The 71,049-nt window shown below is 49.1% G+C and overlaps 1 protein-coding gene across 3 annotated transcripts; it reads left to right on the plus strand.

Annotated features, from left to right (window-relative positions):
- Positions 1-317: 317 nt before the first annotated feature.
- Positions 318-37,193, plus strand: Tmem44 (transmembrane protein 44). Of its 3 annotated transcripts, none has more exons than XM_075967518.1 (11): positions 318-555; positions 2,765-2,891; positions 4,929-5,022; positions 7,374-7,540; positions 7,702-7,788; positions 10,910-11,080; positions 12,336-12,479; positions 15,098-15,202; positions 22,575-22,733; positions 29,627-29,659; positions 33,048-37,193. In XM_075967518.1, exons 1-11 carry the CDS (start codon positions 419-421, stop codon positions 33,156-33,158), a joined length of 1,335 nt encoding a protein of 444 aa, XP_075823633.1. In that variant the 5' UTR covers positions 318-418; the 3' UTR covers positions 33,159-37,193. The 3 variants fall into 3 exon arrangements, with proteins under 3 accessions (XP_075823633.1, XP_075823616.1, XP_075823625.1); XM_075967510.1 differs by lacking the exon at positions 318-555 and adding an exon at positions 799-931 and having other exon boundaries at positions 33,048-33,950; XM_075967501.1 differs by lacking the exon at positions 29,627-29,659 and having other exon boundaries at positions 327-555; positions 33,048-34,620.
- Positions 37,194-71,049: the final 33,856 nt, after the last annotated feature.

Consider the following 71,049-nt stretch of genomic DNA (forward strand, 5'->3'; position numbering starts at 1 on the left):
GCGGCTGGATGGGAGCGGCACGGTCCCAAATTAACCCCTCCCTGGCTGGTCTAGGGAGGCTGGGTGGCGCAAGGCTTGCCCTTGACAGTTTCAGCAGAGAGAGGAGGAAGCGGAGGCGATCTGGCCCCCTTGGTCCCCTACCCACCTTTCGGTATTGCACTTTTTGAACCAGTGACCTCGCGCCTAGGAGTTCCCTCCCCCCACCACCACCACAAGCGCTTGACAGCGCCAGAGCTTGGCAACCGGGGTGACCGCGCTAAGGGACCGGGTGCTGGCGGGGTTCTCCTTTGTGCGGCGGCTGCGCGCGGCTCCACCGCTAGGGGGCGACCTGCGCCCCGCAGACCCCGACAATAGGCGAGGCTGGGGAGCCGCGCGGTCCCGGAACTTTCCCGGGGTCGGCGGGACGCTCGGCCGGGCCATGGAGGAGGGGGCTGGCGCCGCGTCCCCGCTCTGGAACTGGGACTACCTGGACCGCTGCTTCGCCCACCGCCGTGTCTGCATCTCCTTCGGCCTGTGGATCTGCGCCGCCTGCTGCTGGATCGCCGCCCACGCGCTGTAATGGGGCTGGGACCCGCGCGAGGGGTGGCGGGCCACCCGCGGGGGAGATTGGGCGCCACTCGCCTCGGCTCCTCTAAGACTCCTAGGGGCAGGGGCGCAAAGGAGGCTGTTCAGGAGGCAGCTCAAGTCCGGGGTCAGATCTGACATTGCTCTATGGACTGAAGTGCGGTGCCTTCTGAATTCCGAGCACGGGGAAGCTGGGCTGAGAGCCGGCGGCAGGAGGCTGGGTGGTGCAGTGGCTGCGGCTTTGATTGGCTTCTGTTGTCAGCCTTTCCCTGCTGTCCGGCGGGGAGCGAGGGCAAGGTGTGAGCCTTTAGACCTCCTGTGAATAATGAGGCTATGCCTCATAGAATGGATGCGAGTATTAAATGAGGTACAGCAGGCGAAGGACTTAGTAAGTGCTCATTAAACTCCATTACCGCTCTGAATCTGCCGCCCACCCTTAGGGACTCTAGTAAGCCTCTCGATGTTTTCTAGTTTTAATGTACCCAAAGCTGGAAAGAGGTGTGGCAGGGGCGATCTGACTCCGGCCACAATTTTTGCTTTTGTCTGCCTTGAAGTAGTTTGGCCAGGTAGTCCCTGTCCCCTGAGTTCTGAGAGTGAAGCCTCTTGGTCTTCAGCAACCCTGTCCCTTGCACGGAAATCCGGAGGTAGTTTCCAGGGTGGTGCCACCCAAGTATATACCCAGGCAGGATGGAGAGGGTGTGTCATCCCTCTGTCCCCACTTCTGTCACCAGCTCACCTTAGCGCTCAGGTGACTGCCACTCAGACTTTCCATGGTGGTTCACGGAATCTGCAGCCCCACCATCTAGTGGCTGGAGTCCAGGAAGGACACTCCGGCCTGGGTGCATTTCTTCCACGCCCTTGGTTCCTGCCTGCCCCAGCCCCTAAGGCAGGTTCTGTTAGCGCCCTTTCGGATGAGAAGCCTGCTTACTGAGGGGGCAATAGTCCTGCCTGTCACACAGGCAGGCTTCAGGGATTGAGCTCTCTGAGTCGAGGGTGCAAAGGAAGAGGATGCTGCAGGCACCATCTCCTTTGTCACGCCACTGTCTCCTTTGTTCCTCAGCCACCCTGTGCCGCTGACACGGTTAGGCACGCTTGCCCCTGGAACCAGGGCTTCTAGTAATAACACTCTGAGCTTCAGGCTTGGGGCTGAAGACCCAGAAATGTTTAGGGTGTTGGGTAACAGCCTTCCTTCTGTAACTATGTTCCTTGGGACCAATGCTCAGACCCTAATCAGTTTAGTAAACACCAACCACCCTGTCTGAGTGAATGAAGCCAGAGCTATTAAATAAATAAATAAAATAAAATAAATAACATAACCAGCAGGGAGACATCTGAACCTCCATGTAGTGGAGACGGCATTGATGATCTTGCCAGAGAAGTTTCGGCCTCTCCTAGTTTGCCCTGTCCTCTGTATGGCCCAGGTGTGAGGAAGGAGGGGGGAGGGCTAAAGGGAGAAAAGCCAGCGATTTGGAGAGCTAGGGCGAGGGGCCCAGAGCACAGTGCTGCCACTCTGATTTGTTTTCCCAGCCTTATGAATATGCACAAATTGCTCAGCTGGCAGAGCCTGCCACCCACTGCACAGATGGACTGGATAGATTTCACTCTAACTTCAAAGAAGCAAATTGCCTTTTAAATTTAGGCAATTATCGCTATAGTTAGCTGTGGCGTGTGTGTGTGTGTGTGTGTGTGTGTGTGTGTGTGTGTGTGTGTGTGTGTATTGTGGGGGTGACTTTTAGAACCTGTTTTGTTTCCCTTCCAGGAAATAAAACCCAACAGCTAGCTTATGGAGGGGAGGGGGGTCGGTCTGTTGACCCAGCCTGATTTGGAGGAGTCCCATATCTTTTCTTAAAGATAAGACCTACTATGTAGTGCAAGCTGGCCTCGAACTCGAAACCTCCTGCCTCTGCTTCCCAAGTGCTAGGACCACAGGTGTCTCAGAACATGCTAAGGCTTGGAAGAATCTGAGCTACATGCCCCTTGCCCAGCTTGTCTCCCGCTTCTGTAGAAGAGGACAGTATCTCTACAATGAGAGCTCCAGTTTCCCGGCATGGCCTCGTGGTTCTCCTGGTTTTTTCTTCCCCACCTGGAGACTGAATCCAGAAACATGTGATACTCCAGGGCATGGGGGGAGCCTGTGCTTCATAGAACAGAGGTCATAGCTGCCTTTTCTAAGATGTCCTCTCTGGCCCTCTCACCCCAGGATTCTCTACCTGAGATGCACAAAAAAATGTGGCCGGGACCAGTCAACACTGTGTGCTGCCTTCTGCCTCCTGACCAGTCTGTGTGACACGGTGGGGGCCATTCTAGCCAGACAGCTCACGATCCAGGTATGCCCAGCACAAGCATGGCTTCTGTTTCTCTGTGGCAGCCACACAAACCTGTCTTTCCTCTCAGCATGCAGAGCAGTTCCCTCTCGGAACCTGTACCTTGTCTTTTCTGTTTTCTCAAGCTCCCCACCTCTCTCTCCCTCTGTGTCCACACGGCTCATCATCACCTCCCTCAAGCATTTGTTTAAAGTCACCTTCTAAAGCAAAGCTTCCACTGGACAGCGGTGGCACACATCTTTAATCCCAGCACTCTGGAGGCAGAGGCAGGCAGCTCTCTGTGAGTTCGAGGCCAGCCTAGTCTTCAAGAGCTAGTTCCAGGACAGGAACCAAAAGCTACGGAGAAACCCTGTCTTGAAAAACCAAGAATAGATCAATAGATAGATAGATAGATAGATAGATAGATAGATAGATAGATAGATAGATAGATGATAGAGCAAAGCTTCCTGGGGCTGCAGTGATGTGCCCATGGGTAAGAGCACACAATGCTCTTCCAGAGGACTAGAGTTTGGTCCCCAGTACCTGTGTCAGGTTACCTATACCCGTGTGAGCTCCAGCTCCAGGGGATTCCATGGTTCCTAGTGTGCCTGTACACACACACACACACACACACACACACACACACACACAAAGTCAAAAAAGGCCTCCCCGTGTTTAAAATTGTGGCACATCTCTCCCTCAAGTGCTCCAAACTCCCCTCTCCTGCTGTGTTTCTCAGCTTACGTGTCTTAGTTAGCTTCCAATTGCTGCGACAAAAGGCCATGACCCAGGCCATATATGAAAGAAAGCCCTTAATGGGGCTTATGGTTTTAGAGGGTGTAGGGCTCACGATAGCAGCGCAGAGGCATGGTGGCAGGAACAGCTGAGAGCTCACATCTTGGTCTTCAAGTAGAAGACAGAGACACTGGGAAGGGCGTCATTCTTTTGAACTCCCCCCTCCCCGTGACACACCTCCTCTAACAAGGCCACACCTCCTAGTCCTTCCCAAACAGTTCCACCAACTGGGAACCAGGGATTCGAAGATAGGAGGCTGTGGAGGCCACTCTCGTTCCGGTCACCACAATGAGCTACTGTCACCAGAGCAGGGACTTGCTCACTGCTGTATTGTCACTGTACACAGCTCATAGTGGATGTTCAACTAGTTCTCATTGTCACTCCTGTCGGCAGAGCTGAGACCCAGCAATGGCAGCCAAGTCCTTCCCCAGGCAGTGATGTAGGATTTGGCACACGGAAAAGCAGTTTCTGGTTTCCCTAAAGTGTAGGACCTCAGATAAAGGCTTCTAGCCCTAAACACATATCCCAAAGAATATTTTTTTTTGAGCCCCACTGCAAGGAACTCAGGATTTGACTTTTGTGGCCACCCAGGCAGGGATAAAGAAGGGCAGCCTAGTGGTCAGGACACTGGCTTGGAGGTTTGAGCTGCTGAGGACAGTACCCTGATGGCTTTGGACCAGACTCCCTTTCCTGTTGGCTTGTGGGATAGAATGAGGTTCTGCTTGTGCCCAAAAGGGATGGCTGGCTGAAGTTTGTTAAATATTTAACTGCATCTTGGTGCTAAGCTTCCCTTGTGTGTTAATTCATATAGTCCCGAAACTATCCAATGATATGGATCCCGAAATCATTCATCTGCTACAGATGTGGAAACTGAGGCAGAGAAGCATCTGTAAGGCCACCCTTTAATGCGTACCCGGGCCAGGATTCCAAAGCCACAATGTACACTCTTTCCACTGGTGATGGTCTTGTTGTCTCTGGTACCGTTGACTTTCTCTGAGTCCCAGTCCAAACGCTTGCCATGAATTGTCTCCAGAAATCTACATGGTAGTCATTGAGGGAGGCCTGGTTGTATGCCGATTTTACAGATGGGGAAACTGAGGCTCAGAGTGTTTCCATGTCTGGTATATAGCTCCACAGCAAAAGCTACCCATGCCACAGACACGCCCCAGTGTAACCCACGTGGTGGAGGGCATCCCAGGGTGGCGGTGCTGTGGTGTCTGCAGGATGACTCTGGATTGACCAGACTCCGTCTCCATTTGCTTCCAGGTGTTCACGGGAGCCTACCTAGCAGTTGTCGACTTTGGGAATTTTATGTCCATCCTCTTCCCAGTCTGTGGATCCAAATCCAAGTCAAAGTCTGGTGAGTGTGCGTACGCAGCCATCCCATCTGCCTACATTCTTCTTCTGTTTGTCCATTCGCTCAGTACCTGTTCCTTACCACACCCTGAGCCAGACAGAGAAACGAGGTCCCTGACCTCAGCCAGGTGAGAAAGATGGGACCCTCAACAGTCACTGTAGCTGGCGTCTAGGGGACAGACCTATGGGAAAGCAGGTGACACCAGGATTGGTGGCAGGCACAGGCAAGCAGACCACAGTGGGCCAAGGCCAGCAGCAGTGATGGCACATGGCTTCAGGGGACAATGTGCACACCTGGCTGACCGAGCCATGCCACACAGTTTCTGGAAATGGATGGCAGAAACAGGCATGGATCACTTCAGCAAGAGCAGGGCTGGAGGGACCGAGATGGGGTGAACATCCCTGAGTACGTAGGACTGGGGTTCCTAAGAAGACAGAGGTGATCTTAGACTCTTGTCCAAAGGCAGGATGGTCACATCAGTGGGTCAACCCAGTCCATGTAGTTCAGAAGAAAAATATTCTTTAAAATGCCCAGAAGAGTGTGTGTCGCATGTTCCACGAATGTCCTCTCATTGGAGGAGGTGGCTTGACACACAGTCTCTTACTCACCTGTGCCAGTGACAGAGTGGTTGGGACATGGTCACTGGGATGCTGTTCTAGGAGAGGTGTGACTGTGGGGACATGGTCACTAGGATGCTGTTCTAGGAGGGGTGTGACTGTAGGGACATGGTCACTGGGATGCTGTTCTAGGAGAGGTGTGACTGTAGGGACATAGTCACTGGGATGCTGTTCTAGGAGAGGTGTGACTGTAGGGACATGGTCACTGGGATGCTGTTCTAGGAGGGGTGTGACTGTAGGGACATAGTCACTAGGATGCTGTTCTAGGAGAGGTGTGACTGTAGGGACATGGTCACTGGGATGCTGTTCTAGGAGAGGTGTGACTGTAGGGACATGGTCACTGGGATGCTGTTCTAGGAGAGGTGTGACTGTAGGGACATGGTCACTGGGATGCTGTTCTAGGAGGGGTGTGACTGTAGGGACATGGTCACTGGGATGCTGTTCTAGGAGGGGTGTGACTGTAGGGACATGGTCACTGGGATGCTGTTCTAGGAGAGGTGTGACTGTAGGGACATGGTCACTGGGATGCTGTTCTAGGAGGGGTGTGACTGTGGGGACATGGTCACTAGGATGCTGTTCTAGGAGGGGTGTGACTGTGGGGACATGGTCACTAGGATGCTGTTCTAGGAGGGGTGTGACTGTGGGGACATGGTCACTGGGATGCTGTTCTAGGAGAGGTGTGACTGTAGGGACATGGTCACTGGGATGCTGTTCTAGGAGGGGTGTGACTGTGGGGACATGGTCACTGGGATGCTGTTCTAGGAGAGGTGTGACTGTGGGGACATGGTCACTGGGATGCTGTTCTAGGAGGGATGTGACTGTAGGGACATGGTCACTGGGATGCTGTTCTAGGAGAGGTGTGACTGTAGGGACATGGTCACTGGGATGCTGTTCTAGGAGAGGTGTGACTGTAGGGACATGGTCACTGGGATGCTGTTCTAGGAGAGTTGCGACTGTAGGGACATGGTCACTGGGATGCTGTTCTAGGAGAGGTGCGACTGTAGGGACATGGTCACTGGGATGCTGTTCTAGGAGAGGTGTGACTGTGGGGACATGGTCACTGGGATGCTGTTCTAGGAGAGGTGTGACTGTAGGGACATGGTCACTGGGATGCTGTTCTAGGAGGGGTGTGACTGTGGGGACATGGTCACTGGGATGCTGTTCTAGGAGGGGTGCGACTGTAGGGACATGGTCACTGGGATGCTGTTCTAGGAGGGGTGCGACTGTAGGGACATGGTCACTGGGATGCTGTTCTAGGAGGGGTGTGACTGTAGGGACATGGTCACTGGGATGCTGTTCTAGGAGGGGTGTGACTGTAGGGACATGGTCACTGGGATGCTGTTCTAGGAGGGGTGTGACTGTGGGGACATGGTCACTGGGATGCTGTTCTAGGAGAGGTGTGACTGTAGGGACATGGTCACTGGGATGCTGTTCTAGGAGAGGTGTGACTGTAGGGACATGGTCACTGGGATGCTATTCTAGGAGATTTGCTACTGTCTGCATGGATACCAGCATTCAAAGCTTCCCTCCAAGGAAGACAAGCAGTAGGCACTGTGGGTTGAGGCAGTTTCTGAAAGAGAACTTGACCCCAGAGCTTTGAAGGAGGTCACGATCTGCCATAGCAAGACACAGTAGGAGAGGTAGAGTCTACCCCAGCTCTTCCCACACCAGCCATCTGGTGAATTCAATGGTTCAGGAGCATCATGGAGGGGGCGGGGTTTCTGATGTTTTCTGCAGGTCGGAGCAGCAGAGCGAGGAAGAGAAGAAGGCATCTGAGAGCCAGTGTGTTTGCCCTGGCTCTGCCTCTGTGCCTGGGTCCAGGCTGGGTGATCTGGGCTGCTGTGCCCAAGGCTTCAGCCCCAGTCCGAGGGCCACAGCGGAGGCTGCTGGGAAGCCTGCTACAGGTAAGGCTGAGCATAGGAAGATGGAGTGGTATAGGTCACTTCCCTCCTTGTGCATCTACTTGGTGCCCTGGGAGAGGGTGAGGGCTCTTGACATTGAATATCATATTGGGTTTGTTGCCACTTGGGGCATAAGTACAGTCTCTACACATCCATTCTTGCAGGAAAACTCGGAAGTCTTCGGCTACCTGCTGGGTGGCATTGCTGCCTTTGGCTCCTGGGCATCCCGGATCCCACCATTCTCCAATATCGTGAGCCTGGGGTGGGGCTGGGGTTATGGGTCATGTGACCAGTCTCGGGGCATCAGGAGATTCTGGGGGTGTGATGTCCCTGTGTGAGGCACACTTGTGCTTATGCTTTTCTGAGGAGCTAGAGTGTGACGGCAGTGGGGTGTGTATGTGTGTGCGCGTGCATGCGTGTCCATAGGTGTGTAGGTGTGTGCGTGCGTGCATGTGTGTCCGTTTGTGTAGGTGTGTGTGTGTTGTGCGTGCATGTGTGTCCGTGTGTGTAGGTGTGTGTGTGTGCGTGCATGTGTGTCCGTGTGTGTGCACGTGCATGTGTGTCCGTGTGTGTAGGTGTGTGTGTGTGCGTGCATGTGTGTCCGTGTGTGTGCACGTGCATGCGTGTCCGTAGGTGTGTGTGTGCATGCATGTGTGTCCGTGTGTGTAGGTGTGTGTGTGTGCGTGCATGTGTGTCCGTGTGTGTAGGTGTGTGTGTGTTGCGCGTGCATGTGTGTCCATGTGCGTCGGTGTGTGTGTGTGCACGTGTGTCCATGTGTGTAGGTGTGTGTGTGTGCGTGCATGTGTGTCCGTGTGTGTAGGTGTGTGTGCGCGTGCATGCGTGTCCATAGGTGTGTGTGTGCATGCATGTGTGTCCGTGTGTGTAGGTGTGTGTGTGCACGTGCATGCGTGTCCATAGGTGTGTGTGTGCATGCATGTGTGTCCGTGTGTGTAGGTGTGTGTGTGTGCGTGCATGTGTGTCCATGTGTGTAGGTGTGTGTGTGTGTGCATGTGTGTCCGTGTGTGTAGGTGTGTGTGTGTTGCGCATGCATGTGTGTCCATGTGCATCGGTGTGTGTGTGTGTGTGTGTGCACGTGTGTCTATGTGCGTAGGTGTGCGTTTGAAGGGCCATGGCTGAACAGTGGAGTCCTGGGACCTACAGAAACCTTCCAGTAAGTCTGAGTTGCTTCTCCCTACTTCCTGTAGCCCAGGAAAGTAGAGCAGGAAAAGGTCTCGGGGGTGGGACAGATTAGAGTCTCACAACAACACAAGGAAGGCAGGGAAGTTCAACACAGCATTGGCAGAATTTCCAAAGGTCTGGGCCGTGGGAAGATTTACCGGCCAGGCCTGTTGAGGTCAAATGGGATTTGTCTTTGGGGAGCTCTCAGTCCTGTGGAGACTCAGCTGGGACAGTGAGGGGTCTCCCTGCTCTCCAAACAGTGGAAACAGCGTTTGGTTTGGGGAATAGGCGAAGGCCCCTGTGCTGACGGAGTGCGGGTAGAAACCATTACAGTTTAGAGGTTTGCAAAGGCAAGCGGGGGCTGGCGGAGGCAGACACCGAGAAGGGGCTGTCTGTCCATGGCAGAGGGCGTGGAAAAGCCACCACACAGGGCACTGCCTGAGTGAGCTTTGGGAATGGTATAGAAACCACCCTGCCAGGTTTTCTCTGTGGAAGATCCTGCTGTCGTGTTTCTGCCTCCGTGGCAGGACCAGCGTGGGCCCTGACACCCGAGAGTGAAATGGGCCTGTCGTTTGGTCTGCCGAGAGCCACTTTGCTGGCAGTACCATGCTTTAGTCCAGAAGTGTGTGGAGGCAGCAGATTGGAACTGTGTGCATAAAGAATCCAGCTGTGCCTCGAGGCCTTGGAGTCCGGGAGTCCCGGCTCCAGAGCTTCCCAGACTGACCACAGCCGCCTGTGAGAGTCTCCAGGAAGGGGGTGGGCCATCACAAGGTAGGGAGACCTTCCAGGGAACAAGGGCAGTATCATGACTACCTGTTCTAGTTCCCTGAGAACTGCAGCGGAGTGGTCAGGTTGGGGACCTCACAGACCTTTAACGGCTCTGAGAAACACCAGGGTGTTGTGGGAAGGAACCATACAAAAGGGCGTGATTACCCTTAGGCTGTGGAGCCAAAGACCAGGCCCACCCTCACACCCAGGGACTCCACAGACGAGTGCTTGGCTGGGCCTCTATGTTCACTGGCCTTCCACAGATAGCAGCCAGAGGAGAAGCTGGGAAGAGAGCTGGCTGAGATACAGCCTGTGTGCCCTCCTGGCAGTTTCTGTTTGTCTGTGCAGTGCTGAGCTTTTGACCCAGGGCCTCACATGTTCTAGGCAATCATTCTACCACTGAGCTACCTCCCAGCTCATCTGAGCATTCTTTGGGGGATTTAAAACAAAAATGAGAGAAAAGTCAGCCAAAATACATCTTTCTCCTGAAATTTGTTCCGTTCCTTAGTCAACACCTAAATAGTTCTGAATAGTTCTAAATATCGTCACCTAACAAGGAAATCAGCATAGATATAAACTTTAATATATTTGCGGTTTAGTATGTAGTCTTTTGTATGCATGTATAAATGTATACGTAAAGTGACTTTTAAATATTTATTTATCCGGGGGTTGGAGGTTTGGCACATGTGTACCCTGGCTCAGGTGTTATGAGCACAGAACAGCTTGCCGGAGTCGCTTCTTTCTTCCTACGATGTGGGTTCCAGGGATCCAACCTAAGCTGTCAGCAGCAGGTGTCTTTACCTGCTGAGCCACTGGCTCTAAAGCGACTGTATACCTACAGAGACTCCTTACATAAATGTTGTCTATGTCCCTGTTTAGTGAGCCAATATCTCCACTGTTAGTTATCCCAGAGTGTCGCCTTGGCTTCACAGCTTTCAAGATGTCATCTCTCATTTCCTTGATCCTCCTGTTTGGTGTGGTTCCCCAGGGGACAAGCTGGGCCATGGCTCTGTTATAACTCGGGCTCCCTCATTTTTCTCAGCTGGCATTCCCATGTTCCCTCCCACTGGCAGGAGTTGAGCATTGAAATGGGACGGTCGCTGGTCTGCCCCCAGGAGCACTCTGAATGTGTAAAGTCTTGCATCCCTCCATGTCCGAGGGACTTGCCTGGTGTGACGCGGTCCAGAAAAGAACCGGTGCCCCATAGGGTGGAAACAGTAAGGAAGGTTTCCAGTGTAAGGATTAATCCAGATTCTGAGGAAAGAGTAGGAGTTTGTCAGGCAAAGGCAGAAGCTTGCAGAGTAGATGCCTAGCGGGTGGAGCCCCCTTTGTGAGCAGCCGCTTGTAGAGGGCTCACCATCTGCTGTCGAGAGCGGGGGTCTCAGGATCCAGTGTCCTCCTGACCAGTCCCTCCTCTCTCTGCAGTGTCGGGGCAAGTCATTCTCCTACATTCACCTGTGGACTCGGTTCCTGTCAGCTCTGGCTGGCCTCCTCTACGCCTCGGCCATCGTGGCCCATGACCGGCACCCTGAGTACCTCCTCCAGGCCACACCCTGGTTCCTGATTTCCCTGGGCCGAGCTGCGCTGGACCTTGCTGTATCCACCCAGGCCTCATGGCTGTGGAGGCCGGATTGCCTGCAGCCAGCGGCCTTGTCCTTCCTCCCACCTGCCACGCCCTCTTTTGGTCTTGCTGGGTAGCATGCTGGCCCAGCAGCCCAGTGAGTGAATTGTCGCCTGAAACAGGCGGACACCACTGCAGTGACCTTGACATTCAAGAGCTCTCCCAGTTCAAAGATAATCCTCTCTTGCCCAGAGCCCTCCAAAATAGCACGGGAAGTGGGAAAGCTCTGAGTCTTGGGGTCAAAGGACACAGCTCCAGGCTCAGTTCCGCTTTTCCCCAGCATCTCTCCGGGGATCCTGCCCTCTCGGAGAAGGAGCCTGTTTCTCCTCTCCTGTCAGGCCCTTCTGAGGGGTCCTGTGGGCTGGCCTGCTGCACGGGCTCATTCTGCTCTCTGCGCTGTTCTATTCTGCCACTGCAGAACTCAGTGGTGACAAATGCCGCCTTCGGTGGGCGGCTGCTGAGCCCACTCAGCTCCTGGGGCCCCAGGGGTGCTGCGTGATGTGCTGTCACCCAGGTGACCTTGCGTGCGTGTTTTCAAGGGAAAGGGAAGCTGAGTTGGTGGCTGGAGGAGGCCGTTGGAGGTGCTGACAGCTTCTGAACGGGATCCTGCCGTGGTGGCCGTGGGAGAGTGTAAATTACCCAGAAGTCCAAGATCAAAGCAGGCCTCGTGCCTTCTGACCTGTGACCTCCACAATTCTTTAGCTGCAGCTTTATATTGGTTTTCCTTTATGAGGCAAGTTCTTGGTATGTAGCTAAGGCTAGCCTTGAATTCAGATCCTCCGGCTTCAGCCTTGGAAGTGCTGCCACAGGCAGGTGCCTCCAGCGGCTGCCTGTCTGTCTTCAGCGGCTGTCTGTCTATGGCCTGCCTTCTTTCTCGTATCTCTGCATGTCTTCCCTTCTAAGGACTCCAGGCATCCTTGTAGGTCCTCTTTGGCTCTCCTCTCAAATAAGCCTCTGATGTCATGTACACCGCATGTGTCTTCCCCCACCATGTGTGCTATCACTATAAGGCAGGCCCTGAGGAAAGATGTTCTCTGAATGTTTCGGTGTCACAAGCCTTTATCGGGGAACTGAAAGATAAGGAAAAACTGATCAGGCTCTGACTTCAAGATGTACTCTGACTGTCTGGGACAGGATGGTTTCAGGGAGGGACCAGGGTAGGCTGCTGGGGGCAGCATGGTGTGACAGTCTCTGCTTCTGCTTCAGTCTACCTTAACTTCCGCATTTCAGATCATCTTTCTGTCCTGTGTGATCAAGAGCAAGATGAGGCGAGCCTTCGGGTTTGCTGCCGAAGCCAGAGAGGGCCCCGACACACAAGCCCTTTTGACATGCGCAGAGAAAGAAGACAATCAGGAGGCCGGGATCGAAGACAAGGTCTCTCTTGGTAGAAATGGTTTGCGGACTGGGTGCACAGAGGCGAGAAATACTGGGAACCTGGGACCATCCATGCTAGGTTTTTGTATTGGTTTGGTTTGATTTGGTTTGGTTTTTCGATACAGGGTTTCTCTCTGTTGCTTTGGAGCCTGTCCTGGAACTAGCTCTGTAGACCAGGCTGGCCTCGAACTCAGAGCTCTGCCTGCCTCTGCCTCCCGAGTGCTGAGATTAAAGGCCAGCACCACCACCCGGCTCTATGCTAGGTCTTTAAAAAAAAACTCTACTTTTTATGTCCAAAGCTCACACGATCCTGAATGCAATGGGATCCTCCAATTTCCCATGTCCAAAAATTCTTTTAGTGTTTTTTGTTGTTGTTATTGTTTGTGGTTTTGGTTTTTTTTTTTGTTGTTGTTGTTTGTTTTTGTTTTTGGTTGTTTTGCTTTGAGTTCCACAAGGCATTCTCTCAGCTGTGTAGCTGGATAATCAGAGTCCCTTGTGTAATTCAGTAATCCACATACTGCCTACATCAGTGACTTGATTTTATAACAGGTTGGGCTTTCCCACTCTTTGCCCATAAAATCGCCTTCCCACGTTCCCATGTATCTTTGATGTCTTTGCCACCTCCTGACAATCCCAGAGCATAGCAAATGTTCGTTCCCACCTTTGCGTATCTGTGTGGTGCTATTTCTGGAAAACTGGCCCAGGGCACAAGGACTCATTTGTATTTGAGGCCACTGCAGTTTAACTGTCCCTGCTTGGAGGCTGGTTTTGCTAAATGCTCTTCTGGGGAAGTGTTACTTGTGATAATGCCCAACATTTATGCTATAATCTACCACGAGTGAGAATCGATATGTCTGAGGCATGTGTTTGTCTCCTTGGTGTTGCGGTGTTAGGGCTGACCAGAGCCTTCTGCCCATTACACAAACTCTGCACTGAACCCAGGCCTCCTGTCTCTTTCTGCTTGATTCAGACTGGTGACTCTAACTGAGGCAATCTGTCCTCATCAAAAGACCCATTGTGGAAGCTTGTATGAAGATAAGCAGCTCCCTTTTACTAATTTGGGAGGACTAAAGTGGTGTCATGTAAATGGAGGTTTCTCTCCCACCCACCAAATCCTGAATAGCCACTCAGAGCTTACAAACTGGCCTTGTTTAGCTCAGGCTTATTACTAGCTAGCTCTTACATTTAACCCATTTCTATTAATCTGTGTATCACCACATGCCCCGTGGCTTACCAGTAATGCTGTGGCATGTTGTTCCCCCTCCAGGGCTTCTCCCCAACCCCACCTTCTTTTTCCCCGTATCTTTGCTTGGATTTCCTGCCTGGCTCTATTCTGCCTGGCTATTGATCAAATCAGCTTCTTTATTAACCAATGGTAATAAGACATATTCACAGCATGCAGAAGGGCATCCCACATTAGTCTCACCTGCTGCGTGGCTCCTCAGCACTTCGGGTCCCTTTTACAGAGCACGGACATGAAGGAGGCTGGGATTCCTTTACCAAAAGGACTAGGAAAATGGGAAAGAGGGGGTGAGTGAAAAGTTAAAAAGTAAAACTGCTCCCTGGAACATTCTAGGCTCAACAGTGTAGCGTGAGCTGACAAAACAGAAGGGACTGGTATGCATACAGCAAAGAGCGAGGGGGGTGTTTGGGCTCTGAGTTTGCAGGAGGGCCCAGGGGACACTTATTTCCTTCACTCTGGCAACTGTGCTAAAGTTGTTCCTCTGTAGGGAGCTCGCAGTACAGACGACTGTGTGACTCCGAGCAGACAAGGAGAACCCTTTGGGTATCTGCCATGGTCCCTGTAGGTATATCCAATGTTTGGACATTGTCACCCACTTTTGTCATCCACACAGTTCACGCCTGACTGCCAGGCGGTGGTGGCGCACACCTTTAATCCCAGCACTCGGGAAGCAGATGCAGGCGGATCTCTGTGTGTTTGAGGCCAATCCGGTCTACAAGAGCTAGTTCCAGGAAAGGCTCCAAAGCTACAGAGAAACCCTATCTCGAAAAAACAAAAACAAAACAAGAAAAAACAAACAAAACAAACAAAACAAAGCTCAGGCCTGAGAATCACACAATCAAGTTACCAGAAAAAGCAAAAATAAATCTAGCAATGTTTAAAGTAAGGCCATGATCTTGGGTCAGACTACATTCATTCAAATTTTTGTGGCTGGCGAGTTGTGGATTAGACACACCTCTTGACAGTAAGAGTTCTCAGAATGTGAGCTCTGGACCAGATGTCCCTACTCTAAATCCAAGGTGGCCTCTAGCAAACTTTCCCAAGGTCACATCAAGTCAGAACCAGTGCTTTGAATCAGACTGTACTCAGTACCTGCTGTGGTGGCTCCCGGATTCTGAGCACACAAAGATCTCCAGGAAGCCGCTTTTTTCTGAGACAGGTTTTCACTGTGTATGCCTGGCCAGCCTAGAACCTGCTATGTGGATCAGGCTGGCCTCGAACTCACAGAGATTCACCTGCCCCTGCCTCCTGAGTTCAGAATCAAGGGCTTGCACCACCAAGTCTGGCCCTTTTGAATAAAACGGGGCCATCATTTTAGTAAGTGCCTCCTGGCTTTACAGTTTTTCTTTGTTACCCCTCTGTTTCTGTTTCCAAGAACTCAGATTGGGTGCCTCTCACCAGCCTGGGACACCGCAAGCCACTGAGGACAATGACAGCCATCAGTCGCTACATGGAGCTGACCATTGAGCCCGTGCAGCAGGTGAGTGGTGCTGAGTATCCAGGTGGAGCAGAGAGAGCAGCCCTGGAGGGCTTCCTGGGGGAGGGGGCACTTCAGCTGCTGGGATGCATCTAGAGTTCTCCAGAGTTGCAGAGGAGGGGAGCCCACGGGAGGAAAAGTCCTCTTCCCTCTGCTCTCTTGGGTACCACGGCTGAGGACTGGGAATCGAACAGATGAAAGAAAAAGAAACCTATTCATTACCTCTACATGGGAGTTTACAAAGGAAAATGGGGCTCAAGGAAGTCTCCAGATGGTTGAGGTTTCTAACCCGTGTCAAGCTCAGGAAAAAGGCCTAGGGTTGAGGGGTCAGCAGGCGAGTTAGGGAAGGAGAGGGAGGGGAGTGTGGAACTCAGTGTTGTCTTCTTGTGCGGTGAGAGTCTCAGGTGGCAGATGGCAGCTGTGCCTGGAAGTTGCTTACCTGGGGGTGCGGGGCGGGAATGGGTGTTTCCTTTACAAACATGAATGGCTATGCAGAAAGGAAATGCATAGCCGGCCTCTTTTGAAGATTGCAGCTTTTATTTACTTAAGTGGTTTTTCATCGTATCTATCCATCACAGACAGCTCCTTATTGCCCAAAGATATTTTCACACCAGTGCACACTGTTTGTATGCTGACACATGGTATATGTATGCATGGTCCCCACCTTGTGTATTAGTACTTGATACATTGCTGAGGCAAAGACAACTTCAGGGAGCTGGGGGTGACTTGGGCTCACAGTTGTGGGGCGCCTCAGGCGACTGGTCACATGGCATCTGCAGACAGGAAGCAGGAAGGGATGGTTGCTGTTTGCAGCTTCAGGACCCAGTCCCGGGACTAGTGCTGTCTGCTCCTAGGATGGATCTTCCCACTAACTGACTTGCTCTCCCCATGATCACCAAGGGGCTGGTACCCAGGTCCTGTCAAGCTGACACTCAATATTAGCCATCACGCCACCCCCCTGCTTCCGGACTCTTCTTTCTGCCTCCTCCCCTCTCCCCCTTCCCTTTAGTTCTCTCTGTTTTACTGGGCAGTGTCTTAATTAGCGTTTCTGTTGCTGTGGAGAGACACCATGACCACGGCAACTCTTACAAATGGAAAGATTTAACTGGGTGGCTTATAGTTCCGAGGTTCATTCCATTATCACCATGGTGGGGCGTGGCTGTGTGCAGGCAGACTTGCGGCTGGAGAAGGAGTTGAAAGTTCTACATCTTGGTCCAAAGGCAGCAAGAGTCTCTGTCCTACTGGCCAGACTTGACTTTATAAGATCTCAAAGCCCTCTTCCGCAGTGGCACACTGCTTCCAGCAACGCTACCCCTATTCCACAAGGCCACACCTCCTAATAGCGCCACTCCCTGCGGGCCAAGCATCCAAACACATGAGTCTCTGAGGGCCTTTCCTATCAAACCACCACAGTCAGCTTTACTTCTGTGCCCATGTCGTAGACACTTACATAACCACGTCTGATTTAAGATAAGGAACCACACATGAGAGAAAGCATGTAATAATTTACCTTCCTGAGACTGATTTAATTCTCTTAGTGTGACTCTCTGGAGTCGAATCTATTTTCCTGCAAATGACCTGGCAGTGTTTTTTCTTTAAGCCCACTCCATTGCGTATGTAAGCTACGCTGTCTTTATTCTTCAGTTGGATACCTGGGTTGGTCCCACAGCTGAGGTACTGCACATAGTATCACAGTAAGCACTGATGCGTGGGTGTCTCTGTGACACCTTGACTAGGAGAGGTCCCTCAGGCTCATCCCGGAGTGCTAGCTGGGCCCTGTGCTGGATCTGTGTTTAGTTTTGTGAGACTTTGCCATACTGACTTCCCAATGGCTCGGCTAGTTTGTATTGCCACCAGTAAATGGGGAAGGGTCCCTATGTCTGTGTCTTTGTCCGTGTTTCTTGATTCTCTTTTCATTCTCTGTCTCTGTCTCTGTCTCTCTCTCTCTCTCTGTCTCTCTCTCTCTCTCTCTCTCTCTGTGTGTGTGTGTGTGTGTGTGTGTGTGTGTGTAGGCCAGAAGAGGACATTGGAACTGGAATTACAGGCAGTTGTGAGCTATATGATGTGCGGAGGGGTTGGGATCTGAACTCGGGTCCTCCAGAAGGCAGCATGTGCTCCTTAGCCCCTGATCATCTTTCCAGACCTGTTGCTTGTTTTCTTAATGACTGCCATTCTGACTGGGGTGATATACATTTTCAATGTAATTTTAAATTAAGGATTCTCTGGTGGATAGTGAGGTTGAATACTTTTTTGTATGTTTATTGGTCACTTATATTTCCATCTTTTGTGGACTGTACATTTCATTAGAATATTTATTGACTGAGTTGATTGGTTTCTTATTGTTTAGTTTTTTTCACTCCTTTGTATATTCCAGATGTGAATGCCTGATGTATAGATTGTCAGCATTATTATTGTATAGTCCAGAAAGTAATGTCCGTTGGCAAAGATTTTTCTCCCCTCCAGTGGGCTGTCTCTTTATTTGATGAACTATTTCCATTGCAGTCCAAAAGCTTTTTAATTTCATAAGGTTCCTCAGTGACTGGAATCCTGTTCAGAATATCCGTGCCTGTGCGTGGATCCTGACGTCTTTGCCCACTTTTCCTCTAAGGATTTCAGAGCTTTAGGTCTTACGTTAAGGGCTTTGGCTCGTTTGGAGCTGCTGGTCTTCATCTTACTGTTTGGCTTTTGTGTTAGGTTTTTGTTGTCATTGTTATTTTGATTCTTTCCTCCCCCTTGAGATGGGTTCTTAGCTTATGATGAAGCTACATAGACCAGACTGACCTTGAACTGACAGAGCTCTTGCAAATCCAGCACCATCCACATAAGGGACTTGAGCACCCCGAGTTCCAGTGTCCATAACAGTCCTGGAAGGAGTCACCATTTTGAGGGATGACTGTGCTTTCTAGGCAATTATGAGATGGCAAAGACTTTCTCCTGGTTTTTACTTGCCCTTAACTTAAAATAATCCATATGCCAAAGAGACATGTTTTGGTCCTTCCCAGAATGCATTGTATATGAAAGCCGGAGAGGAGACGGAAGTCAGATCACCAGGTGTGGTGTCCCTATGTCATTCTAAGAGTAGTGACACCTGGGAAGACTGTGGGTCTAAGATCAAGGTCACCCATGCCTGTCTGAACCATCCTTAGGTGGCAGATAGGCAGAGAGGTGACCAGCAGCGGCTGGTCCACAGGGGTCACTGTAAATCTCGAGAAGAGTGGTGAGGCTTTGGGCTAAGGCTGGACTCCATGGAAAAGCAGAGGGCTGTAAGTAAGGTTGGGGAAGGGGCTGCAGGGCTCTGGCCTGTCTTCTGGGTCTTCAAGAGGGAGAGGGCTTGGAAAGGAGTGACAGGAAGTTCACCCCCTCATTCCATTCTTCTCAGATTCCTTGGCCCGCTCACCAGTGACTTCCGAGCTGCTGAGTTCTCAGTAGTTTCTGTCTGGGACTCAGTTGCCTCTGCTGCTGACTCTCTGGCCCCAACCCCGTTTTCTGCCCTTTGCACCCACTCATGGTTAGCTTGCCCTTAGAGTGGGACTGTCTCGACCCTGTCGGGGAGTGCTCCCCCCGACAGACCCCGGTTCCACCGCCCACTCCTAGCTCATGCTGACTCCCGGGAAGCATCTGTTCCTTTCCCCTTACTTCCGGTCCCAGATGCCTGTTCTGGTCACAGCCCCACATGGCATCTCATACTTACTATATCCACACCCAGCTCAGGCCTTCCCTGCCCAGATGGGCTCCTTCTGCATCACAGGAAGTAGTGTCCCCATCTGTGCGGTGGCTCAAGCCCCAGAGTCTCCTCTCTCTTCCCCTCACTCCACCCCCTTCCTGCCCAGCCCATTTGACAGTCCTGCAAATGCTTCTGTTAGAATAGCTAATGACACCTGTAGTCCCGTACTGGAGAGGTGAGGCAGAGGATTGCTCCGAGTTCAGAGTCAACCTGGGCACACAGTGAGTTCAAGACCCAGGGTATAATGAAACTCTGCAGAAACAAAACAAAATAATGCCTGGGCCGTGTGTCAGCAACCCGGGACGCACACAGGGAGTGTCTCAAAGAAGGGAGGGGCTTCTTACGGCAAACAGCTGTCCACTGGGTCTCCTCTGTTGCCATGTCTGACCCACCCTGCCATCTACACCAGCAACCATAAGGGGTTTTTTGCTTTGCTTTTGGTTTGCTTGGGGTTTTGTTGGTTTGGTTTGGTTGTTGTTTATTTATTTGTGACAGCTCTATCGGGAAGCTGTCCTGAAATTCAGCTTCTCCTACTTCAGGCACTGTGGTTGTAGGTGTGTGCCCACATACCAGGTAGGAAAGTTCTTTGACAAATGTAACTTACATCTCTTAAGATGTATTCATTAGTGTGTGTGTGTGTGTGTGTGTGTGTGTGTGTGTGTGCATCTGAGGTACGTGTGCACATCACATGCGTGCAGTAGCCCATGAGGTCAGAAGAGAGTGTCAGATCCCCTGGAGCTGGAGTTATGGGGTAGTGGTGAGCCCCATGTAGGTGTTGGGATCCGAACTTGAGTCCCCCGCAAGAGCAGCAAGTGCCCTAAACGACGGAGCCCTCTCTCCAGCCCCATAACTGACATCTTAACCTGCCTTGCTTTAAAACACTTCTCTCTGGCTTTCTCTTTCACACAGAGTAAAATCTAACCTGCTTCCAGGGACTCCAGGCCTCCTAGGTCCTGGTCTGTTTCTTCTCTGGCTGTGCCCCCACTCAGCACCTGCTCAATGCTCCCCACTCTCCAGTCCCCTGTCCCCCCCTTCCCCCCCCCCCCCCCCGCGTGCGGCTGGCCTCTTCTCACACTCCTCGCCCCCACTGTTCTGCCCTCTCCCTGGATTGTCTTAGCTCTAAGGGTTCTCAGCAAAGCCCTGGTCACCTTTTTACTTTTCTGCACTGGCCCTCTCCCGCCTGGCTTTCTCCTGGAGCCTAGAACTTGCAGGTCATGGGCCCTCATTCAGTCCAGGTGCATTTTGACCACACAGCTCAGTGGTGTGTCTCCTATGCCACTAGGTGGTGGACACTGGTGCCCGGAGGACAGCTAGGCTTGACCCTTTGCCGGGTTACTTATTGGTGATTTCCTCTGCCCCTGCGAAGTTCAGAGAGAATCAAAGCAGGAATTTATAGTGAAGAGCCCGCTTTAGCCATGAAAGCATTCTTTTGACCAGAGGGAAAGAAGAGTAGGTGGGGGAAGGACACGGGAATGATTTATTTATTTGTTTGTTTGTTTAGGTTTTTTTGAGACAGGGTTTCTCTGTAGCTTTGGAACCTGTCTTGAAACTAGCTCTTGTAGGCCAAGCTGGCCTTGAACTCACAGAGATCCACCTGCCTCTGCCTCCCGAGTGCTGGGATTAAAGGCGCGCATCACCAGCTTGATTTTTAAATCACAGCACTTAGAAAAAAAGCATCCGAAGCTTTTCTGGGATGGGACCTGGGCTGTGACTTGTACCTTGAAGCCCTGGGTTCCATCGCCAGCACTGTAGAAAAGAGAAAAGTGTGAAATTGTGTTCACCTTCAGCCACCTCACGCCTCGGTGTCGTAGGGCCGATACTAGGGAACTGCGTCCTTACTACCCCGTGTCCCCCATTCCTACCCACGCACTAGGGCTGTGCGTCTCCCCATTTCTCCCACACTGAAACCCCACCACCAGGGCGCTTTACCCAGCCTCTTCCACCTATGTCCACCAGAGGGCGAGAAGGGCCGAGGCCATGCGGACCAACAGCTTCACAGTCAACAGGGAAGTTTGAAACCCTCGTTCATTTGTTGATTTGGGTGTACATCTGCCCACCCCCCGAAATTATAAGAATTATTCTGTTGCCTAGGAGCCAGCCGCTTCCCCGCTCCACCCACAGGTTTCTATTTCAGCTCCCGCCTTCCGAGGGCAACAGGGTGGAGCCCTATCTGTGTTCAGAGCGGGGCCGCGCACAGAGCGGGGCCGTCATTCCCGTGCCGACTCTCTCCATCTGACGCACTGACTCACAGGCAGGGGTGCGTGCAGTCCTCCTAGGACTGAGCCCTCATTATCGGGCCCAGAGCGTTTCCATCAGGCCCCTTTGTCATGGCTGAGATCACCACCCTCGTCTACTGGCTGGGAAAAAAAAGAACCAAAGAGGACAGATTTCCTCTGGAGGTGACACAGCCTTTCAGAAAGCTCTGGTGGAGGCTGCGCGTGCTGCCCTACAGTTGTGCCCCGGTCCTACACACAGCATACAGGGGTCAGTTCTGCCCTTTCCACCATGTGGGTTCTGGGGGATCAAGCTCAGGTCACCAGGCTTGCGGGCAAGCACCTTTACCTGTTGAGTCACATTGCCAGACCAATGTACAGCCCAAGCTAGCCTTGAATTTATAATCCTCCTGCCGCTTCCTCTTCAGTAGATCCTACCAGCTGGGCCACCACACACCTTCTCCTTTTCGGTACTGTTGTTCGAAGAGACCATCGTAAGCCTGGAACTTGCCGTGCAACTGAGTATTGCCTAAAACTCCTGGGCTCTTGCCTCCCTCTTATGTGCTGGGATTAAAGACACACGCCTCACCCTGGCAGAAACCCGGAATGGTGCACGGCTCTGAACGTCCTGCAGGGGGAGCTTTTCTGCTTGCCGAGGAGACTGTCTTCCACGGGCCCTGTGCTCTGTGGAGAACAGAGGGGTCAGGGAGGTTGAAGATAGATGAGAGATAGATCCCAATTCTCCCACCACACCTCACATGCTGCTATAGTGTGAGCTGAGAAAGCCTCAGTGGAATGTGTTTTAGCTGTCCGGGTTACAAACGGACACCCCCTTTCATCCGGAAATTCCTAGAGATTCTCTGAATCCCTGGAAATCTTAAATGTCTGCCTGTGTTCGCTATTGCTTTGCGAAAACACCGTGACCAAGGCAACTTATAGAATGAAGGGTGTTATCTGAGCTTCCAGTTCTAGAGAGAAGGCGTCCAGAATGGTGAGGGCAGTTGTAGCTGGCCACTGGAAACGGGAAGCTCAGCTCATCTCTGGAACTGCAGCCCCGAAGCAGAGAGAGCTATCAGTGGCACGAATCTAAAGTATCAAACGTCACCCCACATGTGTATTTCCTCCAACAACTCCCCACCTCCTAAACTGCCCAGACTGTCACCAACTAGGGACCTAGTATTCAAAAGCCTGAGGCTACAAGGGCCACTGCCCTGGTGTGACTGTATGTAGTCAGCGCGGACTGGAAAAGTGAGAGAATTCAAAGCCCTGAGTGCACATTAGTAAGGGACTGTTCAGTGGACTCCAAAAATGCTGCTGTCCGGGCACCCTGCGGCACACACATTCCCACCTTGGGAATCCCAAGTATATGCTCTCTTTATACGCTGAAAGGTGAAGTAAGTCAAGTGTCTTCACCCACCCTTTCCTTCGTTCCTTGTAGGCTGGCTGTGGTGCCACCAGACTACCTGGTGACGGACAGACGGTGACTGGAGATGCCACCTTGCAGGAGCCGCCCTCATACCCTCCCATTCAGGTCATCCAGGCCAGAGTGTCTTCCGGCAGCTCCTCCGAGGTCTCTTCCATCAACTCCGATCTGGAGGTACAGGGTCTGCCGGATGGGAGGGTTCCGCGGGTGTGTCATCTACCAATCCTTGCTGGGCCTCCTTGAGATTGACATGCTTTCTAACCCTGCCTTCTTAACCTCGAAGCTGCTAATCACGAATGAAGCTCTGCATGGCTCCCACGGTCTGTGGAGAAGCTTCTCAAACTGGATGGGCTACTCCATGGTTGGGCTGGTCAAGGGAATACTGAATGTTGGGGTCCATTTCCCCTAGATGCATATCCAGGTCCTTCCTACAGGAAAAAAAAAGCAAGGGTAATCCCTTAAAAAACCTCCATGGTTTAGGAGGGATGGCTTAGGCTGTAACCCCAGCGCTCAGGGAGCTGAGGCATGAGGATCATGAGTTCAAATCCAGCCTGGGCTACATATGAACCTGTTAGAAGGAAAGGAAAGAGGGGAAGAGAAAGGAAGGCAAGAAGGTTGGCACCAGTGTTTCCCTGCCCATCTGACCATAGAAGAGTTTCTTTACCCCAAAGAAACGGGAACCCATGATGCCGGTGCTGACCCACATGGGCAGGACCTATCGGAAGCGGCATGCCTAGCCCCATCTCACTTTGTGTCTGAACGGGATGCATGTCACCCCAGGGATGCCGAGAGGTGTAGCTCCCACATGTTCTGTCACCCTAGATTCTGGTTCTGTAAATCCCAACCTCATTCAACAAGGGGGTTACATTCGTATGAGGCCAGAGGAGAGCAAGGACGGCAAGGGGTCACGTGTATGTTGAAGAGGGTTGCCGTCTGGCATTTTTGGTGGAGGAATGATTTAATTTTGCGTCCTAGCCTTTTGGGTGTTGAATGCCCCTTTGTGCGGTGTTGGTAGTCAGCAGTAAGAACGCTGAGTTGTGGTTTGGGTTTGGTTTGATTTTTAATGCCCTTATTTGGCAAAATAGTCATAATTTGCTCAGAATCTGAAAATTAGTCAGACTTATGCTGTACCCTAAAATCCAAAACTCAAGACCTTCTGACTGTGGGGTAAACCAGCTTCCTTAGTGTGATATTTCCAGCCCTTTCTAGACTGTCTCTGCTCGTAACTAGCGTTCTGTCCTGGACACTCTGTTCCCTGTCCCAGACCTCTGGACCGTTCTTCCTGGGTTCCCTCTAGCCCCATTTCCATGGGTTAGAATTTTACCCAGAGGCCTGCTTCTGTGAACTGTTACCCCAGGCTCCCTCCACCGGCTGCCCAGAGCCTGTTTTCCTGCCCACGTCCATAGATGACCACGGCCTGATGAGTGTGGGAGTGTGGGTGTCTCTCGGTCCCTCACTCCTAGAACAGCTGGTGGCTGAGAGCTGGGTTGTGCACCCACTGGGGCCATAATCCTAAACTGAGTCTGGTAATGGTTGTGACCCCAAGAAGCCTGGAGCCGGCAGTCTCCACAGACGCCTGCGGCAGAAGGAACTGCAGAGCGAGCCCAGGGCAGAGCAGGGACAGGAGGGCCCAGCGGAGAGTAGGAAAATGCTTACCCTGTGGACTCTCTCCCCGTCCTGCAAAAGCATTTGTTATCCGTCTTGGACATTGCTGCAGCCTGCTCTTGTCGCTGGTCCGGGCCGTTTCTCTGTCCCTTCTTTCCCTCATTTACAGTCTCACAGTCTTTAGAAGTCCATTGCTTAAAAGCAGGCACATCCTTGCTGTGTTGGTATCTCATGCCCGCAATCCCAGCACTCAGGCAACTCAAACTGGAGGACCACTGAAGGTTCGAGACCAGCCTGGACTACACAGGGAGATCCTGACTCAACACAAAACAGGAAGTGAAATATATGTTAATTCTTCAAGTCCACACTAAGCAAGTGGCCCTGGCTATGTCTGCCCACATTAAATGATTAATTTGTAAATTGGGTGGTAGTTGTGAACACCTTTAATCCCAGCACTCGGGGGGCAGAAGCAGGTGGATCTCTGTGAGTTCCAGGCCAGCCTGGTACAGAGTGAGGACAGCCAGGACTTACACAGAGAAATCCTGTCTCTCAAAAAAAAAAAAAAAACAACAAACAACGAACAAAATTCTCTTCCTTTCTATTTCCCCATTGCTTTGTTTATTGCTGGGCACGGAACCCACAGAACTGAGCAGCCTACAGGAGTACCCTGCTGTTGAGCCATTATCAGACCTGTGTCTTCAAACTCATTCAGTACTCGGGACTACGCTGCTCCGAATGAGCGTGTCCCCCATAGGTTCATAGATTTAAATGCTTGCTTCCTAGTTGGTGGCACTATTTGGAAAGGGTTAAGAGTGTGACCTTGTTGGAGGAGGCATGTCACTGGTGTGGGCTTGTGTCTCCCTCTGCCTCATGCTTGTGCCTCAAGATGTAGGCTCTCAGCTGCTCCAGCACCATGCCAGCCTGTCTGTGTGATGAGATGCCATGTAATACACATGTGGGGGGCAGAAAATGTGGAGAGCATAAAGAGAGTAAAGAAGAAAATTAAAATCAAGCACTTGACTCACTAACCAACGGTCACCTCCTCCATGCCGTTGGTTTGGGGAGCCGTGTTCCTTAAAGAACTTGGTTTGTTGGCTACTAAGTGAGATCAGAAAGGTGTCTGTTAGCAGATGATGTAACTGTACACTTTACCTCAGCTTCTGGTCAGTTATTCAGTAAACATTTTCTGAGCGTGGGCATTTGAAGGAAAAATACACAAGGCCAGAGGGACTGGCCTGAACCTGCCCACAGGCAGGCAACTGCAATGCCTCTTGGCCACAGTGACTCAGATCCTCTCTGCACATGTCCTCAGATGGACACGGGGGTCAGAGTCAGGTCTCACCTCACTCATCCCTAAGCTGGTATCATCCACATACTCGATAGCATGCAGCTTGGACATCCAGGGCAGCTCTTCTCCCTCTTGGAATGCCTCTGCCCCTGCCCTGCCCCTCCTCTCTGAATGCTACTGAGTGTCCTTCCCCCATCTCCCTGGCTTGAATCTGTCAATCATCACCCAGGCTTCACTTTGATCCCATTTGATGCAATCTAGGAGAATCATACCTATTTGTCTCTCTCTGGCCAATGTGAAAAACATGAACCCTGCCAAGTCTGGTACCATCTTACTTCCCTGGCCTTGGGGACAGTCACTTCTCCTCAAATATAGGAGGGAGAAGTTAGACAGATGGTCTCCAAGAGTGAACCACAGTTCCCACAGTCTGTACCTTAGACCTAGAAGGTGGCCTTATTTCCTCAACACTTTTAGCGCCCCCTTCATCCTCAGGAATAGAAGAAATGATACCACCTGCTGTGCAGACAAGAGCTAGCACATGCTTCTTGGTTTCAGAAACACGAGAAAGCATGTTTTAGGAAGCTTGTGAATTGAAACACTGTGTGCTATGGTCCCAGGATCATGGCCCTGAAAATTAGTCGAGAATGCATGGAGCCAGGTATGGTGGCCGCACCTGGAGGTCTAGTCCTTGGGACTCGGACGCTGGTTCAGTGACACATCAAGATCCTGTCCCAGAGGATAAAGACTGTGGACATGTTAATTGTGTACAAAAGGGAAAAAGATTTCGCACAGTTTGATCTTACTGCAGTGTACATAGAATATACATATGGCATCATTATACATCCAGCGTGACTGTGATAATTGTTCTCAGAAGGTTATTCAGTAACTGTTCAGAGAGAAAACCTCCCAAGGATAGAATATGGACCACGATTTCATGCACACGTGGCTCTGTGTGTGTGTACTTTAAACATTTATTTCTATTTTTATGTGTATGAACATTTTCCTGCATGTCTTTGTACCACATGCATGCAGTGCCTGAAGAGGCCAGTAGAGGGCACTGTATCCCCTGGAGTTAAGTGAAGCACCATGTTGGTGTTGGGAATCAAACCTGGGTCTTCTAGAAGAGGTGTTGTTGCTCTTAACTGTTGAGTCATCTTTCCAGTCCCTGGTGTGTATATATTTTGAGGAGTCTTTTTTTTTTTTTTTGGAGTCCTATGTAGCCTAGGCTAACTTCAAACCAGTATGTAACTGAGGGTGGCCTTGAAGACTTCAGATTCTCCTTCTTCACCTCCTAGTGCCAGCTGGGATGTTTTGTTTTATTTTTTCTGTGAGAAAAAAAAGCATCTTTTTATTTTCTTTTGTTGTTATTCTTGAAATAGGGGAAAGGCCTAAAACATTTTATTTATTGTTAGTCTTTTGGGAGGAGAGACTTCTGTTACAAAGATTTGAGTTAATTGGGCTTAGGATTTTGTCATCATTGGCTTAGAATGATGATTTATAAGCCAGGTGTGGTGTTGCTTGTAATCCCAGCACTACAGGCAGAGGCGGGGGGGGGGGGGTGGGTGCCTGTTTGAGGTTAGTTTGAGCTACATTACCCTGTCTTAAAAACAAAAAAAACCCCCACTAACTACTCCTTCCAGCAGAGGGCGCTCTTCTTAAATCTCATGCTGTCCCTGGTGTTGGCCACTTGGAATGACTTTCAAAGTTTCATTTCCACCCAGCTGGGAGACCCAAGCCTACTTATTGGTTTGCTTGGCTTTAAATAAACTTTTTATTCTGAAATAATTTTGGATGTACAGAATTTTTTTTTTCAAAATTAGCACAAATTTCCCGTGTGCCCTTTTTTGCCCAGCTGCCTCTGTTAGCGTCTTACACAACACGCTACATTTAGCAAAACTAAGAAATGAACTCAGTATGTTTCTACCAGCTGGAGTCCAGGCTCTGCTTGGATCTTGGCAGTTTCCCACCGGCTGGATTTGGTCCAGGACAGCACACAGCACTCTGAGACATTCCTTAAAGAACCGAGCACACGTTAACTGTAACACCGCAAACGGCCATTTACATGTTGTGGGGATGTCTGTATTTTTGTAAGGAAAAGCAAAGCGCTTTTGAATTTGACTTCTCTTCTCATTCCCATCATACCTTCAAGTTATGGAGCTTTCTCGGCGCCTGCGTTATATCAGTTTAGTAATTTGTACCTCTTCCAATGCACGTTTTCCACTTGTTTCCCCGAGAAGAAAGTCATTTAAAGATGGGTAGAGGTGAGTGCCCTCATCCCAGAAGCCCCCGCCTCCCTGGCTGCAGCGTGTCTGTGTTATTGATTTGTTTCTGAATGTTTCCTCTCCACTTAGGGAGAAAGAAACGTGACCATTGGCAGGGAGGAGGCAGGGAGGAGGCAGGGAGGAGGCAGGGAGGAGGCAGAGAGGAGGGAGGGAGGAGGCAGGGAGGAGGCAGGGAGGAGGCAGGGAGGTAGGAAGGGACAAGGATGAACAACAATGATAGATATATATTCCAGCTTAGAAAGGGAGGTGCATGTCAGCCAATCATAGTGATACAAGCCTGTAATCCCAGCGCTGGGGAGGCTGAGGCAGGAGGATGACATGTTTCATGCCAGCCTCTGCTACACCCTGAGAGCCAGTTCCACAGAATGGACTTAAATGATTGAAAATAAAAAGACAAATGGCAGCTAGGGGTGCAGCTCTGGGAGAGTTAATGCATAGGCCAGGTTTGGTGTGTCACCTAACATCCCAGCTCTTGAGGCTGCCACATGTTCAAGGCCAGCCTGAGCTATACTATGAGACCTTATCTCATAAAAAAAAAAAAGCCGGGGCGGTGGTGGCACACGCCTTTAATCCCAGCACTCGGGAGGCAGAGGCAGGCGGATCTCTCTGAGTTCGAGACCAGCCTGGTCTACAAGAGCTAGTTCCAGGACAAGCTCCAAAACCACAGAGAAACCCTGTCTCGAAAAACCACAAAAAAAAAAAAAGGAAAGAAAAGAAAACGGAGGTTTAGCATGCGTGAGGCCCTGTGTTTCAGGATAAGTACCCCCTCTCTGCAAAATGAGATGGTTGCTAAGGATTCTGCACTGAGGTTAGCTGGGGCTATATGGAGATTGTATTAGGTTTAGTCATGACATTGGAATAAGGATTTATCTACGGAAGCATTCTAAGTTATTCGCAAATAAAAATGATTTACTTTAAGACACCAGATTAGAAGATGGGGGAGCCGGCGGTCCCGCTGGCATTCATTATTCTTTTGCCTTTGTGTATGGCTAAAATACCCTATCATTAAAGCATTGAAAATGTAAAGAGTTGGCCAAGCCAGGTCTGTCATCGCATGCTGGTGACCCAGCATTTGGGAGGTGAAGGGAGGAGGATGGAGGCCAGCCTCAGCTGTACAGCGAGTTTGAGGCCAGCCTCGCCTACGGGAGACCCTGTCTCAAACAAACAAAACCAAAAACCGAAACAAAACAAAAGACTCGAACAGAAGAAGTTTTGTTTCTGAAGTCTATCGCCTGCGGCATCGTCTACTAGACACCCACGAACAGCCAGTCAGCTTAGACTCCTAGCACTTGGGTCAGAAACGCAGGCCTTTGGGAACCGAATGGAGAGCTGAGGTGCGAGGCAGACAGTCTGCACTTGCTCCTCCAGGATCCTGAGTCAGGCATATTTGAGGGTTGGAGTGGAACCAGCCATGCAGCAGATGCCAAGTAAGGGAGAATGTGAGCTGCTTGGCAAAGCCCATAGGTGGAGGTTTTATTTGCGCCTCTTTCTTAAGAGGTCTATGAGTTTGCATTGGCCCATCCCTGCTATGTGGTTAATAAATAGAAGATTTACTGTTATTATTACTATTATTAGAACTGCCACCACTACCACCCGTAATTTCTAATTATAGTAATTGTGAAGTGTTTGGGAGTCGTTTCTTCCAGAACCCCAGCCCTGCATAACCATGGTGGGCTTATTTTATTTGATCATTTAACTAACTTACTAAATTAATTACTCTGCTAATAGCGACCGCCTTCCTGCTTGCTGGAACCTTGTCTTTCCCCCACCCCCACCCCGCAGTCATCCAAGGCTCTGACTCCCGGCTCTGAGCTCAGGGGCTGGCTCTGGGCTCTGCTCTGTGGCCTGGGATGGGATCTGTTCAACACTCTGTCTCTCTTTTCATCCTACAGCAGAAGTATTGGGAAGCCCTAAACTCGGAGCAGGTATGGACAAGCACTTGGTCTCCTTCTGGAGGGAATCTCTCTTGGAGAACATGATAGGTTTTTTTTTTGTTTTTTTTGTTTTTTTTTTTGTTTTTTTTTTTTAGTTTAAAAAAAGAGGGGGGACTGAGGGCTGGAGATGCAGTTCAGAGGAGGGTCTGCCCAGTACAGCCTACTCCCAGCACTGCAAAGTGAATACGTAAGAAGTAAGAAAACTCAGTAAGAAAGTCTGAAGACCCGTGGGGCTCGGGGACTCTCTTTACAAGGTCTTTTTCGCACTAGGAAGTATTCAGAACCAATGGGCTCAACTTGGGAAGAATTCAGTATAACCCAGTGAGGAAACCCAGTCTGTCGGGGTCTGTGAACTGTGGAGTAGCTGCAGGTCATGTGTGGTATTTGGGGTGTGGCTGCAGCGGTTACGAGAAACAGCCTAACGCTACACGTTGGCCGTTGTCTTTCTGAGACCGCGTGCAGCTGGCAGTCTCCTCGCTCGCAATAACAGATAAGCATATTTGGTGACAGCTACCTGTGCCTGTCATCACCCAGGACTGTTGGTGACACAAATTCATGGTCTGCCTTTTTTTAATTTTCCTTTTTTTTTTTTTTGTCTTTTGTTTTATTTTTTGAGACAGGTTTTCTTTCTGTATTCCTGGCTGTCCTGGAACTCACTTGTAGACCAGGCTGGCCTCGAACTCACAGAGCTCCACCTGTCTCTGTTTCCCAAGTGCTAGGATTAAAGGCGTGAGCCACCACGCCCCGGCTTTACGCCTTCTTCCTAATTATTTTTTATTGCTCAAAGCAGTTCAACACATTGTCCTACAGAAGGCAGACTCTAAAAGCCTTCTAAGATGTAATCTACATTAAAGGGTTCACCCGCTCACAGTGCCAGACTTTCTGTTCAGGTGAATCCATTAAGGTTAGCAAGAACAACTTAAGCAGTATTCAGAGTTGGAACGGCGGTGTTCAAACATCTAGGAAGCACTGCAGTGACTTGATAAGATGTTAACTCGTGAGTCTCAGCCCAGCAACCGTGGCTGCAGAGCCTGCGGCGTCCGTTCAATGACTCCTGGAGCATTGTCAGTCCAGAGCGTGTTCTGAGATGTCAGATCTAGGCCCGAGGTCTGTGCTTGCCCACTGTGTTCATCGAAAGAGCCCTGGCCATCCTTAGAGGACAGAACAGGCCCCTGCTGCTGAGCACGTGGCTCAGCACTAAGTTAAGGCTAAGAGCCACTGAGTTAGTTTATGTAGAATCTTCGGTGTCTGGAAAGGGTTTGGTTAGAGGTGCCACGTCTGCAGTCACAACTACACAAGAAGTTTGCACAAGCCCAGATGGGTACAGAGCACTGAGCTGCAGGAACCAAATTATCTCAGTGCCAGATCTGCGGGGTGGCTGGGCTGCAGGAGTCTTTTTAAAATGGTGTGTGTGCGCGTGTCTGTGTGTGTTTGTGTGTCTGGGTCCATGACCCTGCTCAAAGAGGTCTTTCAGCCCAAGCTGACATGGCTCCCATGGCCATTGCTTGTTTCTGGATTTTGTTGTTTTGTTTTTTATTTGACCTGCCTCTGCCTTCCAAGTGCTGGGATTAAAGGTGTGTGCCACCAACCACAGCCTGGCTTTGTTTTGCATTTTCGTGATAGGTTTCACTGTCTAGTCCCGATTGTCCTGGAATTCTCCATGTAGACATCTATGTAGGCTGGCCTCAAACTCACAGAAATTTGCCTGCCTCTGCCTCTTCCTCTGCCATGCTGGAATAAAAGGGGTGCACCACCATGTCCAGCGACGGAGTTCTTAATCTTCAATCACGTGCAAGTCTCACCGTCTGCTTTGTCGTCTTCGGAGGGTATTTTGCAGATAATGCCGCCTACACTTACAGGACATTTCTAATCCCTCCTCTCAAGCCTTTGCAGATTTCAAATTGCCATTCTTATTGGAACCAGTGATGGTGGTATCCATCATGCTGAATTGGCTTTTTAAAAATTACGTGTGTGTCTGTGTGTGTGCATGCATGTGTGTGTGAGAGACAACTCGCATGTGGGGATCAGAGAACAACATACTTGAATCAGTTCTCTCCCTTCACGTGGTCTCAGGGCTCAGACCCGTACTGTCAGACTTGGCAGCATGCACCTTTTACCCACTAAGCCACCTCACTGGCTCTCAAGTGGTGAAGTGACTTTCTAAATATATATATTGCTGGGTGGTGGTGACGCACACCTTTAATCCCAGCACTCGTGAGGCAGAGGCAGGCGGATCTCTGTGAGTTCAAAGCCAACCTGGTCTACAGAGTGCATTCCAGGATAATTAGGGCTATAATACAATGAGACCCTGTCTCGAAAAACAACAACAAAAAATTATGAGTGGAAAATTTTTGCCTGCATGTATGTCTGTGTACCACATGTATGCAGTGCCGAAAGATCCAGAAAGGGGGATGGGATCAGATTTCTGGAATTAGAGTTACAGACAGTTGTGAGTAGCAATGTAGGTGCTAGGAATAGAACTTGAGTCCTCTGGAAGAGCAGCAAGAGCTCTTACTGCTAAGCCATCTCTGGCCCGGAGCTGGCCTTTAAGAGGTGACTATAGCTTTTAATCCCAGCACTCCAGAGGCAGAGAGGCAGTTTGAGGCCATCCAGGTCTACAAAATGAGTTCCAGGAGAGGCTCCAAAGCTACATAGAGAAACCCTGCCTCGAAAGAAAAAAAAAGTTGACCTTAGACATGTCTGCTCAGCCTCAAGCCGAGAGGAAAGACTTCATGGGGCAAAGGCGCAGCTCTGCTCGGCTCCTCAGGAACTCAGCATCTCCAGCAGGGCCAGGCAGATGTTCAAGGAGAGACTAGAGCTCCCCATAAAGAGATACGAATGAGTGGTGGAGCAATACAGAGTAGGACTGAGAGCTTCCCGATAAAGCTTCAGAGAGTAACACTTGCTCCGGAGGAGCTGCTTCCGTGGGCTGGAAAGGGAATTGAGTCTCTCTGCTCTCTTCCAGAGTGTTCCAAGGGCACTTGGGGACAAGGCTTGGTGAGGGAAGTAATGGGGGAGATGGCAAGGGACATGGGGCTAGTCTGCCCAGGGTGAGGGTGGCTGTTCTTTCATTCCTTGATTTAATGCTACACTGTGTGGGGGCCGTAAGGCCAGTGTGAGGACAGGAGACATAACAGTGGTAGAACACTTGCCTGGCATGCTCAAGGCCCTGAGTTCCATCCCAAGACCACCAAAATTAGTAAAGCTATATTCCTCTAATTGTAGAACACAGGCCGGGCTAGCTTGTGCTTGCTGACTTCCCCTTGTCTTTGCTTGGGTCATGAGACCCAGGGTTGGGCTGTCATCTGGGGGTGGCCAGGCTGGAATAGTTGGAAAGGATCTGTCACACCAAGATACCTTTTCTGTGTCTTCTCTACAGTGGGACCCTGAAGATGTCAACCTTGAAAGGAACAAGGACAACGTGGAGTTTGTTAGCTCACAGATGCACAGGGGCTCTTTGACTCCGGTGGACTTGACCTCTGACGACTGACCTCTCCAGAGCCAGTTCACCAGCTCAGAACTCAAGGTCAGGCATCTGCCAGTGGGACAACCTACAGTGCCACCCCTGGCAGAAGTGGAAGCTGCTGCAGAAGCTTTCCAAGGAGTGAGGACCCCCAAGCTGTCACTTGGCTCATGGCTCAAGTCTACCCCATGGCTCAGAATGGAGCTAAGGCACTAGACAGAGCTGCACAGGCCACGATTACTCTGATGATGAGAAGTTGGCAGATGAATCCTGTTTGTAAAGATAAGCTTCCTCCCAAAGGACATAGGATCTATTGCCATGAGAGTCAAGCGTAAATACCGTTTGCTTAATAAGAGGGTTGGACTCGCCAAGTGCTACTGTTTGGACCTCAAAAGAATGTATTTGAGATTCAACTAAGCTCCGATGTGGGACTGGGCCCACAAGCTAGGGGACCTGGGCACATGCACAGGGACTGGCTTCTGCTGTCCAGTCCCTTACATAGCTGCCGCCACACCTTATATAGGACTGCCTGGTCAACCGAGTATTTGAAAGACATTGGCAGGGCAAGGGCAACTGCTATGTGATCTTGGGAACAGGACCCCCTCCAGCTTGGCCACGTCTGGGCTGGGTTCGCACAGTATGGGGTCTTATGTGCACGCAGGGGATACGGACACAAAGCAAAGAGCGGTTTCAAGTATGGCGAGGCCATCTAAGGGTGGTTTTGATACCGTGACCATGATGAGTGAGGGGAAGAATGAAGGGAATGGGGTCAGGCGGGAGTGAACACTGGGTTGAGTGGATTAAAATATCTCAAGGTGGAGTACAGGAATAAGTCTGAATCCTAGCACAGAAGTCTGCCACGAGGGGAACTGGGAGAAATGCCAAGAAACACAGCTCTGCTCGCAGCTGGCCCGTGACTGCCTGTGACTCAGCTGCAGCTGCCCAGTGTCTCCTTAGGGGCGATACAAATCCCCACAGTGTGAAGAACGGGGTACTGGTGGAAGGGGTGGATTGTGCAGATTTCCGCATAGTGCCTAATGCCCCGTGACCTCTAAGCCAGAATTCAAAGCTGCTTTATCTGCTTTGAGCCCTTGGTTTTCTTGTGAGGGAGCTTGCCGAAGTCGGTGTGCTTTGTCGTCTTCAGTCCTGAAGCTACTTTGAGGAAAGAGGATCATTGGGGCCCGGGGTGAAATGGAACATTCCAGCCCAGATCATAGCAAACTAGAGGCAGTGAAGGGTGCGACCTAGTCAAGGAAGAAGCCTGGCATGGCCAGCATGGCTGGAGCCATATAATTTTGAAAAGAGAGAGCTGGGAAAGAATCAGGCTATAGAGACTAGGGTGTTAGTACCGAACGCTGTAACCACGCAAGAAGCCAAAAGAGGAAGGTGACTGACTTGCTCAAGTAGACTACAGTTAGTGAGTTTCTCATCCTTGAATTTTCATAAAGCAGAAATGCAATAATGGGTGCAGAGTAAACATGAGACACACGATTAAAGTATATTTCTTTAGAAAGGGGAGGGGGAACTGTAAGAGGCCAAGATAACCTCCAGATCATGACCCTCGCCCTGCCCCTGCTTTCCGAGTGCTGGGATTCCAGGCCTGAGTCATTGCCGCCTTGCACTTTATAGACGAGGAAACATGTTTAGAAACTAACCAGAGTATTTGCCCACAGGTGGAAATGGCCATAATAATGACAGTGCAGGCCCTGCTTGAACTCCTGGAGTCTGGGCACGCTATCTGTCCTGACGTCTGTATGATTTAGGGAGTGCTCTGATTACTACATTCCCTTGAAAGCTTGCCTGGGGGCCTGGGGCTCGGTTGGGTGAAGGCTTTCCTAACATGCACGAGCCCCTGGCTTCTGTCTTCAGTACAGCATGAAGGAGGTATGATGCACACCTGGAATTGGGAGGTGGAGCAGCAGGGTTAGAAGTCGAAGATTATCTATCTTTAGCTACACAGCAAAGGTCAGCATGGGATGTCTGAGACCCTGTCTCAAGGGAGGAAGGTAAAATACAATAGTATAGATCTTGAAGAACTAATCACTTTCAACCCATCCAGACAGAGGTTTAATGAGTATGAGGACCATCTGATGATGTATGCACATCTGTTTCCATGAGAAATGAGTTACTAGCTTAAGGAGGCTCTGGGCCCAAGAGCATGACCAGTCTCCCATTCCCAGGGCTGCATCAGTATGCTGTCATCCCTCTTTCTGGGTCACAGTTTCCCCATCTATAACAAGAAAGGCCAAGCATGGTGGCTCACACTTGGGAAGCTGGGACAGGAGGACTTCCACAAGTTCAAGGTTAGCCTGGCTATCAAGACCAGGTCTCAAAAGACCAACAAACCAGGCTGAATGTGATGGCACATGCCTTTAATCCCAGTACCCAGGGGACAGAAACAGGAGAATCTCCGTGAGTTCGAGGCCAGCTTGGTCCAGGGCAATATAGTGAGACCCTACCTGAAACAAAACAATCAACCACCACTGACCTGGGGCTACGGCTACAGCTCAACGCTGGAGTACTTGCCTAGCATGCATGGGCCCTTGGGTTTCATCCCCTTCCATTTTCCTTTCATGAATATGCCAGTTAGCATTTCATACATAAGACTGACTTTATAAACAGAAAGAGATGTTATATGAAGGGAGATTTCATATACACCTTGAAAATAGGTATCCCTATATAGTATATGCTTTTGCTTCAATTTGTTATTTTTTGTGTATGTTGCAGCTGCACCAAGGAGCATGTATGGGGGTCAGGGTGACAACCTGCGGGTGTCAATGGTCTCTCCACCATGTGGGTTCTGGGAATCGAATTAGGTTTCAGTTTTAGCAGCAAGCAGCTTTACCAGCTATATCCCACCCCCACCTCCTGCTTATATTTCACTACCCATTTAAGATAAATACTAAAGCTAAGATATCGCTGAGTGGGATAGTAAGTGCTTGGCACGCTGGGCGGTGGTGGTACTCGCCTTTAATCCCAGCATTTAGGAGGCAAAGGCAGGCGGATATCAGTGAGTTTGAAGCCAGCATGGTCTACAAAGCGAGTTCCAGGTCAGTCAGGACTACACAGAGAAACTCTTGTTTTGAAAAACCAAGAGGGGGGAGGGGAACGCGTGGAATGCGCAAGACCCTGAGTTCAATTTCTAGCATCAAAAAAGTCAAAACCTTCTCAATACTTTCAAAGTTCTATGCGATTCCCTCCTTCACGTTCTGCAACTTGAACAGACATTAATCTATATTCTTCCGCGCTCTCATCCTTTCTGAAGTTAAAAGGCCCATGCATGGGAACTGCTGCTTCCGAGCAGGGTAGGTCGTTAAACTCCTACGTTCCTGCTCCAGTCGCACCGGAACCCTGCCGGTCTTGGCCAGTGTTGGTGGCGGAAGCCCGCCCGTTTCTTCAAATTCCCCGGGGTCTGCAAGGCTCACTCTTCGAGGCCGTCGCAGCAGTGTCCTCTGGCAGCAGGGCCGCAGTGAGCGGAATCGAACCGAAATAATAACTCCACTTGGGGCCATTTGCTCCACCGTGGGGCACTTCCGGAAAGAAAGGAAACCTGCAAGGCTGGCGCATGCGCATACCCTGCAGCCACCGCCTCTGCGACCCACGCAGACTCATGTACTCTGCCTGGGTGTCTCTGGCATCTCCCGCTAGGTTTTTTTTTAAAAGATAGCTACAAGGCTGTTTTTGTCGTGCATTTGCGACTCACCAATAGCCTAAAGCTGTACTGCAAACCATTCTACCTAAGTACATTCAACTTTTTTTTTAAAAAAAAAAAGCGCAGGTGCATAATTTAACAAAAGAAAATCAGATCGTGCCAAAGTTTATTAGGAAAACAACAGTGCTCTGCCCACTCCCAACAGCCCCACTTTCATCTTCCATTTGGGTGTTTTGTTTTGCCGCCAGAAACAGACACTCGTGTCTTTGCACAATGTCAAAATGTATTCAGTAAGAGTAAATTCAAAACCTACTTGGAAGTCTAGATTTCCCTTGGTAGCAGACACCTGGTAAACACAAGTTTGTTTGTTTTATTTTGACCCTAATTGCTAATACTAACTCTCAGATCACACACTGCCTATCACCATGCAATTGTATATCTGCTGTATGTGTGAGATACAGAATAGCTACAGGGACGGCAGAGTAGGGGTTCGCCGGAGGCAGAGGCAGACAGCTGGTACCAATGCAGCGTTATGGCAGATAGATGATAGATGGATAGATAGATAGATGGATAGATAGATAGATAGATAGAAGATAGATAGATAGGTGGATGGGTGGGTGGGTGGAGAGAGAGAGAGAGAGCGCGCGCAACAAACACAGTCTGAACATTGTGCTAAAGGCAGAGAACCAAGTCGCAGGGTCATGAGGGTTGAGCCTCCCTGCAGAGGCTCAGAACTATGGAGCAAGGTGCAGGACCTGATTTGGACAGATGGATAGACAAGGACAACTCTAGTAGTGGAGACTCAGCTAAGCTGAAACCCTGGGGACGGCAGAAAAGTGGGTGGGATCATGGACAATTGACCTTTTAGTTGTCCTTTTCATGTGGTCTAGGCGAGGGTTTTGCTGGTCTGGTGAGTTTGATAAGTTATTGGGCCTGGTTTTACTGATAAGGATTTAGTTACACCCATGTGCTCTTACACTCCTAACTTACTTTGAAAAACATAGAAGTGATGCGTTTTCACTTCAGACATAAGCTCTTGACAATGTGGCACAGGGGTGTTACCGGACTCATAATGGGGTCCTCATGTACAACAAGGTACAGAGTCTCCCCGCTCTGCGCACGCACTTACATAATGGAGCCAGAGGTCGCTTTAAAAATGGAGTTACCCAAGGCAAGGCACAGCCTGAAAGCTGCTGTTTCTCACACTGTGGAGTGACCCGGAGCGAGGCGCAGTATGACCTCCACTCTTGTGCCTTGTGAGCCTTGTAAGCAAGCCCACCACCACTTAGTTCCATCCCCAGACTCCAACCTGCTTTCCAGCTGCAAGTGCCCAGATTGTAACTTTCTTACCTAGATCACCTCCAGCTCCCAGTGAGCACCAGTGAGACAGGGACACTGGCAGATGGAGAACTGGATAGACCTGACGACACATCCAAGTCGCTGTGGAAGCTTCCTACCGGGACCTGCTGATTATTCCCTAGCTAGAAGCTGGCTTTTGAGTTCTCAAGTAGTGTGGATTTGAGCCCTCTCCAACTACAGGCAAACAAAACACTCATACACATAAAATTAGAGTAAATAAATCTTTTCAAAAAATAAAATAAGAAAACAAAAGCAAAAACTGTTCAATACGATGCCGAGTGACAGAAGCTGAATACAAGAGAGCATGCAGCATCACCAGCAATTACGAGCATGGATTCTTGTAGTTGTGGTTTCTAGGCTGTGGGAGCACCTAAATACATCGTAATTACAAATATAGCTCCCTAGGCTGTGGGTGTAGCTCAGGGATTGCCTTAGCCTGTGTGCTGCCCTGGATTCCACCCACCCTTGCCACAAAATCTCTCCCAGGGAAATTCCTTGTTCTTCAAAGCTTGTAGCACAAATATCTTCCATTACATCTCAAGAGAAGCCCCTGGGCTCAAGCAGATGCAGTAGTTTAGCTTGATGCCCAGCAAGTCTCCTGAGACTCAAGAAAGATAATAGAAGATCAGATAAAAACTATTCCCAAACTGGAGAAAACCTGCCAGAGAGAGCCCCTGGGAAATCAAGTCAAATTGCTAGTTAAAAGCATGCTGGAGGGAGAGAAACAATAGGGGGGGGGGGGGAAGGAAAGAAAGAGAAACATTCTATTGTCTTTTTTTGTGTTTGTTTTGCTTTTTCAGACAGGATCTCTCTACATAGCCCTTGCTGTCCTAATCTCGCTGCAGTGACCAGGTTGGCCTTAAACTCACATAGGGACCCCCACCTTCTGCCTCCCTAGTGCAGGGATTGAAGATGCACACCACCACGCCTGGCTCTTCCTATAGAATGATTATTTGTCTAAGGAAGTTGTAAGAGAAAGTAAAGATTTGAAGAAAGGCCCCCGGTGTTAGTCCCATCTGAGAAGACTCTCCAGGACATCAATCACATTTGCCAGCAAGTCGCTAAAGTCCTCAGGCTCCATGAGAGGAATAGATGTCAGAGACCACTTTTTAGTGACTTCCCATGTGTGGCTGGGTGCCAAGCAAAGCAATACTGTCATACCGGGATGGGTAGACAGATTCCAGTTGGTCTGGCCCAGAGAAAAATAACAGGACCTACGACTTAGATGAGATGCCTGATGTGAGGCTGATAAGGTGTCTCTGGGGCTGGAGCAATGGGGATGCACTGGCCTAGGAAGGCAGGACAAGCGGAAAGCCTGGAGCGTCCAGACAAGGAAATTCTCTGGCTGAATTGCCTTTTCCTATTGAGATAAGATAATATACAATAAAACACTGAGCTACAAAGGGCTGCCTCCAAGCCTGGCAGAGCAGCCAGCACTCAGGCAGGCCTGGCTGAGGCGTGTGATAGTCGTGGGGGTCTCCTGCTGGCTCTGGCCGGCTACACAATAAAACCGAGTCATTGATGTTGTACCCAGAAAGCACGTCCTGACTCCTACCACTCATCAGTTATGGGATTCTGATTTCCTTTTTTGTATTTTATTTATTTATTTATTTTGAGGCAGAGTCTTACTGTGTAGTCCAGATTGACTTCAAACTTACTATGTATACCATGCTGGTCTTGAACTCTTGATCCTCCTGTCTCAGTCTTCCCATTACTGGGATTATAGGTGCGAGCCACTGGGCTGTCTTTATTATTAATCTCACATATCTGTCCACCTCTTCAGCCTACTAGGAAACACAACGGTTCCTAAGGAGCCATTAGAGAGCTCTCTAAACCCCAACATGTCAAGAAGAGATCAGTTGTCATCGTCTGATGGCACAAGGGTTTCATTTGTATAGTTTTTCCATTTTCAGGAGCAGATCCACTTAAAACTCACCTAGCTGTCTTTCAACGCCTGGGCACATTTTTATTATCCGGCTGTGCGTGTGATTACAGTCGTGATCAGGAGACTCTGAAATACGAGTGTGCAGCATCAGAATATGTATGCCACCCTGTTTGTAGAGGCTTAGACACGAAATAGATCCCCGTAGGCATTCCAGTGACTCACCTATTGTCCCCAGTGAGTCAGTGTCCTAGGAGAGCCAGGGCTGGCAGCTTCCAGAGAAGATGGAAGGCAGGATCTAGGTCTGGACTGGACCAGTGACTTTTCTTGTCACTATGGCCAAATAACTAGCAAGAAGCAACCTGAAGGAAGAAGGGAAGGCGCGGGAGCAGAAGTATGTGGCCGCTGTTCACACTACAGCCACAGTCAGGGAGCCCAGAGACATAAATGCTGGGCTCAGCTCATTTTCTCCTTTTTGTTTAGTCCAAGACTCCAGCCAGCAGGGATTGGAGCCAACCAATTCGGGGCAGGTCTTCCCTACTCAGCTAGATTCTTCTAGAAAACACCCTCCCAGATTCTCCCTGAGGTGTGTTGCCGCAGCAATTCTAAATCCAATCAAGCTGCCAATGAAGCCTAGTCCCTGGTCTGAGATGTTGGTCTTTTTTTTTATTTTTTTATTTTATTTTATTTTTTTTGGTTTTTCGAGACAGGCTTTCTCTGTGGTTTTGGAGCCTGTCCTGGAACTAGCTCTTGTAGACCAGGCTGGTCTCGAACTCACAGAGATCCTCCTGCCTCTGCCTCCCGAGTGCTGGGATTAAAGGCGTGTGCCACCACCGCCCGGCTTTGAGATGTTGGTCTTAATGGCTGCATCAGAGAGGTGAACAGACAATGAACAGAAAGAGACCCGACGCCTTGTGAATGCTCAGCGAGTGTCCTACCCCCGCCCCCCCCCCCGGAGCTGCACCCCAGCTCTGTGTATGACCTTCCTTAGTTTCCTCGGCTGTAAAATGAGATAATTAATATCTTCGTCTCACACAGAGTTGTGAGACTACGAGCATTTCTTGGTACAACGGTAATTTCACCTCTCTCTGTACTCAGGTCCTGGGAGATAGGCCAGTGCTCTCCGACTCAGGGTACCAAACAAAGGTCACATTCTCGCAAGGGGCCGGCATTTAATCAGGCTCCACTAGCTATCCTTTGAAAGGGGCCACATTTCTGCAGCCCTCCCCTGCCTTCCCTGCCCCTCCATCTTCTTTGGTCTCCCCTTCTTTATATCCATTCAGCTAATGCCTTCTGAGGGGTTAGTGTTCGCAAGTCATGCTGCTGGGCCTGGGAAGAGTAGAAAAAAAAAAAACACCCAGTCTTGGCCTGTGTTGACTGGAGAGAACACAGTGCCCCCGGGGGTGGGGGAGGTTGGGAGGTATTTCTATTGCTAGAACTTTTTTTTTTGTTTTTTGTTTTTTAGTTTTTCGAGACAGGGTTTCTCTGTAGCTTTGGTTCCTGTCCTGGCACTAGCTCTTGTAGACCAGGCTGGCCTCGAACTCACAGAGATCCGCCTGCCTCTGCCTTCTGAGTGCTGGGATTAAAGGCATGCACCACCACCGCCCTAATGCCAGAGCAGGGAGGCATTTACCAAGGATGTGACCTTTGGGTCTAGCTTGGAAGAGCAGATCATGATCTTCCAGGTGGAAGAAGGTCAAGGGCCTGGAGCACATGGGTGCCTACCTGTCTGGCCCATGTATGAGTATGGTTTCCTGTGCCTTTATGACAGAAAGGCAGTTTTGGCTACGCAACTCCTCTCTAAGCAAGAGGATTTCAAAGCTAGACAGTTCCCGGAAACAGGACTGCCTGTTCTTTCTGGGTTGTGACCATGACTAAATGCAAGGCAGCAATCTCCCGCCCTGCCTGTGCTCCAGAATTACCTGTGGTTTGTTCGAGGTTCGGATTTCATCCGCATTTCCTGGCCCCACCTTTCATGTACCCTGATTTAGTGACTGGGTTTGGGGCCCCATAACTGCATTCAACATTTGCAAATTTTGCGGGCAGAAACACTGTGTGGTACTTGTTTTTCTGGTTCCACACTAGAGGTTGAACAGGGGCCAGTGTGGCGGTGCTTGCCTATAATCCCAGCACTCAGTAGATAGAAACAGGAGGGTCAGGGCTCAAGGCAGATGGCCACAGAGCAAGCCCCCACACAAATAGTTCTAGTAAATGACTATATGTCATATAAAATATATCTATTGACGAGTGTGTGTATTCCTCCAAATACAATGCAGCAATAAATAAATCCAAACAGCCAAAAGACACATAGTAAGCATTAGTAAGAACTTCATAGTAAGTTCTTTGTGGTAAGAAGAGACCAGTGCTGGGTAAGACCAAGAAACCCTAGTCGTTACCTCTGCTGTGACAGCTTACTGCCTCCTGGTGTCACTGTCGGACACTGGTCCTACTGTGTCTGCAGCAGGCTCCACCAAAGTCTTTTCTAAGCAGGCAAGCTGTCTGGGCGGCTTTCACCTTTGCTAACCTTGGCTCACTTCCAGTGGTACAACGGTTCACCTGCAGAGGCTCCTCCCCATTCCTTAAATCAGGCCATACCTAGTTTGAGCCCTATCCTGCTCCCCGAGCCGCACCTCCCCTCTCCATCCCTCTCCTCCACAGAGGTGCATCTGAAGGGCTTTTCTGTGAAGTCTTAGGATGGGAATACATCTATTTTCTCAGATAGTGAGATTGTCCTTTTAAGGAAAATGACCAGTCCTTTCTGCCCGCTATTCAGAAGGCTGTACTTAGTGGTCCCTATTATCTTCTAGAGTGGTTCTCAACCTTCCTAATGCTGTGGCCCTTTAATACAGCTCCTCACGGGTTGTGATCCCCAACCATAACATTATGTTCATTGCTACTTCATAACTGTAATTTTGCCACTATTGTGAAACGTAACCTAAGTATCTGTGTTTTCCAATGGCCTTAGGTGACCCCTGTGACATGGTTCCCCCTACACACAAAGGGGTTGCAACCGCTGCTCTAAAGGACACGCTGTTCAAGACTACCGACACTGGTACTCCCCGTGAAGCCGACACCTGGGATTCCAAGGCAGGTGTTTGCTTCTTTAAGGAAGGAGAAAAATATCCCACAAGCCTAATCTCAGGTTGGAAACCATCTGGTGTGTGAATTGTTCAAAACCCAGCAAACACCTCTATGCAGTCAAGACAAAGGACCGGTGGGTCAGGAAGCTTTAGCTGTATTGGTTATTGAAGGTCCCCGGAGAGGGGGGAGGTTGTGTGGTTGTTCATCTGAGGCTGCAGATGTCTGCAGTGTGCTCCACAGTGGAACTAAAAAGACTGGTGCTACGTCAGTCCTCAGACCTCCTGCTATACCCCCGAGCTGCAGAGTCTCTGTGGATCCTCAGGTCTAGACTTCTCACCGGTAACACTGGGTCAGTGACATGCGGGGTGGGGGGAGGTGTAGAGGAGTGAGGAGGAGCCCCACATCCTAGTAAGAAGTCATGGAGAGGCAGAGAGGGCTAGGGCAAGGCCGAGGGCTGCCCGTGGGGTCGCGCCTAGTTAGGGGCTTATGTGGCATGAAGAGCATCGCACGCACATAAGAGTCCAATACAGCAGGGCTATCGGCAAGGCTGGGAACAAGTTGCAGCTTCCAGATAAATCTCAAATCTCTTGACAAATAATATATTGCCTATCTGACTGTCAGGTCAGCATTTGAGATGGAAGAAAATGTGTGTATTCAAAGCATCCGTGGGAGCCGAGGTAAAGCCTCTGGGAACCCAAGCAGGAAGACAATTGTGACCAGTGGTCAGCGAGGAAAGCCTGGTGCTCCGATGACCTCATTGCTCTTTTCTAGACACTCCCTTCCCTCCTGCCCACCTCCACCCACAGGCATATCAGACAGATGACCGCATGACAGGGGAAAACGGTCCCCATCGATAACGCTCGTTCTCACGTGTGGCTGCCCACTCCCAGCCTTGTCCCCCGAATGTCCCCTGACCGCATGCTGAGCAAGGCTCAGTGAGGTCACTGGGAACTCATGCTCCCTCTCAGCAGACCCAGGAACGTTTGAAGATTGCGTAAGGGCAAATGCCTGGTCATGCCTCGAATCCTTTGTGTGGATTTCCAGCTCTGACAACGCAGGTCACATTTTGTTCCCTGGCTCAATACACATGATTTTGTCTTCTGAGCCATTTTGGCCACGAGGATAGCTTCATTTCTCTTCAGAGGGGTCAGCAAGGGACCCGAACTGATGCTGAGAAAGAGACAAGCTGAAGCACACTTTGGCTCCAGCGCTCCAGTCTCCGGAGTTCACACCTCAGACGAAAAAGTGGTGAGGGCCCCTAACAGTCTGCTTCCAGTTCTTCAGAGTTAGTGGTGGATCAGTGACAGCAGAAGTCCTGGATCCAGAGCCTCCCTGGTGTCATCACAGGCAGAGAGAGAAAATGCAAAGGGTTCGTCAAACCTCGGTGCTGCCCCCCTCTCTCAGGCCTCCTGCTTGGCTAAATATTTGGGAATTGACACAATAGCTTTACTGAAGCTGGGGTGGGCAATTATGTGGTGGGAAGTCATGTGATTGTCCGAGTTGAACCAATTTGTCAAAGACCATTTTCCTTCACCCTCCCCCCCCACCCCGCCACCGCCACACCCCATGATAAGATACAGTCCCCAGAGCACAATAATCTTTTCCTGAGATACAATTTAGAGGCTCCCGAGAGAAGAAACAACAGTGAGGCTAATTTTGGCTTTTCTGAGACTAAAGAAAAACACACAGGCAGGCCCTGTCCTGCCCCAGGAAGCCAGGGTGGGCCCCATTTTGTCTCTCCAGGGTCTCTGCTCGGATCACCAGAGGTTTGGGGTAACAATACTGGTGGGGGGGAGGGTAAGATGGGAACGGAGTCTGGCCCTTGCAGCAATGACCATGATCGTCGTCATGGTCTCTGTGCAGACACCTGTATTTCTGGAACTCCTGCAGATGCTTACCATCCCCCACTCCCCAACTAAACTGCTAATAAGCAGGATTCCTTGAGACCCAGCTGTGGCCCCAATGCCCTTCTGTGGATCCCCTCCAGATGTTACTGTGCTGGTACACAGATACACTCTTTGTTCCCCCTACCACATTTGACTTCCCTCTGATTCTTAGAGGGATCTGTGGTTAAAAACAAAGGGAAATCCCAGTGAACTCTGTCAACGCTGGTCAGATTTTAGGGTAGCTTAGAGTTTGGAGAGTCTCCTGTTCCTTTTACAGTAGTCTGGGCGAGGCTCGCACTTCTGCCTGAGCTCAGGGTGACACCCAGGCTGCTGTTCTGCAGACCACATTTGTGTAGCAAGGCTGGGAGGTAAGTGATAATTTGCTCCCCCTGAGCCTATGCCATAACCATGGCCTCCCAACTGACCGCCAGCCCTTCAGGTCAACTCCAGCCCACTCCCGTCGCCGCCCGAGGGGTCTCATAGCACAACACCAATGCCTTTCCCTCCTTGCTTAAAAACCTTTGTGATAGGGCTGGAGAGAGGGCTCAACCACTGACAGCAGATATTGCTCTTCCGGAGGACCCGAGTTCAATTCCCATCACCCACAACTAGTCGCTTATAACCATCTGTAACTCCAGCTTCATGGAATCTGATTCCTCCAGTTTCTGCACAATACCTACACACACACACACACTCACAAACACACCCACACACACGATTAAGAGTAAAGTAAGTTGGGCAGTGGTGGCTCACTTCTTTAGTCCCAGTGATCGGGAGGCAGAGGCAGGCAGATCAGAGTAAGTTCCAGTATAGCCAGGGCTACGCAGAGATGCCCTGTCCCAAAAAACCAAAATAATAATAATATAGATAATAAATATTTTTAGAAGTCTGTGCTACATTATCAAAATGTCTTATAGCTGGTCTTCATTCCATTTTCCCGCTCCATAGGAATGGGAAGAACAACACGGACAATAAGGAGCAACCAAGACAAGGGCGCGTCTGCAGGCTTTCGGCAGCAGGCTTCCTGCACTCAGGAAGCAGGGACAAGTGTGACTCATTCAGACATGTTCACCGTGTCTGCTCAGACCATGCTCTCCCAGGACGCTTTGTTCTTTCTGTAGGGAGCAGAGTTTCTTGGTAGAGGTGACTTTTGTTGGCCATTTCCTGTCAGTTGTCCCTGGGGCTTCAGCAAAGGTGTATTTAGTTGAGAGTTAAGAACTCTCTGACTAGGGCCGGGCGGTGGTGGCGCACGCCTTTAATCCCAGCACTCGGGAGGCAGAGGCAGGCGGATCTCTGTGAGTTCGAGACCAGCCTGGTCTACAGAGCTAGTTCCAGGACAGGCTCCAAGGCCACAGAGAAACCCTGTCTCGAAAAAAAAAAAAAAAAGAAAACAAAAAAGAAAAACAAACAAACAAACAAACAAAAACTCTCTGACCCCCCCAAAAAAATCCTCTCCAGGACTGGGGAGCTGACTCAATCAATCAGTGCTTGCCATGAGTGCATGAAGGACCTGAATTCAGATCCTCAGATCAGGGCAAAGCCCGACACAGAAGCACAACCTGTAACTCCAGCACTGGCAGGGTTCACAGACAAGTCGGTGTGTAAAGAGTTTGTTGGCTACAACAAGGCTAACTAACCTTGTTGAAGTGATGAGCTCCAGGTTCAGGGAGAGACCTTGTTCCCAAAAAGAAATGGAGAACAATTAAGAAAAACACCTAACACTGACTTTTGGCATTCACCTGCATGAACACACACACACACGTACATGTTGTCCAGTCCAAAAGGAACTCAGGGCAGATGGCCAGCTATTGTCCCTTCCTCTTAGCTCTCTCTTCTCACCCGCCCCTATGCTAAACCTTGTCCAGCTCATGGTTCTCATTCCTGTATAACCCTACCATTTCAGCCATGCACCCTCTTGGCTCTCTCTCTCTCTCTCTCTCTCTCTCTCTCTCTCTCTCTCTCTCTCTCTCTCTTCTTTCCCTGCCTTCTTTTTCTTCCTCACTCCCCTCACCCCATCTCATGACCCCATTAATCTGCTAGCCATGTTTAGTCTACTACTATCTCTCCCTGCTGTGGACTCTTCCAGATGCCTCTGGCTCTCCTCTCCCTCTTACCTACAATAAAAACCTTCTTTTTGACCATACCTTAGCACAGCCAGGTCCTCAGTTTATACAACCCCCACTTTATATACATTCACACTCACGAGCATGTACACACCACACACACAGAGTACATACATACCACATATACAGACCAGCATATACTTACCACAAACACGAGCATGTAAATACAACACACATACACACACATGTTTAGCATACACACACAATATTTAAAAATATTTATTCTTAACATTCTATTCTGCTTCATAGTGCCTCATCCTAAAGCTATTTTCTGCGGTGAAGTCAAAGTCCTGGCTCTCTCAGCACAGAGATCTCTGACAGTAACTCTGCAGTCTACTGCGGGCGCCTCCCGGAGCTCTCTACCCAGCTCATGTCTCTGCTGCTGCTCACTGACGCGGCAGCTATGGGTAAGAAGGTTGAGGCTTGACCAGGCTGTGCTGCTCAAAACCAGCAGAAGCTGTGCCCTGGAAACCAAGGCCCTTGTTCTCCCGAACTAAAAGTCCCTTCGTTTCTGCAGTGACTTAAATGTCCTGACGTGGCCTGTCTCAGCTGCAGGCTTCCATTTAGCACAGGGTCACAGCTGCCTAAGGTGGCTCCTGCCCTCTGGCTACCCGCGGAAGACGGACGCTTTAGGCAATGTTTCCTGGCTCACGAGGCAGGTCTGGACTTGTGTGTCCGTCCCAGGCTCCTGCATGTGTTTACCAAGCTCTGTCACATTTTGCTCATTGGCTTGCCCAGCTTTTATGTCCTGGCTTCAGCTATCACTAGTGTCCCGGTGCACCATTCCATCCGGAGCGGAGGAACAGCAGGAAAGCTCCCGGCAGGGAGTGGAGGAGGTGATGAGAAGGAAAAATGTTTGGCTTCCATTTGTCCCGTGGGTGAGCGGAATAGCTGCAGAGGTGTTCCAGCTGGGAGCCGGCGTGTCACGGTGGAAAGTCCTGTTGCTCCCAGGACTGGCTGGGTCACCACACAGGCTCGCTTCGGCCTTTCTGTTTACAAAGGGGACGAAGACCGTTAACAGGCTGGCGAGAGAGCTCAGAGGGCAAAAGCCCTTGCTGTGTACCAGTGACCAGAGTTCAATTCCTGGAACCCACGGCAATAGGAAAGAACCGACTCCCAAATTTGGCCTCTGACTGCCGCCCATGCACTATGGAGTCACATTGGAGCCCTGTGCGAGAAGTCACAGACGAAAAATCACACATTAAAAAAAAAAACCAGATAATTTTAAAGTAAACTTATAATTTATACTTGAGCAACATTATGTCTTTCCTTGACTGCATATGGCCCATGGGTCAAAGTTTGGGCATGTTTTCTTTAGGGGGAAGAATATGCAGGTATAATTAAAGATATCTTATTATTTTATTTATTTATCTATTTGAGACGGGGTCTCATTATATAGTCCTGATGTGATGGTTTGAATAAAAATGGCCTCCATAGGGATTAGATATTTGAATATTTGGTCCCCAGTTGATGTAGTTGTTTGGGAAAGATTAGGTGTGGCCTTGTTAGAGGAAGTGTGTTATTGGGAGTGGATTTTGAAATTTCAAAAACCCACTCCATTCCCAGTCTCTCTTTCGTCTCTCTCTGTCTCTCTGTCTCTCTGTCTCTCTGTCTCTCTCTCTCTCTCTCTCTCTCTCTCTGCTTCATGCTTGTGGACCAGATGTAAGCTCTCAGTTACTGCCCAGTGACTTGCCTGCCTGCTGCTGCCATGCTTCCTGCCGTAATAATAATGGTCATAGACTTTAAAGCCCTGGAATCGTGAACCCCAAATTAAATGCATTCTTTTATAAGTTGCCTTGGTCCTGGTATTTTGTCATGCCAATAGAAAAGTAATCAATACGTCTGTCTATTCTGGAATCTGAAACAGACCAGGCTGGCCCCAGACTTACAGCAATCCCCCTCCCTCTGCCTTCCAGGTACTGTCATCACAGGTGTGAGCCATTACTCCTAGCATGACCACGGTTTATCCTGCACTGTGCAAGGAGGCCTTAAGTGCAATCACACCCATCCCTAGAAGAGAGACAAAAAGTGATTTGGTCGCCGCTGGGTGGTGGTGGCGCACACCTTTAATCCCAGCACTTGGGAGGCAGAGGCAGGTGGATCTCTGTGAGTTCTAGACCAGCCTGGTCTACAAGAGCTAGTTCCAAAATGGCAATGGGTTTTTAATCCTACTGCACGTACTGGCTTTGTGGGAGCCTAGGCAGTTTGAATGCTCACCTTACAGACCTGGATGGAGGTGGGTGGTCCTTGGACTTCCCACAGGGTAGGGAATCCTGATTGCTCTTCGGGCTGAGGAGGGAATGGGACTTGATGGGGGAGAAGGAGGGAAATGGGAGGCGGTGGTGGGGAGGAGGCAGAAATCTTTAATAAAAAAAACATAAATTAAAAAAAAAGAGCTAGTTCCAGGACAGGCTCCAAAACCACAGAGAGCTGGGCGGTGGTGGCGCACGGCTTTAATCCCAGCACTCGGGAGGCAGAGGCAGGCGGATCTCTGTGAGTTCGAGGCCAGCCTGGTCTACAAGAGCTAGTTCCAGGACAGGAACCAAAAGCTACAGAGAAACCCTGTCTTGAAAAATGAAAAATAAAAAATAAAATAAAAAAATTAAAAAAATAACAAAACCACAGAGAAACCCTGTCTCGAAAAACCAAAAAAAAAAAAAAGTGATTTGGTCTACACAGAGAAGGCAACACTGGGTAAATAGATTCAAACATGCTGGCCTTAACAATGGATAGGGTAGGGCTAGAGAGGTGCCTTCGAGGTTAAGAGCATTGACTGCTCTTCCAGAGATCTGGACTTTAATCCCCAGCAACCACATGGTGGCTCACTACCATCTATAATGAGACCGATGCCTTCTTCCGACATACAGGCAAACATACTGTCTACATAATGAATAAATAAATCATAAAAAAAATCAATGGATATGGTGTGGTCACAAGCCAAGGAAATCTGGCAGCCACCAGAGCGGGAAGAGGCAAGGAATGGTTTATCCTCCTGAGCCTGGATTCTGCTTACATCCTGTTGCCCCCTTGATCTAGGCGCGGGGAGACTGACTGAACTTGTGGGCTGAGAGCTGTATTCGGTAATGAGGATGACTTGTTTCTGCTGCTGGGTTTGGAGGAATGTGTGACAGCAGATGACGAAGCCAACTCAACCTCTACAGACGTCTTCGTTTCAGTCTGGCTATGGCCAGCAGCTCCAGCGTCTAACGCTCAGATGGGACGGTAAGTAGCTTCCTAGGGGAAAGGACTCTCCACCTGGGGACGCTAGTTCACTGTGAGCATGGTGGCCCACACCTTTAATCCCAGCAGTCAGAAGGTAGAAGCTGATGGATCTCTGTGAGTTCTAAACTGGCCAGATTTACATAGTGAGTTCCAAGGCTGCCCAGGGCTAATACAGAGAAATCTTGTCCCAGCCTCGCCCTTGTCTTTTGGCAACTTTCTATGTCCTAGCATCCTTGTGTTGTGGTTTACCCCTAAGCCTCTGCCTTAACTTCCCACTCAGCTTCCTATAGCCTTTTACCTCTATTATTTATTTATGTCTGACTTTTAAAAAGATTATTGTTACAGAGAGGACTTGGTACAGCTGAGCGGTGGTGGCACACACCCTTAATCCCAGCACTCAGGAGACAAGGGCGGGCAGATCTCTGTGAGTTCAAGGCCAGAATGGTCTACAAGAACTAGTTCCAGGGCTGGAGAGATGGCTCAGAGGTTAAGGATGCTGACTGTTCTTCCAGAGGTCCTGAGTTCAATTCCCAGCAACCACATGGTGGCTCACAACCATCTACAATGAGATCTGGTGCCCTCTTCTGGCCTGCAGCCTTACATGGAGGCAACACACTGTATTGTATACATAATAAATTAAAAAAAAAAAGAACTAGTTCCAGGACAGGCAGGACAGGCACCAAAGCTACAGAGAAACCCCGTCTCCAACACCCCCACCAAAAGTACTTGGTACACTTGCAGAGGACCTGGGCTCAGTTTCCAGCCCCAAATCAGGTGACTCACAGCCATATGTAAGTCCAGGTTCAGGGACCCAGTGTCCTCTTCTGGCCTCATGGGCAACACTTAGAATGTGCACACACACAGCAGACAGACAGACGCACAGAAATATAAAGTAATTTATGTTGGGTTTTGAAACTGGGTTTCACTGTGCAGCCTTGTCTGACCTGAAACTTGCACCAGCCTTTCCTGAGATTACAAAGTGAACCACGGTTCCTAACCCCACCCCTTTCCTTTCTTTTCCTCCTTCCTCCTCTTCCTTCTTCATTTTTGAGTCAGGATCTCATTCCTAGAATTCACAGTTAAGCTTCTGCCTCAGATTCCCAAGTGCTGAGGTGACAGGCCTGAGCCATCAAACCCAGCTGGAGGTTAGGGGTTCAACATACAAACTGTGACCAGCATGTGCAGGGCATAGCACTGCGGGGACCTGTCCATGGTGTTACAGCTTCCCAGTCCATCAGTCAGGCCGTGTGCTTCCTCACTCCTCCTCCTCACCTCCTCATCTCTGCTATGCACACTGTCTTTTGAGTGGGCATAACCTTTCTCCTTCCCTTCCCCTCCCCTCCCCTCCCCTCCCCTCCCCTCCCCTCCCCTCCCCTCCCCTCCCCTCCCCTTCCCTTCCCTCTGTTTGTATTACTTAACAACCAGAAAGCTATCTTCTTACAGTTTTAGAAGCAGGCATACACAAGATCAAAGTGGCAGTGAGGCTGTTCTCTCCTGAGGCTTCTGTCCGTGTTTTATGGATGGGCTATGTCTCCAATGGCCTTGTCTGTCTCCGGATAGCGGGGGTTCTGTTCTGGATGCAGAGTGTGGACATTTCTGAAGACACTTGGTACAAAACAGCACACTCTCCACCAGCCTTTAGAAGAAATAGAGAACAAGATCATTTATGTCAGGATGCACGACTACACATTCCCAAGGCGTCTGAGGGGAGATGACCTTCTCTGCGCATTAACTCGGCTGAGCTACGCTCACCAGCGATTTAGTCCGACAAGAATCTAAGTCGCTCTGAAGATACTATATCTGTGGGAATAAAGTTCCTCTCTGGCAGATCATTGACTCAGTTAGGGGTCTTATGAGCAGAGGAGAGATTTCCCTAAAGAAGAAAGTCCCCCCCTGAGGGTCTGACTCAGTAAATTCCCTAACAGTTATAGAGAAATTAAATCTTATGAACACACACACACACATGCACACACACTCATGCACACACACACAAACATACACACATGCACATACACTCATGCACACACATGCACACATATACATGCACACACACAAACATACACACACATGCACACATATACATGCATATACACTCATGCACACTCACCCATGCGCACACACACATACACACATATACATGCATACACATACATGCATACACACCCATGCGCACACACACATACACACATATACATGCACACATATACATGCACACACACCCATACGCACACACTACATGCACACATATACATGCACACACACATACACACACATACATGCACACACATACATGCACACACACACAAACACACACACATGCACACACATACATGCACACATATACATGCACACATATACATGCACACACACCCATGCACGCACGCACATACACACATATACATGCACGCACATACATGCACACACACAAACATACACACACATGCACACACACACCTGCTCAAAGTAACACAGCTAACGTGCAAGAGCCAGCCTCGAACGTGCAGCTTGCAGATATGCTCCATGTTCTTGGCTTGATTCATTAACAAACCTGCCTGGTGCTATCTGGAAAGTTCCCCGGTGGGGGGGAGCGGATAATGGAAACGATTAAACTTTGACGAATGGCTGCTTCTTCAGATATGATTTAAACACAAAGCGCCATAAGGAACTCAAGTACTGAAACCCCTGATAAGATCAAGGGAAGGAGTCATTTCACATAAATCTCGGGGATGATGTCATCTAAACACGCGAGTGCTTAGTAGAAGCTCCAGCTCATCATGGAGGAAATGATTCTTATAAATAGTTTTGATACGGAGATAGCGTTTGGCGTCTTAAGAATCAACTCTCGAAATAGGAAGAGTCACCATGGAAGTCATCTGACCCTGCTAATCTCAGGAAGGGTAGTCTCGCTCTCTGCTGTGTTTCCCTGGGATCCGGGACTGGTCACCTCTCCAGCGTTTCTTTTGTTCAATGGGAGTTTATTACTGCAAGATGAAGGCAGCTTTTTCAAGTGACTCAACACACACGGGCTCATGGTAACACTTTGGGCAATGCCGTGGGACACGAAAGGGCTCCTCGGAGATCCTCCACCCAGGGATAACTGTTGTTAGCATGTGGGCGAATCTCATTCAATCATTTCTCCACACTTATAGTCTATAGTCTCACGTCTATGATTTGACAAAACTGGGGCACGATTAAAAATGGGGTTTCCTCGTCTCCTTTTAACTGAACTCTTTGTAGAGCTTAGATTTTCCAGTCTAATGGCTTCATATTGTCCCATTGTCTGACTGACCCTTAATTTCAGTTGTTCCTGTTTTCTCCTTCATTACCAAGAATGTCACCTTGATGATCCTTGGCAGGAGGAGTTCTCCTTGCCTTCTCCAGGGTAGTTCAGGAGGTGATTGTGTTGCTGGGATACCCTGGAGAATGAACGGGTAGTGGGAAGGTCCATCTTCACCCTAGCAGAAGGGAACAAATGGAGTATCAGAGTATCATGTAGCTGCCATACCAGGGTAAGGCTGCAAGCGTGTGCCCGTGTGGCTCCTCTCCTGACCTTGTGTGATTTCCAAGTCTGTTTGCAAGCTTGCCTTTACGGTTCTACCCACAGCAAAAGCAAGGCAGGACCAGCCCTCACGTCCAAGGCTGGGTCACCCAGGCAGCCTGCTTTTCTGCAGCCAGGCCTTCACTTGTGACCCCAGCATGGCAGTCTAATCATTGGTCACTGCCTAAAGCCACGGCGTCACTCACGCCTGTGCTTGGCAGATTACCTAAGACCTAGTTAGAACAACAAACTCAGCATCTAAGTATGATTGGGGGTTTTGTTGTGTTAGAATGCTCCAAAAGCAGAGGCAGGTGGATCTCTGAGTTGGAGGCATCCCATCACCAACCCTCCCCCTTACCGTTCTAGTAAGAGATTTGGTTTCCATCCGTGCTGCCTGAGCTGGAGCTAGAGAGGCTCTGGAATTCACCCAAATTCCGGGGACAGCCTGTGAGGTAAAATTACCACTGCCACGGCCTCTGGGTGAAAGGGGGGAGAAGATAGAAACGACTGGGGTGAGTGCCTTTGTACACATGAACTTATGCATTTGTTCAGCAATCTCCTGTGAGTGACATTGTTGTGTCTAGAGGAATGTCAACGCTTGAAGAGACACTGAGCTGCCTGGGAAGGACCAGCTTCTCGGCTCCGAGAGCAGTCGCTTGCACAGCCGCTTGATGTCAAAGCACCAAGGTGCACCCAGGTCCAGAGCCCAGCGTCAAAGGCTCAGAAATTTGATCCTGTGCGTGCCTCAAGGTTAACAGGGCTCTGAAAGCTGACACAGGCAGAGGCGACTGAAACAGTAGGCCATGGAAGGAAGCCACATGACCATCAGGAGGCAACGGTGGCCTTAGACTCAAGCAAGGGGTGTTAACTTGGTGATCGGGAAGATGATGATGAGCTGGTCCCCCTTATCAGGGGAGCTATACCTCTCAGGTGACAATGGCTGCAAAGAAGAGACAAGTGAGCTGGAAGTACAGAGCCTGCCTCATGGCTGAGGTGATCATCTAGCCCACAGTGTCCATGGCTCTGGTTCTGAGCACACCAGCAACACACTTTGCACCGCATTGCCACCAATGGCACCCGTGCCACTATACACCAACAGACACTGCCTGAGCTCTCAGCTCAGGTCTGAGACACGTGTATGTTTTGAAGTGCAGTGTTTGAACTGGGCACAGTTTTCTGTCCTTTGTGAATTATCATGGTTTGATTATGAAGAAGATCTGTGCTGGTTAGTTGGCCAATTTGACACAAGCTAGGGTTATTTGGGAAGAGGAAACCTCAACCAAGGAATTGCTCCCATTAGACTGACCCACAGGCTAGTCTGTGTGGTTATCCTCTTGATTAATGGTTGACGTGGGAGGACCTAGCTCACTGTGGGATGTGCCACCCCTGGTCAGTTGATCCTTGGTTGTATAAGAAAGACTGAGCAAGACACAAGAAACAGAGCTCTGCTCTGTGTCTTCTGCCTCAATTCCTGCCACTCAATGTTTGCCTTAAGTGTCTGCCCAGACCTCTCTTTATGATGGATTGCCAGCTATAAATTGAAACAAACTCTTCGGGAGTCGCTTTGGTCATGGTGTTTATTACAGCAGTCGAGACCTAGTTAGAACAACAAACTCAACATCTAAGTATGATTGGGGGTTTTGTTGTGTTAGAATGTCTGATTTCAAAACTTGGTAGTTGAGTGCTGGGTATGGAACTCTCTTGCTTAATCCTGGTGCTCCAAAAGCAGAGGCAGGTGGATCTCTGTGAGTTGCAGGTTGGGTTGATTTACATAGCAAGCTCCAGTACAGCCTGGGCTACATAGAGAAACAGTCTTTAAACAAACAAGTCATAAATACTGCTATTTGACTCACTGACTTGAGGGCCTAAACAAAGATGTGATGGAGGAAGGTCATTGGCTAATAAAGAAACTGCCTTGGCCCATTTTATTGGTTAGAACATAGGTGGGTGGAATAAACAGAACAGAATGCTGGGAGGAAGAGGAAGTGAGCTCAGACTCCACAGCTCTGCTCTCTGGAGCAGAGACACCATGTTCCCCTCTCCCGAGCAGATGCAATAGCTCTGCTCTCTGAAGCAGACGCGATGGAGCAAGCCGCCAGGTCAGACATGCTGAATCTTTCCCGGTAAGTGCACCTACTGGTGCTATGCAGATTATTAGAAATGGGTTAGGCAAAATATGAGAATTAGCCCATAAGAGGCTAGAGCTAGTGGGCCAAGCAGTGTTTAAAAGAATACAGTTTCCGTGTAATTATTTCGGGGCATAAGCTAGCAGGCGGCCAGTGTGCTGGGGACACAGCCCCGCCACTCTTATTACAACAAAGATGATTAAAAGAATTTTGGCTAGGGAACAGGGCAGAGTTTCTAGAACTTTCTACAGTTACCTAAACATACTTTTGCTAATGCGCACTACCTATTTATGCAAAATGGATATCTCAATATTGACAACTACAAAAATAAAACAGCACGCAGAGAAAAAGTTGAAGGTTCTGAACGTCTCGCATTGTTCTAAGGAATCTGCTGTTGAGTGACAAGTGAGCTGCTTATTCTGTAGTATTTAGAATTATTGATCAGTAGGGCAGGGACATTAGAGATAATGTGATCCCCACTATTCAAAGTATGGTCATGGACCAGAGACTTGTCGTTCTTGGAGCTTGTTAGACACAAAGAATCTTGGTTCCCTGCCTTAGATTGCCTGAGTCATAATTTCTTTTTAAATATAAAATTTATTTTTATTCCATGTGCATTGGTGTTTTGTTTGCATTCATGTCTATGTGAGTGTGTCAGAGTCCCCGGAACTGGAGTTATGGATACATGTGGGCTGCCATATGGCTGCTGGGAACTGAAGTCAGGTCCTCTGGAGGAGCAGCCAGTACTTGTGACTGCTGAGCCACCTCTCTAGCCCTGAGTCACAATTTTCACTAAACAAGCCTAAACCCAATCCCCCAACAATCTCCATCCCCTTCGCTTTGACTTGAATATGTCCCCCAAAGGTTTGCACATTAGATTTGATCAAGTGCATATTAATGGTGTTGGAAGGAGACTTTAACTAAGAAGTCATGAGTGTGGCAACCCATGCCAGGCACACTGACTTCCTAAGCACAGGCAGAGAGAGGTTCTTGAGTTGGCACATTCACCCTGAACTGGCATTTGATGTCCTCCACCATGTTATGGTACAGCCAGGTCCTGGCCAGATGCCAGTACAATACTCACGGACTTTGCAGTCTTCAGAGGCAGGAGTTAAATGTACCCAAGCTCAGGTATTTAGTTATATACACAACAGAAACTACGCTAAACCGCCCTCATTCTATAAGTAATGAAACCAAATGTCAGTCTTCAGAAGAAGCTCATTTGTACAAACATGTTGAGTCCACATCAGTGCCTTACAGTGATTGCTCTCATTGGTGTGACAAGAAGAAACTCCTGAGAAAAAGGACTAACTTTGGCTCACAATTTAATTTCATCATGATGGGGAGGGCATGGCAGAATCATGGAGGCAGCAGGACCTTGAGGCTAGCATTCCTTACAGCTTGATGCATCAGAAAGTACGGATTGAGGAATGCTGGTACTCAACTAGCTTTCTTCTTTTTCCCTTTATATTCAGTCTGAGATCCTACATTCAGGGTAGGTCTTCCCTTTTCACTTAAGCCTCTCCGCAAACACCATCAAAGACATACCAAGAAGTGTGTCTCCTAGGCAGTTCAAATTCACAATGAAGACCAAGCATCACAGAGGCTCCCCCTGCGCTCTCTGGAGAGCTGATTTTCCATTGCACGACATTATCTCCCACGGTGATGAGGACCATAGACTGTAATAGCCATGGCTTCTGTCCATCACATCAGCACTCAGCCAGTTGCTCCTCACTAGGGTACCATCCACAGCAGCATCAGACTCATTAGAGACTTCATACTCCAGGAGAGCGAGACCAAGTCCACACGGGTTATTCTAGTTTCAAACCCCGCCTTTAGGAACCCAGGGCTCAGCTGCAGTTATTTCCTCCTCTGTCTCTCGTCAATGCTGAGGTTTCTCTGCACACACACCCAGGATGTTTAGGTGTGGTGGCCCCTGACATGTTTCTTCCTCCTGGAGGGTGGGAAAGAACGCGAATGTCATTGTCTTGGCAGAAAAGTCTCCCATAACCTGAAATAATTAGGGGAAAAAAAAGTCTGTGTGATGTACCATCCCAGGAGCTTGGGTATTAGACACAGAAACCCAGGTCATGTCCCAGAAGAGAAGAGTTCAGAGAGCAAAGACTATTTTCAGGGTCGGAGGGTGAATGACTGGAAATTTCTACAATGGAAAAAAGGCTGGGTTATCATCACCGACCTTGCTATTATTGTTGTTGTTATCAAAAACATGTAAATAGTGCTCTTAAATTATTGTCCCTCCAGAACAATAAAGGTGATAACAGACTTCGTTGGACATTGCAAATCCAAGGAAAATGTCATTGCTCAGCAGGAGCTTGGCTCTGAGAAAGCACTGAGCACTGGCGTTGGGATCCCAGCCGTTGCAGGGCCAGGGCTGGGGCCAGGCTTAGACTCTGTGTTTTGAGAGATGAAGATGGTCAGAGAGTGCTTTAAAGAAATGGTCTAGCACAATGGATGGGCACTTGCAAGGGAAGAATTCTGCTATTTCAGGAGTCAGATGACATGTGTGGAGAAAAGGAAGGGGGTGGGAGGGAGGATGGGGGACCCTGTAGAACAAAAATTGGGGTGGCCAGCGAGGTAGGAGAAGGGGAGAGAAAGGAGGGCTGGAAGCTGTCTGTGTACTAAATTAAACCCAAATGACATTATTTGGGCAATGTGAGCTTTGTGAAAAGTTACTAAGTTTCTTTATTAACCAGGACTTTTAGTTCTAGTGGATGCTCATTCTCCTTCATCTCACCAGAGCTCACAGCAATAGAAGCTCTTACTTAGGCTTCTGTTGCTGGGATAAAACAACGTAACCAAAAGCAGCCGAGGGAGGAAAGGAGTTATTTGATTTATATGTATACTTGGACACTGGGGAAACCAAGGCAGTGGTCTAGAGGCAGGTACTGAGAGCAGAAACCATGGACAATGCTGCTTGTCCCCCTGACTTGCTCAGCCTGCTCTTATACCACCCAGGACCACCTACCCATGGTGGCACCACCCAGTGTTCTGGGGTCTTCAACATCATTAATCAAGAAAATGCCTCATAGGGGTAGCCGGGAAAGAAACTGCTATGGACAGTCTGGTGGAGACATTTTCTCAAGTGAGGTTCCTCTTCCCTGATGGTTCTAGTGATTGTCAAGTCAAGAAAACACCAACCAGAACAACTGGCCCCTTGTCCACCTGCCACACAAGCTAGAATCACCAGAGAAGAGGGAACCCCACCTGAGAAAATGTCCCATCAGAGCGACCTGTAGGCAAGCCTGTGGGGTATGTTCTTTTTTTTTAATATTTATTTATTATGTATACAATATTCTGTCTGTGTGTCTGCAGGCCAGAAGAGGACACCAGACCTCATTACAGATGGTTGTGAGCCACCATGTGGTTGCCGGGAATTGAACTCAGGACCTTTGGAAGAGCAGGGAGTGCTCTTTAACCACTGAGCCATCTCTCCAGCCCCTGGGGTATTTTCTTGATGAAAGACTCCTGTGGAAGGGCCCTGCCAACTGTGGCCAGAGCCACCCCTGGGCTGGTGGTCCTGAGATGTATAAGAAAGCAGGCTGAGCAAGCCATGGAGAAAGCAAGCCAGTAATCAGCATCCCTTCAAGGCCTCTGCTTCAGTACCTGCCTCCAGGTTCCTGTCCTGAGTTCCTGTCCTGACTTCCCATAGTGATAGAGAGTGACCTGAGGGTTGTAACAGGAAATTAACTCCTCCCCCCCCTCCAAGTGTTGTCAGTTAGGGTGTTTATCGCAGCAATGGAAATCTTCTCTCAGACACTTATTTATCCGAACTCTTTAAAGGGAGGATGTGGATAGAGGTGGCGTTTCTCTGTGGATATCCTCAGAGCTTCGTCATTGCAGAATCCTTTGTTCCCAGCCTGAAGGGAAGGAGAGAAAGCACAACTCTTACTTTACCCTCCTGATGGAGTGGCCCATAACATCTGCTCTCTTCTTATAGATGCAGATGAGTTCCACGGTTCTGGCAGAGAGGTACGCCTCTGCCATGGGGTTCAAATGGATGTGGCTGAGACCTTGAGTACATGCTGGGGGCAGGTGGAGAGCTCTTGGCTGCGTGAGCAGAAGGTAGCTTTCCTTGGTGCTGCCTCATTCCTGCTCACATGATGCTACACTGTCTGCGCAGTCCTGGGTTATAGTGCAAAGGGCACCAGGGTCCACGGTGGCTTGTCACCCAAAGTTGAGTCCTCCGTGGTCCTTTGTTGCTCATGGTGGTCCTATTGTGTAGCATCTAATGCTCCTCCAACATGGAACTTTGATGATGAACTTTTAGCTTTAGATTTCCACGGCTCTACCCTGACTTCCATCCCCTCCTCCGGTGCAAAGCAGTGGACTGGTCTGCATGACCGTTAGTGTCCCCATAAGGCCAGAGAATCATTTCTCCTTCAAGACAAACTCAAACCTTCCCAATTCTGCCTCCAACCCCTGAGAAAACAGCAAGGCCTGGCAAATCTGTTTGGGTCAACTTGGTGACTCATGCCTGCAAGTTATCCTAGCGTTTGGGAGTGTGGTGAGAGGATTGTTGCAAGTCTGAAGTCAGCCTGGACTACACAGTGAGTTCCAGGCCAGCCCAGGTTACAGAGTATCTTTAAACAGCCTGTCTCCAAACAGCAGCAGCAGCAGCAACAGCAGCAATAGCAATAACAAAAACAAAATCCTTTTGAAGTTACTTATGTGAGCTTCCCTAGCTAATCTGGTCTAAAATTGCAGCCACAAACCCAGAGACTCCTTCCCAGCAGCTGTAGGCGTTCCTCAGCTAGCTAATACCTCCACAAAGCAGATCCTGAATGGAAGACTGGCGAAGACTTAGGCACTGTATGGTAGTTCGAATATAATTGCCCCCCTCCTCATAATCTCAGGGAGTGACACAATTAGGAGGTGTGGCCTTGTTAGAGTAGGTGTGGTCTTGTTGGAGGAAGTGTGTCACTGTGGGGGCGGGCTTTGAGGTTGCTTCTCAAGCGTCACTCAGTGTGACAGTCAGTTGACTTCCTGCTAACTGCAAGAGGTAGGGCTCTCAGCTATTCCAGCACCACATCTGCCTGCACGCCGCTAAGCTCTCCTGTAGTGATATTTCACTTGTATTTTAATAAATAACGCTTGCCTGAAGTTCAGAGAGCAAAATGGCTGCACTGATCAGCTCTACAGACCAGGAAGTGACACACACCTTTAATCCCAGTAGCCACGCTAGTTTGCCATAGAAACCAGGCAGTAGTGGTGCATGCCTTTAATTAGCAGTGGAGAGGAATGTAAGACGGGAGGAGACAGCTCTCAAACGCAGTCTCATTCTGAGATTCCTGGAGGCAGGATCACCATTTCGGACTGAGGTAGAGGTAAGAGCCAGTGGCTGACTGCTTTGCTTTTCTGACCTTCAGATTGAACCCCAGTTTCTGTCTCTGGTTTTTGATTAATCGTGCTATACTCCCTGTCATGGTGCTGATGGACTGAACCTCTGAAACTGTAAGGGAGCCCCCTCGGTGTAATATTTTCCTTATAAAATTTGTTGTGGTCATGGTGTCTGTTCGCAGCATTAGAGATCCTAACTAAGACACCCTGCAGGGTTAGATTTCCTAACAGATCACTGAGATCCGGGTGTGAGCAAGGTCTGCATGCTCTAGAACCAAGATCAAGTTTCATTAGTCAGGACCCCAGCGGGCAGCAGATGCTAGGTTAATTGTTTTTGTATCACTCTGCCCAAGTGTCTGACAGAGACAATGGACGGGAGGGAAGACTGGCTCTGGCTCAGCTTGAGAGATTGAGGCCTTTCCTCCATCCTTCCTTGCCGTCACCATGGGGCACATGAATGTCCTTCGCAGGTGGTCTTGAGAGCATCGACAATGCAGAGAAAAGAGGCAAATGCTGCATCGTCGTCAATGGTGCTCCAAAGTCTCGGTTCAGTTCCCAACTGGTGATGAAACCTGGTTCCATTGGAGAATCTGAAACCACCGATGACCACAGACCTGGGGAAATCATTCTGAACCTCACAGGCAGATTGTATAAGTGTGGAGGGATTAACTCTTGATTTCACATGCGACTCAAAGACCTAGAAAATGGCAGAATAATTGGCTCGCAATCTGTCATTTTGTCATGAAACTGGGATGAAAACACATTTTGAAAAACCAAAATTGGGGGAGTGTTACTGGTTCCCTCACACCCGTTTAGAGCATCACGGTCAGGGGGTGTGGTAGAGAACAGTTACTCAGGAAACACTGTAACAAGACATGGATATGGATAATATATTCCCAACAACCTACCTCACTGACCTACTTTCCCAGGGTACTCCATCAACTTCCAGCACCTCCCCAAATAGAGTCAGCAGTTAATAACCAAAGTCTCACTTCATATCCAAACCATATTGTTGTACCAGTGGCCTCTAAAAGACCTGTGACTCTCTCGTGCAACTGCAGATCACCCTTGGCTACAGGGTGAATTCGAGGCTAGGCTAATCTACGAGACCCCGTTCAAATAATAGCTACAACAGATGAAGGAATCTATTTTGCCTTACAGTTTTAGAGGATTCAACTCTTTCCTGGAAGGGAAGGTGAGGCCAAATGGAGTAGCTCATGTTATAGTGAGCCAGGAAGCAGAAAATAGGGCGCTGTGACTCAGCTGAATTTTTCCTTTTTCCTTTTTTATTCTTTTTTTTTTTTTTTTTTTTTTTGGTTTTTCGAGATAGGGTTTCTCTGTGGCTTTGGAGCCTGTCCTGGAACTAGCTCTGTAGACCAGGCTGGTCTCGAACTCACAGAGATCCGCCTACCTCTGCCTCCCGAGTGCTGGGATTAAAGGCGCGCGCCACCATCGCCTGGCTCCTTTTTTATTCTTTCTGGGTCGCACAGTCAAGGAGAGGCTTTCCCTGTCAGTTAGTCCTTCCTAGAAACACCCTCACTAGTACCTCAATCTCCTAATTCTACTTCCAGTCACCTTAACAACGAAGATTAACTATCCTGGATGCAGACTCACAAGTGTCTGGGAGCTAGAAGGCCAAAGCCAGAGGAAGAGACTGTTTGCAAAGATGTGGGTCCTGACCCAGGAATCGAGTGGGGGAGAGTGCGGAAGAGGTGTGATGGGAACCTCAGAGAAGAGGAGTCATGGGAGAAGGGTCTCCCTACAGAAGTCAGCGCCACAGAGAATGTAAGGTCAGCAAACGGGTGCGTGGAGAGGGGAGCCCGGGGAGAAGAAACATGTCAACCCTCAATCTCTTTCCTCCCATTAGCTGAACCCCACAAGAATCAGGGGAGCAGAGAGCCTGGTGGGGCCAGGATGGGAAGCACAGAAGACGTAGGAGAGGAAATGAACGAGGAGGCCCTGCAGAAAGCAGCACATGAGCCTGCATCCCGCTCGTCTCTCTCCCCATCCGTGTGTGACGAGGAGTGTGAATGGCTTGGACCTAATTGTGTGAGCCCCCAGTGAAAGTCCCAATCGGGTCGATTTCCGCCGTGATAAAGATGGTGGTGTCATCTTAGATTTCTGCAACTATGACAATATTTGGTACCTCGGTGGCATCTGAAGGGAAAAGGTCAACTTCTCTGCATCTTGCACGCACAGATTTGGAGCCTGGCCTGCTTCCTGCCCTGAGTGGTAACTCTAGCTTCTCTCTGTCCTGGAAGAGTTGAAAGAATGGGATAAAATTAGACCACAGAGTTGTTGTGCCTCGGCCAATATTTTAAATACTTGATTTTTAGCATGACCTTCAAACTCCATCCTTACATAACCACATATTCTCTGTCCTTGGTTTGACCAGCTCCTCCGCCCTTCGACTCACGTTCGTGTGTGTCCCCCTCCCCCACCAGCTATGAATAGTTGGTGTACACAATGGCACCGTAATCAGTTCCCACTCTGCCAGATACCATCACTGTCAAAACAAAGTCAGTTATGTGAAAAGCCGCGCCATTCCTCCTGCCTCCTTCTGGAATGCCCTGCTCTGGCTGCAGGCACAAAGCAGCAATTGAGAAGCATGAGCTGGTGCAGAAAACAAGACACAAATCCCAGAAAATGAATATGACACGGCAGAGCATGAAATTCTGAACTACAAACAGGGGAGAGACTGGATCAGAAATGAAATGACATTTCAAGATTAATAAACATGAGTGTCGAGGGCCCAGAAATCAGACCTTAGCTAGTCTTTTATTTAGCTGCACACTTGAGCTTGATATAAAATTGTTCTCAATAGATTGCTTTACTCTGGCACTTTGAAAGGTGCTTAAACACATGTGCATTGGCTGTTCTTTTTAGTACTTTTTTTTTAAAGGGGGGGGATGAGAGAAAGCTGAACATGGTGGCAAAGCCTGTAATCACTTAGGAGCTAGAAATAGGATAATCTAGGAGTTCAAGGCCAGCCCTGGCTACATAGCAAGTTCAAGGCCAGCTAGGCCACACGAAATTTGTAAAGAAACAAACAAACAAAAAAACCAATAAACATACAGAGAGCTTTAGTTTTCATTCTATGGTATAATGTATTATTTCCAAACTATGGGTTTCAGTTCATTGATTCATGATACTAATTTAATAACATTGGCAGAATTTTAAAAAATGACAACATAGAATCAAATACAAGCACCAGGGTTTGGTGTTGAATCACACATGCATGAATACAAGCTAAGGACTGGATTCAAGACATACTCATCACCCTGAATCTCAGAGCTGGCTGGAACTCATGGGGCTTGGCACTCGTCCCACCATGGCTATTAATCTTTGAGGTGGCCTCCTTTAGACAGTTGTCCTCTCCAGACTCGACATCCTCATGTGTGAAGGACACATCCGCACTGGACGATCCCTAAGAGCCTTTCATCCCCCTGTTTTGTACATTTGTATCGAGTGCCCGTGCATTGCTTGCCAAGCACTAGGAGAAGAAAATAAAGACCTTGGCCAGCAAGATGGCTCAGCAGGCAAAGGCTCTTGCCACCAAGCCTAATGACCTGAGATCAATCACCAAGACCCATATGATGGAGAGAGAGAGAACCAAGCCCTGCGAATGTCCTCTGATCTCCACACGCACACCATGCCATGTACTCACATGTAGAGACCAGCCAGGGTTATCTATTGAGACAGGTGACCCTGTCTTAAAATCGAACCGAAAAGAAAACAACTGGGTTGGATCACACTAAGAGGAGAAAACGTCACTCTGTCACAAAGCGTTTCCAGCAAGAAATGGTCAAGGAAGTGAAAAGTTGAGAAGACCATATAGAGTGTGCTTTTAAAGAGTGTCTTATTCTGGGACTATCATTCTGAAACATTGTTTCATATTCTTTTGTTGACCCTTATATATATTATAGGTGATAATAAATGCTACGAGATTGTTTTTTAGATACACATACACACACAGCACAGTGCGTCAAGACATGTCTTCTTTGGGGCTGGAGGGATGGCTTGCCCCACAAGTGTGAGGATCAGTGTTCAGATTCCCAATACCCATGTAAAATCAGATGCAGCAGCCACACTCAACCACACAATGGGAAGCAGAGGACTGGTCAGCAGCTCCTGGGTCAGCTAGCCTCTCATATACAGTGTGAACAACAAGAGATTCCGGCTCAGAAAACATGGACACTGAGTGCTGACACTTAAGGCTGTCCTGTGATCTCTTTATGTGTGAGCTATAGCCCATGCATATGCATGTGCTTGCACACACACACATACACGCTCAAATACCACTACTGTAAATAGGGTTTCTGATTTCTAGAAAATTGTAGATTTACATCAGAGGAAGAAAAAAGGCCATACACACTTAGGCCTTAAACATTAGGTATTGATATTTTAATGTTTTTTAATATCTCTTTATATAAAAAAAATATTGCCAATATGTCAGCACCCCTAACTCTTAGCAAATGCTAGCTGGGCTGGAATATGTGGTGGTTAGTCACTTGGATTCCAAGCTAAAGAGCTCCCTTTACCTTCCCGTGTACCCACCGTGTTTCTCATTTTTCCCTGTTTATATTTTAGAGAATGAAAGATTGGAAGAAGCCCTAAGTCTGTCCTCCAGGGATCTCCAATGAATGGAGGTCCAGCGAATGAGAGAGACTCTACAATTATTATTTAACTATTCCCCTTTTCAGATGTTGCTGGATGAGCAAAGGAAAATCAAAACAATAGACGGAGCTTGTTTTGAAATGATTAGAATGGCTTATCTGCTAATCAGTGCCAAGTGTATCTTGCTTGGCAGCATCTCCTTTGATGCTACATCTAGGGGTGCTATTAGGTTAAATGGAAATAGATACTGATTGACTTGGGTTATTTCTTGTTGTGAAAAACACGAGGAAATTAAAGCGTTGTTGCTTTGCCTAACATGTTCAGGCTGGAAGAAATTGATCCCCAGGGCTACCAGGCAGCTCCGTGCTCCCTGGGGAGCACTCACGCTGGATTTTATCGACTGTGCCGTGATCCGTGGCATCTGTTTGCTGAAGCCCAAGTGCAGAGCCAAGTCCTGGGCTCCCCCCGACAGAGACTATCCTTGGTTTGATGCCTTTCCAGGGCTTCCTCTGGCTTCAAACTCCAAAACCATGTTCTCGGAGTCATAAACAAACACACCTGTGTCTTTCCACAATGACAGTGTTTATTGAATCATAATAAATCCGCAAGGTGCTGTGGTTTCATTGGCAGCCAATCGCCAAGTGGTCTTGCTTTTCTTGGGAGCCCTTTGCCAAGGAAAGCACAAGTTCTTTTACACTAGTCTTGGTTACTAATGTGAATTCTCAGACTGCACATTAAATGCATGCACGTGCTTGTGTGCATGTGTGTGTGCGCGCACGCATGTGTGTGTGTGTGTGTGTGCGTGCGTGTACCACAGCAGAATTCAAGAGGTTTCAGAGGCAGGGAAGCTGTTAAAGGTGCAAATAGCTAATCTCTGGAGAAAGATAGGTCAACTGAAGGCTGCGGTTGCTGCCCTCATTGTAGGGTTAAACTGTAAGTCAGAGTCAAACAGCTGGAAAGAGGGAGGTGCCTTGGGGGCCATAGGGCAGGACCGTGCCTGGGCAGGTGGACGGATGTCAGTTCAGATGTACAAATAGGAAAATGGGCAAATGACAATTTAAGTAAGTCAGCTCAACAGTAGACACTGCACAGAGCTAGGAGTTCTCTGTCTACCAGTTCCTTCATATATGTGCACGTGTGTGTGCGCGCGAGCACACACACACAGACACACACACAAGGTCAGAGGACAGTTATCGGGTCTGTTCTTCCTGATGTGACTTTAGTGTGCCCATGTGATCTTACACTACTAATTTATCACAATAAGTTTATAGGTGGCATCCTTTCTGCTCCCAGGAATAAGTCATTCGTCAGTCTGTGCCACATGGGTGGTACTGTTCACATATACACCAATGTGTAGTCATTTTTCCTTTTTCCTTTTTTTTTTTTTTTTTTTTTGGTTTTTCGAGACAGGGTTTCTCTGTGGTTTTGGAGCCTGTCCTGGAACCTTTTTTTTTTTTTTTTTTTTTTGAGACAAGATTTCTCTGTGTAGCCCTAGCTGTCCTGGAACTCACTACGTAGACAAACTCACAGAGATCCGTCTGCTTCTGCCTCCTGAGTGGTGGGATTAAAGGTGTGCACCACCACCACCTGACTGGCTTTTATCATTTTGGCCTTGCTAGCTAAAAAGCCCTAAGGAGGTAGCCCCCTCCCTGCACGGGGATCATCCTTACCTGAACTGTCTTTGGAGGGTACCTTTCCCTCCTACGCAGAATGCCTGCCTTCTTTTGAGCTCTGTCATGGAGAAGAGTCAGGATCTCTGAAAGCCCACCATCATCCACTCCAAGCAAATATCAGTTGACCTGGGGTAATCAGCAGCCAAAGGACTACTAAAGAAAAGCAAAAAACAAAACAAACAAAACAAACATTAACTAGGTCCGGTAAAGAATGAAAAGATCCCAAGCGTTTCCCCAAAATAGCTACGTTGAAGACAATGGCAACCAGTGAAGGCATTCTTTTTATCTACTTTTCTATAATTTACAATCATGTTCCATAATTTCTCCTGGTTTCTTATTCTGGGACACCCCCACGGAGCTGCAATATACCTTCCCACCCACAGTAGGCTCAGTGGAGCCATTTCAAGTGCTCTGCCTGGCCCAAGGCCAAGGAAAGTGAGATGCTCCCTGCAACTGAGTGACTCCCTAGCGACAGAGTCAGGACCAATCCTGAGGCTGGAGGTGCTGATGCTGATCTTCCTTCAGCTATGCCTGTTTACCTAGTTGCTGAGAGAGTCCTGACCTAGTTTAACAGTTTCTACTCCCGGTATACTTCTTAAAAGAACTTGTTTTGTTTTTCAAGATAGGGTTTCTCTGTGTAGCCTTACCCTGTAGACCAGGCTGGCCTCAAACTCAGAGATCTGCCCACCTCTGCCTCGAGTGCTGGAATTAAAGGTGTGTGCCACTACTGTCTGGCTTAAAATAGCTATTTTTATTAATTTGTGCATATGCATGGTTTTTATACCTGCAGTACTGTGCACCATATGCCTCCAGATGCCAGAAGAGGGCATTGGCTCCCCTGGGACTGTAGTTTCAGATGCTTGTAAACTGCCCTATAGGTAATGAGAATCTAATCCAGGTCCTCTGGAAGAGCAGCCAGTGCTCTTAACCACGGAGCCATCTCTCCAGCCCCCCCAGTATACTTATTACAAAAATGAAAGGTTCATAGCTTCTCTGTGAGGGGTACCTGTCAACCCTTTGGTCAAGCTCACTCTTTTTCATCTAACTTGTTTTATTATCTATATCTTCTAACAACTGGGCCTCAGGCTTTGAATCCTTCCAGAACCTCACTAGCACAGAATTTGACTTTCTGTCAATCTCCTCATTAAGAACTCCAGCTCAACATAAATTTTAGCAGATTTGCTCTTGAATGACCCAGACAAGACCCCTTTTCTCTGCTTGCCCTTCCCTCATCCATCCTGCTTTACCACTGCGTAGGCTTGATTTGCATACTGGCCTAGATGGATCAGGTCTTCTAGAGCCTCTTCTACCTCATAAATATCGTTTCCACCAAGGAGTTCAGCAAAGCCATTAGAACCCCTTAGAGACCCCAAGTCTCAAGGTCCCTGACGAATTCACTTCTGGAGAACACTGTTCTATCTGGCCCAGCAGATTGGGCATCAAAGATAGCCTGCGTTGCTGGATGGTGGTGCACACCTTTAATCCGAGCACTCAGGAGGCAAATGCAGGAGGACCTCTGAGTTCAAAGACAACTTGGTCTACAGAGTGAGTTCCAGAACAGCCAAAGCTACATAGAGAAAACCTGTCTGAAAAATAGAGAGAAAAAAAGACAATCTGTCTCACACTGTGGTGGTTTGAATAAAAATGCCCGCCATAGGCTCATCTGAATGCTGTTCATTAAGGAGTGGCATTACTTGAGAAGGATTAGGAGGTGTGGTCTTCTTGGAGAAGTATGTCACTGGGAATGAGCTTTGGGTTTCAAATGCTCAACCAGGCCCAGTCTCTCTCTCTCTTTCTTCCTGCTGCCTGCTGATCCATATGTAGAATTCTCAGCTACCTCTCCAGCACCATATCTTTCTATGTTCAGCCATGTCTCCTGCTATGTTGATAATGGACTAAACTTTTGAACTGCAAGCTAGTTAAATGCTTTCCTTTATGAGAGTTGCTGTAGTGATGGTGTCTCTTCACAGCAATAGAACGTTAGCTAAGACAGTAATGTCTGTTCTTCTTCTAATGTCTTTCAGCCCCTGGTATTCATGGAGCTCTCAGCAACTGGTAATCTACTGTTGGGCCTCATGAGGCTTGGGCATGAGGCCCAGTGTAACTTCCTAAGCCTAACTCAAGTTTGGTGAGGCCTAGTGTAACTTCCTGAGCCTAACTCGAGTTTGGAGACCTGTCTCTGGCTACCCGACCTAGGTCTGCCTCCACCCAGCCATCTCTAACATGGCAGAATATTATTGGCCCTTGTCCCTTACCCCACCCCAACCCATTCTAAGCTTCTCCACTCCTATCACAACCCTATGTAAGTCCCTGCTTGATACCATTAAATGAGTTCTGCTTTGACAGACTCCTGACTCAGTGCGTGTGTTTCTCCCAGGTGCCCAGTGGGGAGGGCTGGGTCACAACACTTGCTATTCTGTTCATCCCCAGGGAGAGTCTGTCAGGTCCAGCTCTGCTCCTGCTCTTTCTGCCAGAGAACCAGGCAATCTACTGCCTCTAATGATGAACCAATCCATCAGAGACTGACTTCCCTCACAATGTCTCAGATTATACAAACTTTGCCTCAATGAAGGAGTGGTCATTCCACTGCTCAGCTTCTCTGCCCCCATAACCCGCGGCCTCACAAGCCAGGCCATGAGAGACTTCTTCATTTCTTGCTTAAAAGTCCTTTCTAGCTGAAGCATTTCAAAGGCAGAATGTTCCCGGACTGTGGCAGTTTCCTGCACCGGGACATTATTAAATCCCCATGAGCATGTTGAGTCACGATTTTCCCTCCCTCCACCATACAGGTCTCATCTATCAGTTCAGCCTCACTTTCTCTCTTTGCTCTCTGACTCTTTTCATAGGGTCCAAGTGTTTGAATCCCAGAAAGGGCTCTAGAATATAGATCTAAGCTGCATTCTTGTTCCATTTTCCCTTCTAGCCAGAAGAAGCAGCAAGCCAGGATCTCTGTCTCCTCCATTTTCATCCAATTTTTCATGCCAAACCAGAGGCTAATTCAAGGGGTGCTACCCACAGGTCTCTTTTTTTTCCCATACACAATTTAGTTTCTGCTCAACAGCCATCTTGGTGGCAACTGTCTGTCTAATTATGCATAGCCACGGCTACACAATCTTGACTCGCGTCCAACTGCCAGGGACTGCAGTGCATGCTCAACTGTGTACAGGTGTCCCTATGCCATCACATGTGTAGGGATGACTATGTGAGGAATGTCCCTATAGATCCTCTACTCTCAGATGGTTCAGCCGTAGTTACATGCCTTGCTATCCAAAGCAAGGCCCATGCGATTACTCCACCCAAACTCCTCTTTTGTTCTGTTGTATCCCAAGAACAGGTGCCTGTTTGTTGCATTAACTATGCTTGAAGAGAAGAGAACAAACATCTTTTGAGGTGAGGTTTAA

The sequence above is a fragment of the Microtus pennsylvanicus genome, chromosome 1, assembly GCF_037038515.1.
Source record: "Microtus pennsylvanicus isolate mMicPen1 chromosome 1, mMicPen1.hap1, whole genome shotgun sequence".
In the NCBI taxonomy this organism is placed as follows: Eukaryota; Metazoa; Chordata; class Mammalia; order Rodentia; family Cricetidae; genus Microtus; species Microtus pennsylvanicus.

Excerpts from the sequence above, each read along its gene's own strand:
- Tmem44 (XM_075967518.1), top strand. The coding sequence starts at position 419 with ATGGAGGAGGGGGCTGGCGCCGCGTCCCCGCTCTGGAACTGGGACTAC. Across the intron at positions 7,541-7,701 it reads TGCTGGGAAGCCTGCTACAG|GAAAACTCGGAAGTCTTCGG; the intron begins GTAAGGCTGAGC and ends CCATTCTTGCAG. Across the intron at positions 22,734-29,626 it reads CCATCAACTCCGATCTGGAG|CAGAAGTATTGGGAAGCCCT; the intron begins GTACAGGGTCTG and ends TTCATCCTACAG.